Source organism: Natator depressus, chromosome 9, assembly GCF_965152275.1.
Source record: "Natator depressus isolate rNatDep1 chromosome 9, rNatDep2.hap1, whole genome shotgun sequence".
Taxonomy (NCBI): Eukaryota; Metazoa; Chordata; order Testudines; family Cheloniidae; genus Natator; species Natator depressus.
Window position 1 is genome coordinate 26,009,052 of NC_134242.1, and position 72,089 is coordinate 26,081,140.

At 41.3% G+C, this 72,089-nt stretch overlaps 1 protein-coding gene across 1 annotated transcript; it reads right to left on the bottom strand.

Annotated features, from left to right (window-relative positions):
* Positions 1-12,193: 12,193 nt before the first annotated feature.
* Positions 12,194-17,666, bottom strand: P2RY1 (purinergic receptor P2Y1). The gene is made up of 2 exons (XM_074963750.1): positions 17,357-17,666; positions 12,194-16,041 (listed from the first exon to the last, which is right to left on the bottom strand). Exon 2 carries the CDS (start codon positions 15,969-15,971, stop codon positions 14,880-14,882), a length of 1,092 nt encoding a protein of 363 aa, XP_074819851.1. The 5' UTR covers positions 15,972-16,041; positions 17,357-17,666; the 3' UTR covers positions 12,194-14,879.
* Between the last annotated feature and the right edge of the window lie 54,423 nt (positions 17,667-72,089).

Consider the following 72,089-nt stretch of genomic DNA (forward strand, 5'->3'; position numbering starts at 1 on the left):
CCTGCATTGTTTAAGACTCAGCCACTGCAGCATTATGCATGAGAAACAGAAAGTGAAGGGGACTAGACAGTTGTCAGCATCCCAACTGGATGAATTGCACAAAGTTCCCTTACCTTGTTATTATTATTTTAGTATTACAGTAGGGCTTAAAGACTTCAATCAAATTGGGGCCCCTCTGTGGTAGGCATTGTAAAAATACAAAATAAGAGATAATCCCTGTACGGAAGAGTTACAATCTAACTAGACATGACAGACAGACACAAACAGACACAACAAATAAGCAGCTGTTAAAAGTTCAAAACTAATTTGTAAATAACTATTTCTCTGCAACTCGCCTTTGCCCCCCCCACCATGTTATCCCCTCACCCCACTCACCACCTGTCCAGATGCCAAACTCTGCTCACTCTGTGCTTGCCCACTGTACCTTTCTTCTGCTCTTCTCCACCCCCACCCCAACAGAAATAAATTAATCCTATGTCTGGACGGGAACAAAAAGTCATGGAAAGCAAGGTCAGCTGATGCTGCCTTCCTTGTGGAAGGAGTGGAGGAAAGGACTCCCCAGTGTTCCAAGGGGGTGGGTATAGAGCCCACATCATAAATGATGAAAAGTAAATTAGAATGTTTAAAGTCTTTAACTTTTAACAATTGAAGTTATTAATTCAGGCAAGGAATTATTTAAAAAAATATTTTTTAACCACATTAGGAATCCTTTAAGGCTCTAAGAAGCTACATGTTATTTCTATGGCTGCAGCCCTTTGCAGAGATCCTGACTGTGAGACAGATGAATTTCCTCTCATGGACTGTGGAATGCCAAATGAATTTCCTTTCTTGGACTGTGGAATGCCAAATTGGGTGTATTCCACCATCCACTTTCCAGGAAAGAATTCCATCAAACATGAACTCTTTGGACTGGAAAACTATCATGACCCGCCTCAAAATGAGCTCAGAAAGGTGAGATGGGCAAAGGAGATGGTGGTGGAGTACAAATTAGGTTCAGGTGTGAGAGTACAGCAGGGTTCAGCTGCAACTCTGATAGAAGCAGAATTTCACAAACTGTTTGCATAAGAGTTCAGTTCAAAATGCTGGAAGTCCTGTGAGATCTGCTGTGTTCGTGGAGATCTGTCATCTTGGGACAAAATCTCAGTTTGGTCACATCCATACACATAGCAGGAAATAGGCTTCTCCCAGGTCTGGCTCTATTATGGGTTGCCAGGTGTCCAGTTTTCGACTGGAATGCCCAGTCGAAAAGGGACCCTAGTGGCTCCAGTCAGCACCACCAACTGAGCCGCTAAAAGTCAGGTTGGCAGAGCAGCGGGGTTAAGGCAGGCTCCCTCTCTGTCATGGCTCTGCCTGGCTCCCGGAAGCGGCCAGCATATCCAGCTCCTAGGCACAGGGGCGGCCACGGGGGTTCCATGCACTGCCCCCACTCCAAGCACTGGCTCCGCAGCTCCCATTGGCCGCTGCCCCAACCCCTTGCCCCAGCCCTGAGCCCCATCCACTCCAAACCCCTCAGCACCAGCCCAGAACCCCCTCCTGCACCCCAAACCCCTCATCCCCACCCCTGAGCCCACACCCCCAGCCAGAGCCCTCACCTCCCTCTCACACCCCAACCCCCTGCCCCAGTCTGGAGAAAGTGAGTGAGGGTAGGGGAGAGGGAACGATGGAGGGAGGGGGTATGGAATGAGCATGGGGTGGGGCCTTAGAGATGGGGCAGGGCCTCAGGGAAGGGGTGCAGCAATGGTGTTTGGTTTTGTGCGATTAGAAAGTTGGCAAACTTAGGCTCCAACCAAGGACCAATAGCAAAAGGCTAAATTTAGAGCTCAGGGTTTGAATCAAACTCCTAATCTCCACAACATTCAGACTTGTCCCATATCGATAGGAACATCACCTGACATTCTATCACAGGGGCAGAGTCTTCTTTAGCTGACTGAATATCTATCAGCTGTGGAAGAAGTTCCTTTTGTTCCCCTTAATAGGAAGTTAAAAGTTAATGGATGGCATAAAAATAATTCTTTCTAGCTAATTCCCAGGAAAGAGAAAGAGAATGGAGAACTACCCTGGATCAAAAATTCAGCATCTCGTCCACAAAATTAGTAATTAGAAGGTGAAAGCCCCCTGTGACGCACCAAAGATTAGAACTTCTCCTGACCCAGCAAGACATGCTTTTCTTGCATGGTGGAAGGGTTGTTTCAAACCAGATAGTTTCTCAAAATCACAAGATAGTTTGTTACCCACTGTCTGTGCCTGCACAGGAGAATTACCATTCATACCCTTGGGCAGGAATTTGTGATGGTGAGTGAAGAAGTGTATGTTTTGTGGCTACTGAGCTGGGTTTATTGTTTTTGGTTTTGGAGGTCAGCCTCTGAGCTGAACATCATTGTTTGGGGGCAGTTGGGGGAGGGGGATACTGTTCGGAAATAAAGCCAATTTGGGATCAGATTTTCAGTTAGGTACCAGTAGCTGAGTAGCTGCATCGGTGCCTACAAAGATACGTATGTGCATTTACTAATTTTGGGAAATCTGAGCCTTATTTCTATTTTATTTTCCCATTCTTATTTTTATCCTAGTTTCTCTCTCATTCATCCATCTGTCTTTCAGTTTGTTGCTATTAACGTAGTAACTAGTAATATAAGCTAAAAGTTCAGTACAGGTGAAGAGTGACAGTGTTATTTAGTTGACAAGTAGAACATCCCTTAAATTACAGCTAAAAATACACGTGGCTGCTGCAAGTGCCATATATGGCAAGTGTCACATGTACACCGCTTTTCCTAAGACCTGAGCTGAGTGTTTTTTAATCTCCTCTGCTCCACTTGACGGTCTCATTAACACCTAGGGTACATCTACACACCATTTTGGAGCAAGTTTCCCAGGCCAGGTCAATAGAACAGTGCTCTAAAAACAGCTGTATATACAGTAACTTTGAAGTTGCTGCTCGGGCTGGAACTTGGGCTCTGAAGTCGCTTCCTCCTCCTCCTCCTCCTCCAGAGCCACAACATCAAAGCACTGCCGATACAGCTATTTTAAAGAGCTAGCCTAAGCTTCTAAGCCACGTCTGTCAACCCAAGGAGGGAGGCTAGGTCCTGCTCCCTCCAAAATGCTATGTAGACAGACCCTTGGCGGCCCAATCTGGTGAGTGCCAGGGGCAAGGTACAAAGTACCCTCTGTCATGTGACAATGGAAAACACACACAGAAAGAGTCAGTTTCTTCTAACACTTGACATGGAATTTTATTAGAATAAGGAAAATATTACCCCTACCACTTCCTTCTGTCTGTCTTGCTCTGCTTCAGTGTAGATCTTCACCCTAGAACTTCTGCCTGGCTCCTTTTTTTTTTAAAACAGCATACACATCTTGAAACTCTTAATTCCTACTGGTTTCAGAAGGAGCTGAATGCTCTGAGCACCTCACAGAATCAGGTACTAAAAGAGTTAGGTGCTTATGATCATCAAGGCAAAACTTTGCTGGACTACAGAAGCAGGCCCCAACTGTAAGGGATCCCTGCATGCAGGTTTCGGCAGCTAAGTAGAGAAGCTCATTTTAATTTTTTGGTTTTGTGTTAAAATATCTTTATATGTAGACAAATCTACTTTAAAATTTCTGTATTTCGTTATGGAGGAAATTCCAACCCTCCATTTGTACAATGTGTCTAGCCTCGTGGCTCCAATAAAAGCTGTACCCCCCCCCCCCCCCCGCACAAATCGGGGCTGCAGCTACTGGAGTTTTGTAGCTCTAGAAATAGTGGTTACACCCACGCATCCTCTAGCCTGGCTCCAAATCCCTCTCTGCACTGACCTATGCAGAAATGGCACAGGCGCTATGTCTGCTATGCCTATGCACAACTACCCCATCACTTAGCTGTGCAAGAGAACCTTTGCAAGTGTTCCCCCACCTTGAGGTTTAAAGTAGGAACTACAAAGCCCTAAGAGCATTTTTCCATACCTTAATCATTCTCATCACCCTCCTCTGACACTCCCCTCCCCCTCTAAGTCTGCACTATCCTGGTCTCAGAGAAGATATAGCAGAATTAGAGGTACTTAAGATAACTAGATACTAAATCAGTGTTGTTAAACTCTATTTGTCTTCAGATACAAACTAATGTTTATTTCATAAGATGTAACACCTAGAAACTAGAAAATGAGGGTACTTGGTCAGCTTGACAAGTACAATCTTCCCTAGACATTTTTAAAGCTGTCTTTACTGATTATGGATTTAAAAACTGTGACATCGTTTCAGCCTTCAATTACAGTGAGTGATTAAGGGCCACAATATCTTAAGAATCTTTGACAAAGAGTCTGAAAAATATAACAGATGGAAAGTGAAAATTAGTTTTGGTTGATAGCTCTAGAAAAGTCAAGTCTTTTTCATGAATACATATAGGCAGCAGCAAAATGCATCTGGGTTCCCGACAGGAAAAATCCTTCAGAGTATGTGCACTATTACATTGTTCAGTAGTAAGTTAGGCATTCCATAATTCTACTGTATTGCATGATTTATAATAATAGGTGTGTTTCCCATCTTGCAAGCATTCTTATCCTTTAAACAGCCTCGAGCATTTAGCAGAGACCAGTTTTTAGGTGTAAGAAAATACATGATTTGTAAACATTTATCCTTAGCCATTTTATTGTTACTTCGACCATGTGATACATAAGAAAGCATTATTAATGTTAAGGACGTAACATTATTTCACTTAACAGTGACTACTGTTGATAATCTATTTAGTTGTCTCTTAACAAAATAATACTCTATAAATGATACATATAACTCATTTAAATAAACATAGTTCTGTTACCTCCCCACCATTCCTCAATCCATATTTGTTTCTTCTACCCACCTATGATATCCTCTCTTAAACTAAGGGTGCAAGTTCATTGGGGCAGGGATGCTTTTTCTATTCTAAATCTGTAATGTGTGAAGACACAAGCAGGTTAGAGACTCTAGGTATTACTGTAATACAAATAAAAAGATGGAATAAGGTAGTGGGGAGAGAGCTACATTAATGGATGTCAAATATGATAGAGAGCTTTTGAAAGTAGTAAAATGACACCTTATATTGGTTAGAGAATCACAATACTCAGATGTAATATGGAATATTATGTAAAGCTAAAAAGATGGATGATTTGAAGGGAATAACAATGACATATAGAAAGATTACAGAGATACAGTACCACATGTCCCCAGTCTGGATGACAGGCTATTAGCTACAAAACTCAAGACTGACTGTCTTTTTGTTCTGTTTATACAATGCCTAGCACGAGCAGGTGCTGATGCTATGGTAGTACAAATAGATAGCAGGAATAGTAAATACATTCTCGGAGTGTTCCACTCAAATACTGTAGCTTAAAACTTCCAAACAAAATTTGCCTGTTGGGATCTAATGTCTACTTTCTTGTTAAGACAGTAGATGGAACCTTGGCCCCATTGAAGTTAGTGGCAAAACTCCCAATGAATCCAATGGCTCCAGGATTTTGCTCTAGTTGGCTAGTTGGCTAGATTATAAGCATTGGAACCGAAAGAAGTTCAAAGAGGTAGCAGGTAAATGACAGTTCATCAGGCTGGGCAGTATTCTGGAGCATCATTAGTACCTTAAACTGCAAGCTCTTTGAGACAAGGAACATGTTTTTGTTCTGTGTTTGTACTGGGCCATTCCTGGGGCTCTAAGGTGCTACAATAATAGAAACAAATAATAATAGCTTGGACTTGTAAGTGATCTGATAGGTTTTCTCTGCTGCAGGCTATCTGAAAGCAGGGTTGCTCCTTTTAACGTAGTACTATTTCAACAGCACTATATTAACATGCATTAGAAAACTTCAGTAAGCACCAGCAAAGTCTACACAGGCCAGTTAGTGCGCAGCACATGCTGTGCTCTAGAATTCACACCCCTTCAGAGTGCATTGCTACGCAGTGTAGACTAGGTCTTATTCAACACAAGGTTTAATATAATTTCACATCTGTTAGACAAAGTCAAACCCTAGCTGTGTCTGAACAAAGGAGAGACAGACAGACAGACAAGCCTTTACATATAGTCCAGGTCCTGTAAACAGAGGAGACCCAGAGAAGCAAGGCTTGTATGGAGCAGAGAGAGGCAGTGGAGGAGAGATGGCGATTTGAGGTCATTAAGGAGCACAATTTTTATAATTTTACAATATTTTACTATGCAACTGTTTCTGTTTCCCCTCTTATTGGAATTTCACCTTCCTAAGTTTCAGCCTATTTGAACTCTAGATTTATCCAAACTACATTTCTTTAATGGACACAATAATAAAAAATTATACCACTAGATGAGCAACCTCTTCTCCCCTACCCCTATTTGTAAATGTTTCTCTTAACTCCCACATCACCTGAATCTATATTTGGTATTGAAAAACTGAATCACTTTTAAAAGATGCTACTCAGGTCTGGAGGCAGCGAAGAAAAGAGTTACAAGTTTAGTTACAAATAGCTAAATATGTTATAAAACACTATCAAACTTACTTTAAATAATATACTTTTCTAATAAAAACGGTACCACTTGTTTGCCTGAAGTTATAACATTATTACAGATAGATCAGTATTTATTACTATTATATAAAGCAAAGTTGCAAGTGTTTTACATCATATTTCTAAGGCTGCTTAAACATCCATATAATTGGAGATGACCATAGCATTCAGATCCAAATCTAAGTTCAGACTCCAACTTCCTACAGATTCCAAAGCATTCAGATCAGAAATTTTGATCAGACTCATCTATGCATGTAGTATTGCAACAGTAACTATGATCTATTGACTAGGATCCAATCTTGCAAATAACCATGAAAGTAACTTTACTCACTGAGTGGTTGAATTGAGTTTAATGGGACTAATTGGCTGATTAAAGTTACTGCTGTGCCTAAGTGGTTGCAGAATCAGGCCTTTATGTAGAGCTAACAGTCCTCTCAAAGGGCTCTTTTGCACTGCTCTGACTATGCAAAGGGGCCATAAAGTTAACTTTACCAGATCCTCCTCTGGTATACAGTTAGCATTTAAGGCTTTGCCAGGATAGGGGAAGCATTCATGAAGGGACCCCCCTGCACTCTAGTGCCCCCTAGCTAGTGTAATGGCCACCTGGAAGCTGTTACTAGTTAGCATGAGTTAGAGCAGGTCAATGTCTGCTCCAGCTTATTTCAGAGGTCAAACCAGGCCATAGTATCTCCAGGAGTCATGAGAGTGCCAAGAGAGTATACAAGCTGTAACATTTTAAATACATAATATAAAGGGTTTTTTGCATAATACAGGAAGTTATATTATCTTGTACTGCTGCCTCCCGATAATGAAAGTATGCGATGACATAATAAGACAAGAGCAAATCTTGAGTAGTCTACAATGTTATCAATACAACAAGACATTTTTGTCATCATGCAGAGTTTTCCTCAAATGATTAAAATATTGGAGTTCATTTTTAACATTTTAAGCTGCCTAAAAAAGCAATGTGTAGTTACCCTGCAGCAGAATCAGCATGCAATAGCCATCCACAAAGAGAAAAAGGAGCTATAGAGATATTTTTGGCTTTTGATCTAAATATACTGGGTGATTTACTGTAGAGCGTCAGATAAAGGTTTTGCGTGTTTTATAATACTGGGAGGAATGCATACCTGAGGCTGAAATGGAAAAGGTTAGCAAAATGGAAAGAGAGAGAGAGTTATGAAAACAGTTATTGTGATAAGTGAAAATAGAAGGTTATGAAGAGGTTTTGTATTGAGTATATATTGAGTGTATTGGTAGATATTCAAAGTATATTGGGCCAGATTCTGAGCTCAATTACACTGGTGTATTCTCAGCAGAATCTCACCCACTGAAGTATTTTCTTTATTAGAAAGTAGGTTAGACCATTAAATGCTCTATTGAATAAAATATTTTAACTGACAATCATGCATAATAATTTATTCACTTGTCTTAAACCTCAGTGGACCAGACAGCACCCTTTCAAGAACGTTCTGAATTTATATACTTTTGCAAACGATAATGATCCCTCCCTTCCTCCAAGTGTGTACCTCTGTTTTAGGAATATCCTGTGAATTTTTAATTTATTGTAATAATATAGAAGGCAGCAAAACAGTGTTTCATAATTTTATTGGGTTTTATTCAGTCTGACATTGATAGGTACAATGCCAGTAACTCTGGTGGTTGCATTGCAGTTCTGTTGTCACTAAAAATAGTTACAGTTTCTATCACCATGCCTTACACAAAAACTGCATGCAAATGACACAGTGCTTTATAGAAAATAGACAATCATTTTATTCATGAGTTATGCATAACTAGGTTTTTTTTAGTTACTATTGATTTAAATCAACTACAGAACCTGAGAAGCTTAAATATTGAGTAACACTGTCTCCATAGGCAAGTCAAATTAATGGCACTACTAATCACAAGTTTTGGATACACTAAACAATATTAATCTCACAGAATTATAGAAAAATAAACATTTTCACATATATACTTGAAACACACTGTAGTCCAAATTCACAAAACATTAAGCATGTAAATCACATTTTATTCCTTCATATTAGTTTGAAATGATGATGCAATACATTTTACATCCCAGACATAACATTTTGTAACAGATACAGATTAAGTGGTCAAATTCTCAATGGTGACAAAAACCTCTGGAGTTAAAAATAATACAGCAAATGTAAGAGTGATAAAACTGCAGGTCAAGCTACTATACTGTAGTTAAGGATTTTTTAGTGGTTCTCAGACAACTTCCATGTGAGGGTCAAATTCTGCCCTCGAATATGCATGCAAGATTCCCATTAGTTACACATACAAGAAATACCATGATCAGCTGAATGAACACTGGGTTGGGAGTCAGAATCGTCTAAATTCTAATCCTTGCTCTGTTGCTGATTAACTGTACAGGCAATTTGCTTCACCTCTCTGTGTCAGTTTGCCTGTGTATAAAATAGGAATAATGATACTTACCTACATGAGAGGGGACTTAATGTTTGTATAACGCCACACTGAACATGTAAGCTATTATATGAATGCTAGGTATTATGAGTGCTAGAACTTCCAGATACATTTCTGGGAATTGTGCCCACATAGGTACTCAGAAGCCATGCTCATGAGCGTGAAATAAATGTCTAGAGAGAACTGCAGGCAGAATTTACCCCAGAGGGAAGCATATACACTATCCAGCAAAACTTTACTTGAGGCAGAAAGTGGACACTATAATGCTTGGACTAGGAATAATGTATATTAATTTACATTTGTGGAAAATGGGCAAGATGTTAGGACTGCTTCCTTTGACTGTGAGGAACACAGGAGACCAAATAAAAGACTAAAGCAATATGGGGCAAAAAAGCCCCAGAAACAGTGGGAGTAAGCCAAGCCAGGATAGCACATTTTCCCCCTTCTTCTGTGCCTGGGACCCAGAGGAACTCTACTCACTTTTAGGGGTAGGCAGTGGGTGAATAAAAGGAACAGCCATTTTACATAGCATGCGCCTCTCAGAATCCAGTGGAGATGCAGTGGGCAAAAGGAGCAGGAGTTAATTCTCTACCCTGTGGTCTGCACCTTATCTTCTCCAAAGAGGGGGAAATAGCACAAGCTCAGCTGGAATGACCAGTAGCAACACCACATCTCCTTAAGAAGCCATGCTGCCAGAAGGGAGAAGTCCTGGCCCTTGGCAGAGCTGTGGTATACAGGTCCTGGGTCCCCTGCCTCCACTGTTCCCCCATTTTTCCTCATGAGGGAAGGATTCAGTGGCATCTTGGCTGTAGGAAGATCCCTACTGTGGGTTTTAATGTTGTGATGGTATAATGCGACCCTTAATGCTTATTATATAGTTCTATAAAATAATAGCTCAATCCCAAATTCTGTCCTCAAATGCACAAGGGAAGCTGTCCCTAAATTCAATGGGAGTTACTCATGTGCATCCAGTGGCAGAATTTGGCACTTGGTGTCTGTAAATTTAAATTTTCATTAGGCTGTTAATGCATAAACTGGACTCAAAACTGCTAATTTAAAAACAACAAATTTAAATAGCCATGATATCAAGCTATTGAAGTTTCGAAAGTGCCCACAGCCCACATTCAGTAACTAGATTACAGTTGCTTCATTTTGTATTAGACATTATCCCTCCTGGGAGCGCATGGGCATGAATGAGGCAAATTTGACCCTATGGAGCTATAAAATTCAAATATACCATGAACAGTCATTTGTTTCTGTATAGATCATTGTAGCTCTGTTTAGGTCAAATATTCATTTCTTTAAAGGTTTTTTTTTTTAAATAAAAGTGTTTATCAAGAGCTTTTATGGATCTCTAAATAAATAATGTACATTTAGAAGACTACCAGCAAAGATGCCAAGAGAAAATAGCTGGCTCAAGGTTCAAGTCCAGTCCAGCACACTAAAGAGTGAAGTCAGTACTGTTAGGCGGACTTTGTGTAAGGAGGTGATTGCCTGAGTCCAGCTCCTAGTGAACAGGACTACAAAACCGACTATCACCATTGTCACTAAATGGCATTCTCAGCAGTGTCAGCAAAGGTCTGAATGGAAATGAAAACTGTATTCTCCTCACATACCTAGAGGTGGTTCCGCTAGGTCAGCATGAGAGATGTGGTGAGAGGCAGTTTAGGGGATTTTCTCTGCTGATGCCTATGCTGTGAATAGATGGAGGGGGTCCTTTGGTCTAAAGACCTGTCAGGCTGGTTACCTTTCAGTAGTATTAAATTAATTTTAATATGATTAAGTACCAAATGGCAGTAGTATTTACCAATATATCTGGCAAATTACCCCAGGAGCCCATGCCACATTGAGCAAGAAAACAATTTATTTCTGGTCCCACGACATCCAGCCCTGCCACAGTTGGCCAGATCCTCCTCGGATGTGACTGCCCAACACACACCATGCTGTGATGTTGCAGGTACAAAGTAGTCATGCTGGAGCACTGAGAGTCACTCTTGTTATCCTGTGCCATGATTCTGCAGTAGCTCTATCTACTTCAAGGTACAGAACGTGTGCCCAATACAGTAATGTTAAAAAAAAAGTGGGGACTTAACATGAGATTCTGTGGACCAGCTCCATGTTCCAGCTGCACTCAGTGGTAGTTGTCATCTCAGAATGGTGCATGTCAGGGACTCACATCAGAATAGGATGGTGGTACTGGTTGTTGGTAGTTCTGAATGTCACAGGACCTGAAAGAAGGAAAATAGAATAAGTTTTAAGATAAAAATGTACTTAATGCCCCTCCTACCTGCACCATGGAAACTTCCAGGACATAACTGAGGTAAAGTTACTGGAATGAGGCGCCTTGCCTCTGCAAGTCACCTTTAAAAATTAATCCTGATTACATACAATATTACCACAATGGACCATAGTGAGGTATTGGGCCAGTCTCTTAAGTGAGTATATGCAGGCAAGATGAGTCAAAATTAACTTTCCACTGTTGTGTGGAAGGCACAATAGCAGTCCATGTTTGGGAACCAGTGTGCTGTAGGGAGAATCATGTACCCCACAAAGGAGCAGAGCAGCAGGGATTCTGCCACTTAAGGAGGGTGAATATTGCCTTCTTGAGTTTCCGATGGAGATGTGCAGATCCTCCCTGCCCCTCACTGTGAGCTGTACCTATGTGTTACAATTGTATCCCGAAAATTTTGTTGCTGCTCTTGATTTTTAAGGTCTAATATACATTAATGAATAGCCAATATGGTTTAGCATAGCTTTGATACACATTTTAAAAAATAAAACAAAGTGGGTTGATTATATGATTTTTTTTAAAAAAAGTATCTAAATACAGACTTATCTGAATCTGAGGATTGACTATTGAGTATGTGTGTTTCATGCTTCAAAAAGTTCCTAATTAGTGCAACATTTTATTCCCTAATTGAAGGTAAAAACAAAAAAAGACCACAAAAAACTGTGAAAGTAACATGATTTTAAACCCATAAAAACCCATTCAGTGCACAGTCTGCAAATCCATTCTGACACTATCCTTAATTCATCTGCCAAGCCCACCAGTGCATGTCTCAGTTAAGTGAAGTGCATAGTTACACACCATGTACTGTAAAAAGAAAGGGAGTACTTGTGGCACCTTAGAGACTAACCAATTTATTTGAGCATAAGCTTTCGTGAGCTACAGCTCACTGCATCCAATGAAGTGAGCTGTAGCTCACGAAAGCTTATGCTCAAATAAATTGGTTAGTCTCTAAGGTGCCACAAGTACTCCTTTTCTTTTTGCGAATACAGACTAACACGGCTGTTACTCTGAAACCATGTACTGTGGGGCTGATACTCATTCTCTGGCAGCATAAAGGAGCCTTAGACTTTGTCTCCACTAGCACTTTTGTCAGCACAATTTTTGTTGGTCAGGGGTGTAAAAATGGCATAAGTTTCACAGAGAAAAGTGTCTGTGTAGACAGAGCTATGTCGGCAGGAGAGCTCTGTCCCACCAGCATAGAATAGCTACACGGGAGAACTTACAGCAGCACCGCTGTGCCACCATAATGTCTCTAGGGTAGACTTAGCCTTAGTATAAATGAGAACCAAAGTCTGTACATTCAACAATCATAGAATCATAGAATATCAGGTTTGGAAGGGACCTCAGGAGGTCATCTAGTCCAACCCCCTGCTCAAAGCAGGGCCAATCCCCAACTAAATCATCCCAATGTTTTGTCACAAAGAGTTAGGAGCATTAGCCTTGACTTCTCGCATTAGCTCTACATTTTCTTGGATTTATAGGATTCAATGAGATTTTTAGCATTACTGTAAAATGTTATGCTTGCTAAACAGTAGCTTAATTTATGTGTAGACTGCACATCAACAGCAAATGGTAGTCCAAAATGTCTTGCAGGGCTGGATCTGAGAGTTTATTATAAAAGATGTTCAATTAGAGTACAATTACAACAGTTCAAACATGCCATTCTATTTTTTCTGTTAATGCTCAATTCTGAAAATATGAAAAACAGAATCATTTAAAATGTTATTAGATAACACTTCACATGTGTACTTAGTCTTCCAATAAATAAGTTAAATAAATAGTTTTTGGAGGTTAAGTAGTTTTATGTTTCTGAACGTAAGCTGCTTAACAATGTTGTCAAGAGATATCTAGAGCTATTCATTTTCTGCATGTAGTCAGTACCTGGAAATTAATATGCAAGATAGAAATAGTTTATTTTTATTTCTAGCATAAAGTTTGTGGGGGCTGAGGTTTTGTTAAAACCATTTACTCATTACATATCATGCCATTTTGTGCGCGAGATTCAATAATACTTTCAGACACATTTCAAACAATATCTATGTGAAATAAATAAGGTTTTGTTCCCCATAGATTCTGCCTGTGCTCAAATCCTCACTGACTGCTGCATTACACAATATATTATTCTGCGCAATTTTAGGTGACCCTTTTACACATTTGGGTGAGACAAATTATGAAGGTACCCACTCCCCAGCATGACATTATTGGCAGTGTATTGCAACATTTTGTTGATACAGTAATTCTTTATTCACAGTAAAAAAAAAAGAAGTTTATCTTTTTTTTTTCTTCTGATTCCAACAAATATTGTTCTTTAACCCATTTTGATAAGAATTTCCCTGGGAAACAGCTTGTGTTATCACACAAGATAAGCAAGTGAAAAATGCTTGTCCCAAATGAAGGTTAAGATAATTCAAATATCTCCGGCTTTTATGTGGATAAAATTAAAGTGTTTTCAATAATAGAATTTGTTACCCATAAGAGAATTCACACAAACTTCCAGCATCAGATGCTGAGTGTCAGAACTGCAGTGAAGTGTTGGTCAAAATTTTTAACTCTAGAGAGCAAGTCTCTTCCAAATCTGTAAATTTGGTCCTGCCATTTGCCCAAGCAGAGCCCCCATTCCTGCAGTCCTTATTCAGGTCCTTTATTTGGTTCTTTCCACTGAAGACAATGAGGATTTTACTTCAACAAGGACTGAAATACTGGATATTTAGATATCCAGTGCCAATTTTTTTAAACTCAGATTTGTAGGTGATATCTACACTCAAAATGTACTGCAATTGTGCATGCATAGGTAGCTGCCTGCACAAAAAGCAAAATAGACATCAGTCTGTGTGCAAACACCAGGGTGAAATTCTGGCCCTGCTAAAATCAATAGCACTGACTTCAACATGGCCAAGATTTCACCCTTAGTTTTCATGTACAATCACAATAATTTGTGAGAGTCATGACACACATGGGCCTGGAACCCATCCTTATAGGAATCAAGCCTTCTGCAAAGATAGAACCAGAAAGGGCACCACTGAGCTACCAAAATTTTATCATTTTCTCCAAAAGTAGAAGATGCAAAATCACAAGACAACGTTCAAGATTGCTGCATCATGATCTGAATGTAAATAAATTTTTTACAGTGTGAGTGTAAAAGAAGAGGCTATGGATGGAAGTATGGACAGAGGCCCAAAAGAAAAGTTTTTCTTGGATATTTTTTTTAAAAAACCTGTTATTATTAATGGAGAGAAAAGAATCAATAACAGCATCGGATGAAGTGAGCTGTAGCTCACAAAAGGTTATGCTCAAACAAATTTGTTAGTCTCTAAGGTGCCACAAGCAGCACATTTGAAGCTATTTTTTCCTCTGTGGGATTTGCTTTGTCTTATTTTATCTGACACCAGTCAGAAAGATATACTATTGTGAGCATTTTTTTAAAAAAAAAGGTAAAAACAGAAATCTGATGTGTTTTTCCCCCCATTAAGATTAATTTTTTTTTTACACTTACTTTGCTTAAGTTCTCCTTAGACTCACAAAATGAGACACCCCTGCCCCAAAAAGAATAACCCTGCCGGCCGGTTCAGTAGATTTTCCCCAAACAGTCATGGCACTAAAGCATCCTACTGTCTTAAAAACGGACAGTTTTGTTTTGTTTTTGCTACTGCTTGCAAATCTTTTGCATTCACATACTTGTGTCTCCATTCACTTTATATTCTGCTAAAATATTGAGAGTCACTTCCTCGCTTTTTGATTGCACATTGAGCTCACTTCTTCTAGACATTTTTCTGGTTGCCCTTGAAAGTCTACTTCTAAAGGTATCACCTGCCAAAAAATACAGAATAGGATCTACACAGCTGTTGAGACTAGCTAACCCCCTTGTCACTTGGTAAGTGGCATATACTCTGTCATTGAAGGCACACATTTGTGGAGTCTGAAAATCTAGCCTGGCTCTGAGATTCAATGTCTTCATCACATGAAAGGGAAGATAAGACACGGCAAAGACCATCAACACAATAATAACCAGGTAAATTGATTTTCTCCTAAGAGGAGAATTGTCCAAATCCTTGTAAATCAAAGCTTTCACTATTAGTCCGTAACAACCAAGAATCAATATGAATGGGATGCAGAATATAAACACAGTGGTGCACATGCTGTAAATGAAGTAACTTCTCAGATAATCATCAGTTGTAGTATCATAACATGTAATGGTTTTATTTTTCCTTAGCCCAGTTCCAGAGTAGAACAATATAGGAGAAATCCCAACTACAACAATGACCCAAACAAGGGTACTGATGTAAACAGCATTCTTTTTCTTCAGTCTCCCAAGTGATTTCAAAGGATACACTACCCCTGTGTATCTGTGCACACTGATGCAAGTCAGAAACAAAATGCTGCCATACAGGTTCACATGGAAGATGAACCTTTGCAGTTTGCACATGATATCCCCGAAGATCCAGTCAGTTTTATTGAAGTAATAAAAGATGAGGGCAGGGAGCGTCAAGACATACAAGAAATCAGCTAATGCCAGATTGAACATGTAAACTGAGATGCCACTCCAAGGCCTCATGTGGAAGACAAACATCCAGATCGCCACACTATTGCCCAGAAATCCAGAGATAAAGACTAGAATGTAGACAGTGGGCAGATAATAAAACTGGAAGCCGGTTTTGGTTAGGGAACATTTGGTAGTGGCATTTCCCAGAGTCCAGCCAGTGTTTGACAGAATGTTGGTTTCAGTCCCATTCAAAACAGCTGAAAAGAGGGCTTCAGTCATGATCTCTCCACTAAAGTCAGACGGGTCTGGGGGTAAAGCAGCAACTGTCTCTGGGGGGACAAGAAAGCATCTAAAACGAAAAGGCAAAGAAAGACCCAGTTGGAACCTAGCATTTTATTTATTTATTTATTGCTTTATTCAAACATTGTCAGATGAAGAATCCATGTATACTTGTTCAATTTTATTCACCAATCATTCAATTATTTTTCTCTCTGCAGTTTAGTTGAGCACAGGGCATGAACTTTTCCTATGAAATATTTAAACCAGCCAAGTGTCACACTTGGACATGACACAGGCACCCTTCCTCAGCCCCACTGAAGACTGCCAGCATCCCTGCTGGAATTTAACACATCCAGGTGGGCTGCTGGGAGTCAATAGGGTCCCGCTACAGATCCTTCTCCTCCTCCCTGTCACAGTTGAATAGGGGGTCATCAGGGAGCCGGGGCAACTCTCTACTCCTTCCCTCCTTACTCCCCTTGCTAGATCCCAGTGGACATGAATCTGGCATAAACAAAGAGGAAACAATGAGGGTAAGGAGGAAGTGGCAGCTGCACCAGTGCCCCAGGGATAGGCATCAGGGGCTGTCAGTGGTTGATGGAATGGGGGTACAGACTGCACTGGGAGTAGAAAGGGGCAGGAAATGAAAGAGGGAAATGAAGCAGGCAGGAGCCAAAGTAGGGAAAAGGGGCTGAAAAAAAAAAAGAAAGAAAGAAAGAAAGAAAGAAAGAAGGGAGGGATTAGGAACTAGCAGAAGAGGGGCTGACTTGGCAAGGGCTATAAGGGTGTCTCAGAAGGCAGCACGGGCTCAATGGAAGAGGGAGAGAATGGGTCAAAAGGGGACAAGCTGAAGGAGAAAAAGGGGACAAGCTGAAGGAGGCTCAAGAGGATAAGAGAAGAAGGGCAGACTAGGGGAGGCTGAAGGGGGCCGCGGCAGAAAAGGGAGGCTGCTCTAGGTTCCCTGACACCCGCTTCCTGCCCAAAGCAGTGATTTATATTGCCGCCTTGGAGGTGAGCCGAGAGCCCCTCCAGAGGGACTCCCCTCCCCCGGGCAACCTCGCAGAGCTTCAGCTCTTCCGCCCTCCAAACACCTCAGGCTTCGGGCTACCCTCCAGCCCCCCGCCCGCCCCCTCGGGGCCGCTGTAAGCGGTCCCCTGCCCCGCAGCTCCCTCCACCCGCACTGGCCACCCGGCTACCCCCGGCTCCTTCTCCCTCGGCGGGGACGACGAAGAGTCCCGGCCCCCGCTGCGGGGCGCTCGGGGCAGGCTCCCGTCTCCGCGCACCGGGCAAGCCGTGGCGGGCTGGGGGCAACCGCGCCAAACTTGTGGGCGCGGCAGGGCCAACTTGCCCCGAGCGCTCGGGTCGCTCCCCGCCCCGGGCCATCCTACCTTCCCGGCCGCTCAGCGGGTCCGCTCCTCGGAGATCCGGCCCCCGCCCCCCCGCCGCCTGCTCGGCCCCTCCGGAAGGCAGGAGAAGGGGCGCCCGGAGGGCGGCATGTGCCTCTCACTCCCCGCGCCGGCTAGGAGCGCAGGTCCCCGCCGCGCCACCTTGAAGGCTCGCCGCAGCCCCGCGCGGCACTAGGCGAGGGCGGCGGGAGCGGGCTGAGGAGCAGAGTTCAGCTTCCTGAGGCGGCGGCAGAGCCGGGAGTGGCCGCCACCCACTCAGCAGCCCCAGCCCAATCGCCGGCTCCGCGCCTGCCCCCCTCCGCTCCAGGCCCGGGAACAGGAGCGCGGCACGCAGCAGCGGCTCCGGGAGAAGCGGCTTTCTCACGGGCGTGTTAGCTCAGCCCCACGTACCCTCCCTTCTGACACCCGGGTGGGAGAAGGGGGGAGATAGCAGGGAAGGATCCAGGCGGTCTGGTTCGTTTCCTTGAACAGCCGGCTGTAGCTTTTAGCAGTGGGAAGGGAACACACAACACAGCGAAGTTCCTGACACCCGGAGAGTTGTTCTGCCACAAACAACAGCCATCCCTACAGCTAACAGAGCCGCACAGGGACGGAAACCCCGACCAGTCACACCAACACGTAACACAATCACATTTACAGAGAGAGTTACACGCAGAGACACCTCTCTCTCTCTCTCTCACGCACACAGCACATCTTTCCTAACATCTACGTTAATAGTAAACCGCATTTTTGGCATGACCATGTGTCATTTTATCTCAGATCTGTTGAACGCGGTTACACACATGCATAACTTAAACCATAGACAGACTCACACTGATGTGCGATAACACGGACACGGACAGCTAGATCATTGACACCCATTCACACACACTGAGGCTCATTTACATACACATAGGCACAGAACTCCTCAGACAAGTGGGAACAAAACACCCCCTTTCAGGAGGCAGATGTAGAGAGAACATATGCAGACAGCGGCTCCCTGTTAAACAAATGGGGTTTTTCTCTGTCCTTTATATTTTACCTTGCGAGTCACTGCATTACATTTAAAAATTAATTGGACAGTCGGGGAAAGATTCAGATTCATTCTTACCAGATCTGTGATTCTTCTAAGACCTGGAGACTTCTAAACGTATCTTTATTATTCATTTTAAAAGATTTGTAATTTTTGCCTTCAAAAGTTTCACTGAAGTATTAGTCTACAATGGAAATGCCTGGAAAAAATAATTGACAGGTACCGACTGTAAGCAAAACACAGTATCAGCAGTCCTAGAAGTAAATGGTACAGTTGCTCTCTAGTTTAGCTTTGTGCACTGAGCACTTAATTTACTTTTCCAAAGTAACCTGCATTGCCTTTTCTAGGTCAGAATGTTATTATTTTGTTTCCTTAACAAAACAGAATTCACTGGTTTCAGCCGTCTGGTTTCTTGCTCCTGTGTTAGTAAACTGTGTGATATGTGATACATACTACAGTCACATCCCTGCTAACTTGAAATACAGCCATAGTTTAGCACTATTAGTACTTCTTGCATTATTTATGTATAACATTTTCAAACTTGAAAGTCTCTCTAAATTACATAACTAATTTATTGGAAAAGCTTACTAGGGAAACCATCCAAATACTCTATGTCTCCAGGAATACACAAATGAATACAGAGAGGAATTTTAAACTGGTTACTTCTTGGGGTAAATTACACAAAAATATAGTTTTAAGCAATTTTTTGTTTCTCAGTGATAGGACCTTATGCTTTCTATACATTTTGGTAGGTTTTTGTTGGTATTGTTTCTCTTTTGCAACATTGCAGTAGCTACAGATGAAAGCTTTTTTTTCTTCATTTTATCCCAAATAAGGGAACATCTGAAGAGTATGTATCAATGTACCATAAAAGTCTCATCTTACAAAATTGTTCATAGGTGTCTTCTCATAACCACAGTGTTCCCACAAGAGAACCTACCCACAAAACAGAATATTTATACACATTTTAAGACCACCATGCTGGCTTATGAAAGCAGTAATCTCATTCCTAAGAGGATAAACTACAAGGCTGAAGAGTTTATTTTAATACAAGACTTGGATTGTTGCTATAGAAAAAAATGTAATGCTATTAGCATGCTAAAAGTCTTTTAAAATTGTCTATTGTTTTACTATTAGTAATTTCATTAGTCACATTGATATTTATTATAAAACATTTATCACTAATCTATCCAGCACAGTAAATTTACACAGCATTTTAGTGGTTAGAGTCAGTTATAGTTTAGTTAGGTAAGTGCAGTGCAAGCCTTCCTACACACCTCAACCAAAGCAGACGTCATACCTGATAGCAATTTCCCTGGCATTCCAGTCTTGAGCAAACTGTGAATCATACCAAACAGTTGTAGTTTTGTAATATCAGCAAATATACTGTGAGAACTAAAATCCATTGTCACGTGTTACCTAAGCAGAAGTAGTGTTTTAAGTTCTGACTTCTAAAGGTGAAAGGCATTAACTGTGCAATAACTCAGTGTCCTGTAACCACCAATTAAAAGAAAATGTTTTCAAAATTCTTACCCATAATTGAAATACTGTAAGTGCTTACAGGTCTTGAGCTATGCTCTGAGCCTGCATCACTGACAAGCTGACAATGTAATGAGTAGTCTTGAATACTGAAATACATCAACATTTTATTTAATGATAAATTTAAAAAAACTAAATATAACGGCATTGAAGTACATATACTGGAAATACAATTACTAACACTGTATCAATAACAATATAAAGAAATTAATGTAGAACAATCATCTTTTCTGCTCATAGTTAGAGGTGATCAAAGGGATGTGAGGCTCAAATCATGACCCCACTGAAGCCAGTCATAAAACTCCATTGACTTCAATAGAGCCATGATTTCATCTGAAGTATATAAGAGGAAGAAAGAAGTGTATGTAGTAATATTCCTCAAGAAAGCATGGAAGCTACTATTTATAAATCATGAGTGTTTGAGATTCTATGCATCAAATTAATAAAGTCATAATAAAGATTAGAGATGATTAAGGTGTTGTGTTTTAGGGGAAGCAGAGCCTAAGTGGCTTCTTTTCACAGCATCATCCCACTTGCTAAACAAGACAGGGTGAAAATGATTATTAATAATAAAAATATTATTTGTAAACCATGCACTCCTCTTCCCTGCAAAAAAGTGCAAAAAAGTGTACAGAACAGCAATCATAAAACAACTTCATTAAATAAACGGAACACTCCAAACTTGACAAAACTACAGACAAAGCCACATCAGAGGCAGTAATTTAAAAATGCCTCTAAAACAATACTTTTTAGGGATGGATGAAATGAGCTGGATTTCAGAAGGCAGCCTGAGGGAGCGAGGAAACAAAAGCTTGATTGCTTACCAACTTTAGGAGTGATGGCAGAACTCCCTAAGCACCAAGTGAGTGCAAAACCTGTAGGTGAAGGCTCCAATAGGAGGTCCTTGAATAGGAACAACCCCAGATTTATAAACCATTAAAGCAAATTTAAACTAAATCCTCAGCTTAATGGGCACCCAAACAAAGAGCACAGAGCAGGCTCAATATGATTCTAATAGCTCTAACCCATGAGCAATCGATGCATTTGGCTTAGCCTCATGGTAACCCAGCAAAGAGGAAATTACAATAATCAAAGACTGGAGATCATGAGGGCACACGAGGGCATCCAGTATGTCTGGATAAATAAGATAAATAAAGGGCACAACCTCTGCAAATTGCATTGCTGAAAACCACATTTCTAAAACTAGCCAATGCATGGCTTTCCATGGACAGGGCATGCTCAACAATGCCACAATTTTTAGCTTGACTCAGTGACTGCCACATCAGTTCCCTCAAACAGAGGAGTTATAAAAGAGAAGCTAGTTATCTGATAAAAATGATCCCTGTCCAATAACACCACTTCTGTCTTACCAGGGGTCAGGACAAGAAGCTCTGACAGGATAAACATGTGTATGGTATTATGAATTAAGTATATCATCAGGTTTGTTATTCATTTATAATGAGTTTCATAGATTCATAGATATTAAGGTCAGAAGGGACCATTACGATCATCTAGTCTGACCTTCTGCACAACGCAGGCCACAGAATCTCACCCACCCACTCCTGTGAAAAACCTCTCACCTAGGTCTGAGTTATTGAAGTCCTCATATTGTGGTTTAAAGACTTCAAGGAACAGAGAATCCTCCAGCAAGTGACCCGTGCCCTATGCTACAGAGGAAGGCGAAAAACTTCCAGGGCCTCTTCCAATCTGCCATGGAGGAAAATTCCTTCCCAACCCCAAATATGGTGATCAGCTAAACCCTGAGCATATGGGCAAGATTCACCAGCCAGATACCCAGGAAAGTTTGTGTCATCTATACGGATAGGAATAGAACCTAGTCAAATAATGGAAAAACAAACAAACTGTGAAAATTATGTCAATTTTTATCTTATTTGTCTAATCAAAATTTCTATGGTTTATGAACAAAGTTTTGAAATTTGAAAAAAATTCAACCTGTTGTAGTTAAGAGTTTCTATTGTACTTGCATTTGTATTAGCTATATAAACGTAACAGTGTTCATGGCTGGATTTATTCAGCGGGAATTTTAGCTGAGTAAGGAATGTAGGATCAGATCCCATAAATGCTCATGCAAAGAAGTGAAGACAAAAGATTGTAGAAAAAGAACAACCTGAATTACTCCAACTCACTCCGCAGAGCCATCATTCTCTACATTTACCATTTTGAATGTGTATATTGGTTATGTGTCTGATGTTTGGTGATGTTGTTTCATGTAAATTGAACTATGTCATGCCATTTTGTAATTCATACAGTTCGAAAACTTGCTTTCCATTTTCAAAAGGAAGAGCCATTTCTTACTGTTATTGTGCTTTTGGGGCCTATCTAGCCCCTTGGGACTCAGTCGGATTATTTGCAGTCCTCCCAACGCTACCACAGAGTGGCAGTGGCCTCTTGAGCCATGACTGGATTGTTGCCTGATCTTTAGGGGTTAATGTTATTGTATCTGATATGCGTTATAGGTTCGCCAGTTGATCTGATCAGAAGATAATAAGGTTCTGTCCCAGAATCAGGCTACACAGAGTCTTGTAAGAACCGTTGGGCTATACAGCAAGCACACCCACACTGAGGAAAAAACACAGCCTTAGAGACTTTTATTAATATTAGCAGAAAAAACGAACAGGAGTAGTTGTGGCACCTTAGAGACGAACAAATTTATTAGAACATAACCTTTCGTGGGCTACAGCCCACTTCATTGGATGCATAAAATGGAACATATAGTAAGAAGAGATTGATTATATATATATATATATATATATATATGTGTGTGTGTGTACACACACACACAGAACATGAAAAAGTGGAGTAAGAGGCTAATTAATTAGATGAGCTATTATCAGCAGGAGAAAAAAAAACTTTTGTAGTGATAATCAAGATGGCCCATTTAGATAGTTGACAAGAAGGTGTGAGGATACTTAATATGGGGAAAAGATTCAGTATGTGTAATGAATAAAGTGACACCATCATAGGACCTAATCACATTAGCCACTCCATCAAGGGCTCATTCACCTGCACATCTACCAATGTGATATATGCCATCATGTGCCAGCAATGCCCCTCTGCCATGTACATTGGCCAAACCGGACAGTCTCTATGCAAAAGAATAAATGGACACAAATCTGACATCAGAAATCATAACATTCAAAAACTGGTAGGAGAACACTTCAACCTCTCTGGCCACTCAGTAAAAGATTTAAGGGTGGCAATTTTGCAACAGAAAAGCTTCAAAAACAGACTCCAAGGAGAAACTGCTGAGCTTGAATTAATATGCAAACTAGATACCATTAACTTGGGTTTGAATAGAGACTGGGTGTGGCTGGGTCATTACACATATTGAATCTATTTCCCTAAATTAAGTATCCTCACACCTTCTTGTCAACTGTCTAAATGGACCATCTTGATTGTCACTACAAAAGTTTTTTTCTCCTGCTGATAATAGCTTATCTTAATTAATTAGCCTCTTACTCCACCTTTTCATGTTCTCTGTATAATATATATTATATTCATATTCATTCTTACTATATGTTCCATTCTATGCATCCAGTGAAGTGGGCTGTAGCCCACGAAAGCTTATGTTCAAATAAATTTGTTAGTCTCTAAGGTGCCACAAGTACTCCTGTTCTTTTTGTGAATACAGACTAACACGGCTGCTACTCTGATAAGCAGAAAAGTTATCGAAGTTCCAAACCCCAGAATTAGAAGGAAATAATACTGTTCTGGAGTTACATGTGGTATTTTCTATAAAAACTTCCTAGATTAACATTCACACACCCTTCCTTGGGAACCTGATGGCAAGAGACAAAGGACCAGCCTCGCCTCTGGCATGCCAAAAGAATCCAATGGCCTCAATGCTCGAGTTGAAGATGGACAAAGCTCGGAAAAGCTAAACTAAACTATACCCTCATGGTAGTTTGCCCCTCTTAGAGGGCCTGAACACTATATGCCCAACCTTCCATGTCCAAATCTAATTTCATCATCTTCATAATATTGGGATGCACTTACTTTATAGGCTGGCATATTAATACATATTGATAATATATTCATACATATTAATGACAATTAGCTCATTCTCAAACCTGTTATTTCTGGCCTGAACTGGTTCTGTGGTTGTTACTTGCATGTTCTTTGTGGTATACCTTGTGGTTACCATTAAGGCTTAGGTAAACAAAATCTAAAGGGTAACCAGTAGCCCATGTATCGAAACCAAAGGTCACAAACATACTTGACTATATGTATGCTAACTTGCTTTAGCTCATCATACAGGATATGGGCCTATAGGTTCCTTGTGTTACTGCCAAACATAATAAAATACTCTTATTATATTGGATTTATAGCTTTGTATTAAACAGACAAATCAATAATATTGGGCATGATATAATATAGCAAGCAAGCCAGCAGGCTAGCCCTATGGGCTACAGGATACCCACTCCTGTCCTAATGCACCCACTTCAAAGGGTGATGGTGGTAAGCACACTACTGCATTCAGCAGCCAAGCTCCTCCCTGCTGCACCCACAAACAGCCCGTGCGTTGCCTTGCAGAGCTGGGCTTTGCACCACACAGGGAATGCACATCTCATATATGGATGCTAACCTCTTGCACTTTGGAATCAAACTGCTTCAGCTGCCAGAGGCCCCTTACGTTCAACTAAGCAAGAAATGGATGGGTCACTTCTTGACTAATTATGAAACATCGCTGCACTATTGTGATTTCATAGGCTGATGGCAACTGTATTTTGCTGATTATATCAATAATTTTTTCCTATTTCAGAGCATGATCATAAAATGTGCTAGATTTTGACCCATTTCTCCACACCTCTATCATATATCTTAATCATTCCATATATACACAGCTGAGTAGGCTTCTCATCCAATGTTTTCTTTGCTATAGTTTGAATTAATTCCAGTTTTGTTTCTTGATGCTTTGTCCACAAAAATCAAAGGATTTTTTGCCACTCATTTCCATTAGAAAAAACATGCAGTTTTTTTCCCACCTGGCCTTTCACAGCTGAATTGATTCAACTGCATGATAAATCCCTAACAAAGAAAAAAAGCATGTTACACATCAAATGGAAATTCTCAAGCAGTCCAATCGCTGAAAAACTATAGTAGAGGGTGCGGGTTGTGTGCAGAAGGAATGATTTAGACATAATCTAAGTAGTTCATATCTTTTGTTTTCAATTATCAAGGAGATTAAAGGTATATTAGGATTTGAAAGTATATTAGTATGAAAGACAGGGCAAAAAAAAAATCAGACTTTTAGTCTCATCATTATTACAACCCACTTGTTGCAGCAAAGGGAAGGCTGTGCAGGGCTCAGCACACTGCCTCCATGTTGGAGGGAAAGACTTTCCTCTCTCAGAAAGCCCTCTTACTTTGAGTTAGCATGAGGGACCAGGAGTTGTCCATTGTAAGCATGTACAAAAAGTACTGCATAAGATCAGATCTTTGATCCATCTAGTTCAGTATCCTGTCTAATGGAGGCCAGCACTAGATGTTCACAGGAAAGTGCAAAAAAGTCAATGGAAAATTGTGGAATATTTTCTCAGAGGAAGTTTTTCAATAACCCTCATCATTTATCATGAGGGTTTGTATCCACTGTACTTATCTTATTTAACTGTAACTGTGGATATTCTCATTATCTAGGTAAGATGCCCCCGCCTTCACTAGGCTTTTATCGTGAATTGATTAACTCAAGTTAAGAGACCCCTCCACCAAAGAGCAAAGACAAGGCCTAAGTCAGCTGAGTACAAAGGACTTGATCCTGCACCACTGAATCAATGGGCGCATAATCAGATCCTGAATGAAGCAATGTTGCCTTCACTAGTGCTGAAAGGCCGTTCATTCTACATGGTGAATGTGCTACTCAGGCAAAATTGCCACTAATGGAGCAACAGAATGTAAAGCACAAGTTTATTTGGTGTTAATCTATTTACCTAATGCTGGAGTCTGACATACTCAACCTGTTTGCTGCCACTCTTGCAGCCCTGAAATACATGTTGTTTGTTCTTGAGTCAAGCACTCTAAATTCAGTTGCTTTTGAAAAAACATGATGCCAAACTGATTTGACAAAAGAAAGCCAAACAACACCGTGAAGAGGCCAGCCTCCTTTCTTGGCCATTACATCAAATATTTCCTTAGTCTTGAGCACTGACGAAGCAAATCTTAACATCAGGTGACTGACCAAAAGACAACAGAAAGACCCTTTGCATTGGTCTTGAACATTTCAGGATTAATATTAATTCTGCTTATGTTATTGGAACCATCTTTGCTAGCTATATTTCCCATATACTTTCCTTGAACGCTTCAGAAATGTACGTTAAGCAGCAGGGGTAATGGCTTCTACAAATGCTGCCAAATACTCCTTTTTATCTATTTCTTAGAAGCCAGAATGATTGGTTCTCTTTATCCAAAACATTCCCCTTCCCTGTGCCAAATCTCAACAGCCCTTTTGAAAAGAATGCCAGATAAGCCAACTAGCTACAAAGGATAAATAAGTCAGTCCCTTGACTGAGGTGGGGAAAAAAATTTCAATGTCATGTTGTTCCTCTATGAGCACCAGTCTGGGGTGAGGGGTGGGAGCTCCTTCCTGGGGGGGAAAAAGCAAAAAAATGCTGTAGACCATATTAGAGCCTGGGACAATTTGCCTTCAATCTACAAGACTTAACAAAATTTCCAGAGTTCAGGATTGCTCCTCTACTGCTCTGAGTTGCAGGGAATAATTGATCAGAATAATTTACCACATCTGTTTCACACACTCCATTAGTCACATGTTGAAAGTGAGTCTCAGTTGAGATGCCATCCTGCTCACCTCTAACATCAGCATGTGGTTATAAAGTGCTCTTCTCTGGCTATCTTAAAGTTTGGCTGATTTCTATCCTATTTCTCAAGCTCTTGTTTCTCATTGCCTTTTTTTCTGACTACTCTGGGGTGCACTCACTGTTCCTGTAGATTTGAGCAGTCATATTTATATTCTTTGTAGTTGATCACTCAATGTACTGTCGATGACAAATTGTTAACTTAAGTTATCAAGGAGAACATGACCTAATATACAAGGTTAAAGTATTGAAAACCCCTTTTCTCATTTAAGAAGAAAAAGACTGCTGGCAACAGAAGAAATGTGTATACAGTATATATATTTTTGAATCCTTGAAACCATATGATATTTTATTGTCTTTAAAACAAATTCTGCATGGGTTAATTAGACACTAAGGTGATCAGTTCATTGCAGGCTTGAAAGGCGGAGATGATCTAGGGAAGTTTGGTAGCTTCCTACTCTAAGTGTTTCTTCTGTTTTGGAAGAAAAAATTGGTACAATGTGGCGCCTCCATAACACACTGTTTCATATATGATTATTAACTTGGAGGAATGGGGTGATGCCAACACAGTTATACTCTTTTAACCCCCAATAAAATGTATGTCAGTGGAAATATTTGCCTCTCTTTGACTGCAGTTTTGAGGTGGCTAGTTACTATCAGAATGAGGAAGTGGGTTGTGATGGTCTGTGTTACTCTACAAGGTGAAATATGTGATACAAATACATGGTCAACAATTCTTAAACACTATAAAATGTTGCAAAATAACCACTTTTCTAGGTTCAAAAAAATTCGAGCTAGGGAAACTGTTTCAAACTATAGCAGGGAGTATTTTGCCTGTAGGAAAAGGTGGCATTATAAATCCAAAATGACTTACCAATAGAGAGGTTTTGTTCAGATGTCAGCCAAGAGAGACAATGGCTTTTGGAAGGCTTGGCTGAGATGTTGACACATACATTAGAGTTTCCTTAACTAGTCAACCAGGCAAATAGGGAGGAAATGGCAAAGTTTTCATGTCAACAGAATTCAGTAAAGTACTTATTAAATGATGTAATAAGGGAAACTGAATAAAACATTTACTCATAGGTGTTCTAACTTAGGCAGGACAGTTAAAGGTAACATATGGCAATGTCAGGTTTTTCACACATACAAAGATAAAGTCCAGCAGAAGAACTATTAACAGAGAGACCATGGAGCTTGAGGGAGAGAACCATCTGAGACAGGCAGAAACACAATCTGGAAGAAGGATGCTCAAGGTCACTGGACAATTAGAAATGGAGCAAGATGTAAGAATTTTAATCCTTCTTAATCAATAGATTAAAACACAACATATGTTTTCCCGTAACTAGCTAAGATTTGGATAGTCTAGAATGTTTAACTCTTTATAATTGGGATAAAAGTTGCTATAGTTAAGGTAACTGGAATAGGTGCCTTTCACTGGGAAGCTTTTGAGAGAAGGAAATCCAAATCTGAATCTCGGAGGAGGCTAAGTTAAGATAGTTGTCAAAGGCTTTGGGGCCCATTCCCAAACCAGTTGAGCTAGGACACTGGTCAGCTGGAACAGAGACATGAGACTTAAAGATCGGGAGAAATGCAATGCTCGGGAGACCTCTGTAGTGCCATTAGAAGTGATCACGTTATTTCAAGACAAATATTGTTTCTCTGCTCTGTTTATTCTAATGGTGACCTTGTTGCCATATTTGACTATAACTGGGCAACAGAAGCTACAGCAATATCTTCAGCATGACTCTTTAAACGCACCTGAAAAATTTGCTGATACGTGATGCAAAATTTTTTTTAAATACATCAGAAGCAGAAAGCCTTCTAAACAACGAGGGAGGCCACTGGACGATTGAGATGCTGAAGGAGCACTGAAAGATGATAAGGCCATTGTGGAGAGACTAAATGAATTCTTTGCATCGGTCTTCACTGTTGAGGATGTGAGGGAGATTCCCAAACCTGAGCCATTCTTTTTGTGCAACAGATCTGAGGAACTGTCCCAAATTGAGGTGTCATTAGGGGAGGTTTTGGAACAAATTGATAAACTAAACAGTAATAAGTCTCCAGGACCTGATGGTATTCACCCAAAAGTTCTGCAGGTACTCAAATGTGAAATTGCAGGACTACTAACTGTTATCTGTAACCTATCATTTAAATCAGCTTCTGTACCAAATGACTGGAGGATAGCTAATGTGACGCCAATTTTTAAAAAGGTCTCCAAAGGTGACTGGTAACTACAGGCCAGGAAGCCTCACTTCAGTACCAGGCAAATTGGTGAAACTATCGTAAAGAACAAAATTGTCAGACAAATAGATGAACATAATTTGTTGGGAAATAGTCAACATGGTTTTTGTAAAGGGAAATTATGCCTGACCAATCTACTAGAATTCTTTGAGGGGGGGGTCAACAAGCATGCAGACAAAGGAGATCCAGTGGATATAGTGTATTTAGATTTCCAGAAAGCCTTTGACAAGGTCCCTTACTGAAGGCTCTTAAGCAAAATAAGCAGTCATGGGATAAGAGGGAAGGTTCTATCATGGATTGGTAACTGGTTAAAAGATAGGAAACAAAGGGTAGGAATAAATGGTCATTTTCAGAATGGAGAGAGGTAAATAGTGGTGTCCCGCAGGGATCTCCAACTGGGCTCAGACCTATTTAACATATTCATAAACAATCTGGAAAAAGGGGTAAACAGTGCGGTGGCAAAATTTGCAGATGATACAAAACTACTAAAAATAGTAAAGTCCCAGGCAGACTGCGAAGAGCTACAGAAAGATCTCACAAAACCAGGGTGACTGGGCAACAAAATGGCAGATGAAATTTAATGTTGATAAATGCAAAATAATGCACATTGGAAAACATAATCCTAACTAAACATATACAATGATGGGGTCTAAATTAGCTATTACCACTCAAGAAAGAAATCTTGGAGTCACTGTGGATAGTTCTCTGAAATCATCCACTCAATGTGCAGTGGCAGTCAAAAAAGCAAACAGAATGTTGGGAATCATCAAGAAAAGGATAGGTAATAAGAGATAAAATATATTGCCTCTATATAAATCCATGGTACGCTCACACCTTGAATACTGCGTGCAGATGTGGTTGCCTCATCTCAAAAAAGATAGATTAGAATTGGAAAAGGTTCAGAAAAGGGCAACAAAAATTATTGGGGTAGAGAATGGCTTCCATATGAGGAGAGATTAATAAAACTTGGATTTTCAGCTTGGAAAAGAGGTGACTAAGGGGCGGGGGGATATGATAGAGGTCTGTAAAATCCATGAATGGTATAGAGAAAGTAAATAAGAAAATGTTATTTACTCCTTCTCATAATATAAGAACAAGGTCCACCAAATGAAATTAATAGGTAGCAGGTTTAAAACGAACACAAGAAAGTATTTTTTTCACGCAACGCACTGTCAACTTCTGGAACTCCTTGCCAGAGGGTATTGTGAAGGCCAATACTATAACAGGGTTCAGAAGGGAGCTAGATAGATTCATGGAACATAGCCATTGATGAACCTATTAGCTTGGATGGGCTGGAATGATGTCCCTAGCCTCTGTTTGCCAGAAGCTGGGATTGGGTGACAGGGCATGGATCACTTGATGATAACCTGTCTGTTCGTTCCCTTTGGGGCACCTGCCATTGGCCAGTGTCAGAGGACAGGATAGTGGGCTTGATGGACCTTTGGTCTGACCCAGTATGGCCGCTCTTATGTGTGAAGTGAAAGACTCATTTGCCCAGAAGAAATTAAATGTGCTCTTAAATATTAATTTGCCTATCATGGATGCCTAAATTTTGTGGGTGCAGTTAAGTACAAGTGGGCAGCACTGAAAGTTTGGCTACAAACACCAAAAATAAAACATTAAGCAATGTTTTGTAGTAGAGCATTGCTGTCATATCATCTGACCATCAAGAAATCTTTCCAAGGACATCTTTGACAATGATAGAGTCAAATAGTGCACTTGTACTGAAACAGCTACAGTATAGATTAATCATATCACATCACATCAGCACCATGTCCGTTTTTTATTATATAAAAAGTAATCTTTGCCAATGATGCTGATCATCTAATATAGCCAATTGTTGTGTAATAAAAAGGGTCCTAATCCTGCAGTCAATTGGCTTCAATGGGAGTTTTGGGGTTGCAGGAGTGAGAAAGGTTATATTTGAGATTCGTATACTGGACTGGGACTCGGGAGATCTGAATTCAATTCTCAGCTCGGTCATGGGTGATCTTGATTATAAACTTCAGCCCCCAAAGAAAGTGTTGAAGAGTTTACAAGCATTGAAAATAGGTGCTTAGAATTTGAGGGACCACCAAGTTACCTGCACTGTAGTTGTTTGGTCACTCATGCAGATGCAGCAGGGGAGCCAGAAAGCAGTAGTTTAGATTCATCAGGATCTCAGGAAAAATGATTTTCCTCAAGTTATATATTGTTATGGCACAGTCACTAGGTGACACTCTTATGCATAGTCTTCCAAGTTCTAACCACAGGAGGAAACATTCAATCACAGGTATACATACTGTGGTGGTTTTAGTTTGATTAAGCGAGGTTCTGTGTAGAGGAAGTTATCATTGGAGGGGTATCTGTGTAAGCAGCAGGAGAGTTTGCCCACTGACTGTCTATGATTAGAGTCAATTCTTGAGGCAGAGTTGCTCTCTGGGAACCAGGCATTGTTTTTGGGCAGAGATTCCTGAAAGCAGGGATGCCATTTGATCACCTCTATTCCCTGGGCTGATGTAAATAAAACAAGTAATTGTTGAAATATACCCAGAGTCTGCATCACTGATTTCTCCTACACTGGAAAGCTGACCTGTAAGGCCCTTAACATCTGCCACTACTGGGCAGAGGGTCAGAAGGAACAATATTAGAGTGCTAATTATATTTCCCTTTTAGTATTTCTATAAACATGTTTAAGTTTCAGCAAAACAATTGCATTTCACCTTTAACGTAATATTGGGATCAGGTGCTGTTGATTTAAAGTAGCTTTTTGACAGTACTAATGAGTACAGGGAGACTAAAAACTTGAAGGCATGAATGTTACAAGTGTAGCACATTGTGAAATTTTTCAGAGTGAACCCCAAAGATGAAATGGGCAAGGGGGTCACTCATTTCATATTAAACATTGGGAAGGTGGTTTTATAAAGACCACACTGGATATATTTTGTAAGAGCTATGATCACAAATCAGACTGAATAGTTTGGCAATAGAATAGTTTGGCAATAGACCAACTTATAGGCCATCAGCAAGATAGGCATTCACACCTTTCTGGGGAGAGGGAGCCACACAAAAAAATGGAGGTGAAGTAGCTCTGCAGTCAGCAAAGTCATCTAATTAAGCCAATAGAATTTTTGTCATGAGACTATTCTATACCTACACTTCCTTTTCTGATGACTGTATTTTGAGTTCTACACTAGCTGATCTGAATGAAATTAAAGACATTGCATCCAATCAAGCAGAGCATTATAGTTCCTAGAGAAAGCTCAGAATGTACAATTGTGTTGACAGAAATAATGTCATGATGAATGTTTTTCCATAAAATATTATCTGATGGAGTGCAAAGTACACCCTTAGTGTCTGCCTATTTATTGTAACTGCTTCCACAATATGAAGCAGTCAAACATGATTCCTACTCAGGCCTCACTGTAAACAGTGAACGCAAACTACTAATTGAAGGTAAACTACTCATTGGCTATGGTTCTGTAAGCCATACTCCCCTGCAGTTGGTACTGTATTATAATCCAGAAGTATCAGCAAACACATGAAGGTAAGTGCTGATCACATGCAGACTGTCAGATTGATATGCCATTCCATTGACAAAAATGTACTATCAAGTTCCCTCTGACGTGAAGTTAATCTTGATACAATGATGAGTTTTTAAACCTATTTTTTCACTGGAAGTATTCTGCTCCCTGAGAACCCAGATTGTAAGTCTAGATGAACCATAAATGATTCAAGCAGCTTGAATCTTCCTTTCCTTGATGTTATTGTCCTGTCAAGCAACCCTTGCAGGTCTTCATCCACATTACTAAATTAAGAAGAGTCGTGTTCAATATCCACTGTGTTTCTCTGGATCATTGGGAGCAAGCAGACTGTTAGAATACAGCTCTAAGAGGTCTCTTGTGTATGTATGCACATGATTTATATGTTGTTTTGCCTAGTCTATAGAAGTTAATCAGTGAGATAGTACAGAGCACATCAGATTAATAATTCATGAATTACTGGATGTGCTAAATGCTTCAGAGGCCATACAAGACACTTAGACGCCCATATCCAATGTTCTGTCATGGTAAGTCTCCTTCAGCAAATAGAAGACTTAGTAAGCGGCAACAGCTTGGATACACTGATACATGTGTTGGTGGCAGACGGAAAGGTGAAACAGATTTAGTCTCTGCTTTTCCCCTTGGTGGTCCTTTACCTTTGGATAACAATAGTATTATCTTACTATACATTAGAAATGGAATAAAACAATGGTGAGTTAGTGATAACCCTAATGACTTTTGGCTAGTAGCCTTATCTGAATGCCCTGGCTAATTTTAAGTGTTGAACCCAATAGAGAAATTCAGAAGTTAGGCAAAGAGAACCTATCATATAGTACTGAAATCCTATCTAGATTAATTTGTTGCTCTCTTATACCTTCTTGTGTCAAATTGGCTGACTTCAAATTCAGGACCTGAGATTCTCAGGATTCCAGCTGTTGATCAATAAATACCATGGTGCTGAGCATCTGAGATTATAATATATAAAAATAAAGGTAACAATTGATTCGTGGTCTGGTTTTAGCTGGTGACAATGAAATAGTGAGATGGGAGTAGTCAAGCTTGATTAATAAAGCAATCAAGTTACCTTTATTATTTTAGAATAGTGCACAACAAGGAGAGGTATACAATACCCAACCTTTATAGAACCAAGCTTCCCATCAATGACACAAATGAGAGTTTGCACATGTTTCAAATTGGCAAGCATATATAGCAATACTCAAGCCTCCCATACCAGTGGGGTTAGAATACTTATTCTGATTAACAGAATATTATGCTAAACACTGAGGTTCTGCTGGGATGGGAACTCGAACCCAGGTCTGAAGGGTGCAGGAGAGCTGATGCATCCATGCCTCTTCCCAGCAGCCATTACCACAGACCCTGTGGAGACAAACAGCACAGGATATACCAACTCAGATGGACAGACTGACAGCCTCCCTTGTGGCCCCTGATTGGTCCGGGTGTCCTGTATAAACACAGGATTTGTTCCAGGAAGTGTCTATGCAATGAGGTAGACTCCCCTGCCAGCTGTAGTGACAGACCTGTCTCTTAGCTGGGGTCAGGAGTTCAAGAGCAAACCTGGACCCTTTGCCTCTGCCCTTGAACACCAACTTTGATCCTGACCCTTGCTTTGGTACTTGGACTGACTTTTTCATCTGACTTTGGTGCTTGGTTCTTGAATCTGGCCCTGAGCCTTGGCTCTAACTCCAAGGTCAAGACTCCAGCTCTGACCTTCAGCACTGTTCCTAGCCTCTGACTGCCACTGCTGGAGAGCAGTAAATGAAGAGGATGCGTCACTGATACAGAACAATCTGGATAAGGGCTATTGTAAAAAGGGCTCCAGAGGTGACTCTGGCAACTACCGGCCAGTAAGCCTTACTTCAGTACCGGGCAAATTGGTTGAAACTATCATAAAGAACAGAATTGTCAGGCAAACAGATGAACATAATTTGTTGGGAAATAGTCAACATGGTTTTTGTAACGGGAAATCATGCCTCACCAATCTACTAGAATTCTTTGAGGGGGGTCAACAAGCATGCGGACAAAGGAGATTCAGTGGCTATAGTGTATTTAGATTTCCAGAAAGCCTCACCGAAGGCTCTTAAGCAAAATAAGCAGTCATGGGATAAGAGGGAAGGTTCTATCATGGATTGGTAACTGGTTAAAAGATAGGAAACAAAGAGTAGGAATAAATGGTCATTTTCAGAATGGAGAGAGGTAAATAGTGGTGTCCCCCAGGGAACTGTACTTGATCTGATCTGGAAAAGGGGGTAAACAGTGAGGTGGAAAAATTTGCAGATGATACAAAACTACTCAAGATAGTAAAGTCCCAGGCAGACTGCGAAGAGCTACAAAAGGATCTCACAAAACTGGGTGACTGGTGGGTGACTTGTCTATTGCCTAAAACTTCCATCTTGGTTACTATTTCTTTAAATTTAGACAATATATTGAGAAGGTTCAGTCCAGGGCACTATGCACTTTAAAAAAACAAACAAACAAAAAACGCACTAATCCTACAGGTTGACTGACAGGCAGCTCTCTCATCTCTGATTATTTCTCTACAGATCCTGACTTCTTCAGTTACACTCATAGGTAAAAGCTTTCCATTAGTATCTGGCACTGGCTTTCATCCCTTGCTCTCAATAAGTGTGCAAAAACAAAACAAAAAAATAAAACAAAAGCCACCACCCACTCACAACCCTGCACTCTCTCTCAAATTAACTGCTATGTTAGACACAAGCCAAGAACAACATTAGGGAATATGCAAGGAGAAATGATACATGAAAAATATAGGACTAGCTAAATTTTCTTTAAAGCCACCGTAGTGAAAACAGCATCTTTGGTTTTTAAAAGTTTGAAATTGTAATTACTAATACAAATTAATCTGTTGCATCTGGCTAATTTAATTTCTTTCAATAATTTTTTTCAAACTTAAAGCTCTTAGGTTTTATGTTTGCAAATACTACAAACAAATACATACTACTGGGAAAGCAGAGGTTATAATAATAAATCCTAGAAAGTACTGCACTGTTACTGATTAAAAAGACTGCTTTTCTCCTTGAACCATAGAAAGGTAAGGCTGGGATGGACTGAGAGGTCCTCTAGTTCATTCCCCCTGTGCTGAAGCAGAACCAAGTATGCCTACAGATATTGGTCTAACTTGTTCTTAAAAGCCTCCAGTGACAAAGATTCTACAACCTCCCTTGGTAACCTATTCTAGAGCTTGACTATCCTTACCATGAGAAAGTTTTCCCTAATATCTAACCTAAATTTTCCTTGCTGCAGATTAAACCCATTGCATCTCCTCTTACCTTCAGTGGACATGGAGAACAATTGATCACAGTCCTCTTTATAGCATCTCTTAACATATTTGAAGACTTATCAGGCCACCACTCAGTCTTCTTGTGTCAAAACTAAAATGCCCAGTTCTTTTTTAGTACTCTCATAGGTCAGGTTTTCTAAATCTTTTTTTCATTTTGTTGCTATCCTCTGGGCTCCCAACTTTGTCCACATGTATTTTCAAGAATGGCACTCAAAACTGGACACTAGTCCAGCTGAGGCCTCACCAGTGCAGATTAAGGTGGAACAATTACCTTGTGTCTTACATTTGACACTCCCATTAATAAACTCCAAAATGATATTAGCCTCTCTCATCATTGCATCACATTATTTGCTTATATTCACTTTGTGATCCACTGTAACCCCCAGATCCCTGGAAGACTCTTTCAAAGGAAGGCAATCACGTGGATTTTTAAGATAGAAAAATATTAGAACTGAACTAGTTTGCAACTACAATGGAAACTAGATATCAGGTTTATACCCCCTTCCGCCCACCAAGTATTCTACCCTTGTTCCTCTGTCATAGGTGATCAGTAATTTTCAGTGACTGCTTCCAAAACAGGACAGTTGTATCTCATTTCAGGAGTACTCTGATAAACAACAAACTGTTTGGAAGAAGTTTCTTCGAGTTGCCTGCTCAGCTACAAAATCTTTGGATCCATATTTAAGGACCTTTCAGTTTTGCCCTTAATTACTTTTGACTGTTCATAAAAATCCTGCATCTTGGGGTATTGCCAACCAACATCTACCGTTTAGGGTCAGATTGAATCTTTCAACAGTGATACTGCAAAGTGGGAAGATGTGGTAAGTAATAAATTACAAATGGAGGGCTGTGCAGCACCAGGACGTCCGAGGCTGAAGAGTGGTGGTTGAGAGTGGAAAGCAAAGAGAAAAGAAAGCGCAGCAGACCTCAAATGCTAGTAGAGCACCAGCTTTATCTGCCCAGTGCTTTACGCCTGCATTATCTGGGGCAAGGACAGTCACTTGAGTTTAGAACTTCTTAGTCACTTGCAATGCTACAGCATAACACATAGTAACTGAACTGCTTTAGCACTTAGTCTTTGGAGAGGGACGGTTCCCACGGCTAAGTTCAGCAATGATGGAAGAACAGTTCCAGCAAACATATCCAACAGCCCAAGTGCAATATGAACACCTGCTATCTAAAACTATGTAGTACTGACCAGGAAGATGTCCATATTATTCTGATGTATTGAGATTGACTTCAGTACTGAATAACTTCCAAACATCTGGAGAAGCTGCACTAGATGGAATGGACAGGTCCTACTTGGAACAGGAGGCAGTTGTCCACGCATAAAGGATTGCCTTAACTATAGACATCCCTTCCTTATACAGATAAGATGGGCCAGTGGATCAAGGCAAATAGTGAGGAAAGATGCATTCCAGATGAGTACCTTCTAATGCAAAGTCTTTGGACAGAACTCCATTTGTAGGGATCCTTACCTAATGCTTTAATCCATTTCAAAGAGTCATTCACAACATCAAATTTTCCTAAAGCAGTACACATTAAATCTGGTTAGAAGGTTTCTGCGATGAGTGACAAAAACTATATACCGAGAACCCCTCTAAAAGTGCAGGACATTGAACAGCCACATAGTATTAGCCATTGATTATCCCCCATTGTTAAATCCCAGTTGGCTGGGACTGACCAAGGAATGATTTCTCACCCCCGCCTTCTCTCTTTTTTGAGCAGTACTGCAAAGATTTTCATGTCACTCTTGGAGCCATGTGTCTGACTGAGTTTCCCATTGTTTATGGATTACAATATTCCTCAGTATCTGGAGGGATCTGGCCACATAGTCCCATATGCAAACACAATATTTTTCCAGTACAAACCTACACCCACCTATAATCAGTATATTTAACTCCACAAAAATCCAAACAACCTTAACTCTCAGATGTTGCATATCAAAAACACCCCATTTTGTTGGCTTTGAAACACTGCAAGACAGTCACTCCCAGACCCTCTGTGCAAACAAGCATTGCAGTGCTCATGAGGCGTATTCCCTATGTGAATATATGTTGTCTGCACTGGCATAGACAACTATGCATAATGTCCTATGCACATTATACATATGGGATTCTTAAAAGTAATAGATTGTATAAGGAGCTAAGCATGGGGTTAGATTTACTCAGAATATGGGTATGTTAACATTGTTCTTATACTTTGTGTATACCCTGGACAGTGTATGAATATATTGGTATATTACTATGTGAGAGGAAAACTATCAAGGTCAAAATATGTAAACTTTTTGTACAGTAATGAACTTTGTTACCACCTACTTTGCATGACCTTGATACGTGATGTCCTGCGGATAGCAAAATCCAAACAAACAAATTCTGTGTTTACGTGTACGTATACACACTTTTCAGACTAGAAGAGGCCGATCTGAAGCCTGAAATATAACTTCCATCAAAGATATCTTTATTTCAATGCCAATGTAAAATTATGAACTTTCATATTTAAAACTGTAACACTCCTTCCACAGCTGTCTAACCTAATATGAAACAATTCATGTTTCCAAAGGCTGTAGTATTTATTTGATATGCACAATATGCACCTTAACTACAGAAATTTCTTGGAACTATAGTGTCTTATCTAGTTTATAATTAAAGTTTGTTAACTTCTCAAAGCTCAGATGTGCTCTTTACCAAAATATACAGCGACCCAACTCTGAAGAAACTGAACACACGCAATTAAAAAAAAAAAAAAGTGTTGATATTTTGGAAACTTAACCTTCCTATTTTGTATACAAGCACAGATGTATATTTAAATTAACTTCTTCTAAAAGCTGCCAGTCTAATTTAACAGCATAGGTTTTTGTAACTCTTATGGCTATTTAACTGTTACTTGGTAGGTGAAAAGAGACTAGTCAATATTTATTAATACCAGAATGAGGAAGGATTATGGCTTTAGTATATGCATTGGATAGTTTCAGTGTTGTCATTTTAGTTAGTCACAAAGTTTCAAATTTCTGTCAAGGTGACTCATACCAGTACTAAAAGGACTCCCAGCTACCTCCTGCAAGCACTTGAAGTATTCCAATTACAGTGGATTCACTGAATATTTCCAACTACATCTTTGAGCGGGAGGAGGACAAAAAAGAGGAGTTACAACTATTTCCCAGTACAAAGGGTTCAATCCTGCGAAGTGTTCTGGGCCTCTTGAAAGGCGCTTATGACCTGACCCTGCAACCCTTACTCGTACAGTCCTTTGAATAAGGCAGTCCTTATTCAAAGTTTTCATTGATTTCAGATGGGACAAATTGCATGAGTAAGGACTACGCATGTGAGTAAGGGTTGCAAGATCAAATGAGTTCTGCACTTCTGGGAAACAGAAGATACCTTGGAGGATCAGGCCCTAAGGGAGTTTAGAAAGTCTTCTCTTCATATGTGGGCATGTGACTTCCATTGATGCCAAGGTCAGTGGGAGATATGCAGATTTATCAAGAAATTATTAGAACCCATTGCATAATTTCTAATGGAACATCAGGGATGATTTCATAACAGGTACTGACGAGGCTTGTTGAGGAAAGAATGTACTGTTAATACATCTGTTAGTACTGTTGGTCCTGCCAATATAAATTAATCGACACAGGAGCAACAAAATACAATCTAAATGTCATGATTTGACTTAATTGTAAGTTATTCTAGCTCTTTGAAATAATTAAATTACACTCTTTACCTTTATGGGGTTTAGAGGGGAAGACTTTTTCCTGCTCCACAATATTATCACTTCCATTATATACTCTAATTCTCATTTACACTGTTATCCAACTCCATACACTACTCTGGCAGTGTAGCAGGCCTTTAAATGGGGCATAAATTACAGTTACATCCACTTTACACTGTCAGTGGTGTAAAGTGACCAATTTATGTGCATGAGGCCTCTAGTCTCTGAAGCATGTTCTATCAAAAATTACTTTGTGTGTGTATTTTTTAAAGGGTAGATAATCCATTTGAACTTTAGCCAACATTTTAGGGATTTTGGTTATTGTGAATGGCAGATGCACACTGGGCAATAGCAAATGACAGAAAATCAAGAAGATGTAAAACATATTTAGTGCCAAATTTTGTCCTCATGTATACAGTTACTGTTTGACAGTTTAACTTCTGCAAGAGTACATCAGAAATTGTCTCAGTTGCATAGATCATCCACTTAAGCCTAAATTCTAGACACCTGTACAAAGCACATGTAAATAGCCCTGGATTAAAATCAGGCCCCGAAGGTGGAAAGCACTGTGTATGCTCCCCAAGGATGAGGAGCCAATGGACTGATGAAAGGTCTGTGCATTAAATTCTTGTCTGTGTGGCACGGGTAAGCCAGTAAATGTATATATTCATGAACTCACGGACCCTTCCCTCCTCTTTCAAATTTCTTTTGCACTGTTATAAGAAAGGCAGTCTTCAGTCTTGCATTACTGTAGTGAGACATGCAGCAGAATTGTCTTAAGCTGCCAGGGCCCATGGATGGGACAGGAGGGACTTGGATCTTAATTGGTTCACTGCTCAGTTGCATAATGCACACAGTGTTTTGTTTGGTTTTTTTTTGTTTGTTTCTTTACATTAAAACAACAAGCTAAGATCCATCTGGGACAACATTTGGGGTGGAGGAAAGGGAAAAAGCTGCCAAAAAGGGTGAACTGGAGGGAAAATAACAGACTAACTCAAAAAGTGTCACTTTTGCTATCATTCAGAAGTAAGTGACAGAACAATTCCACAATGACCAGCATAAGTTAACTGCGCTAATGACAGGTATAACCTGATCTTTAAACCTAAATTTGACTTTTAGCTTGCCACCTCCCTCCCTCAACATAATGATTATTGTAACTTCCTCCCCTGACCTGTACTATTCATATTGTCTTATCGAATCATAGAATATTAGGGTTGGAAGGGACCTCAGGAGGCCATTTAGTCCAACCCCCGTTCCCATCTAGGACAAATCCCAACTAAATCATCCCAGCCAGGGCTTTGTCAAGCCTGACCTTAAAAACCTCTAAAGGAGGAGATTCCAGCACCTCCCTAGGTAACCCATTCCAGTGCTTTACCACCCTCCTAGTGAAAAAGTTTTTCCTAATATCCAACCTAAACCTCCCCCACTGCAACTTGAAACATTACTCCTTGTTCTGTCATCTGGTACCACTGAGAACAGTCTAGATCCATCCTTCAGTCCATTCAAAACAAAAGGCCAAATGCCGTGTTTCTTATCGATTGATCTGACCAAGTCAACCACTGTGAATCATTTCATTTTCTTCCCCTTCTTCCACCTCCTCAAGTTCAAGCCTCTCACCCTTACCTTCAAGGTCCTCTGAAGCGCTGCCACTCCTTACTTATCTAAGCCCTGGTCTACACTAGGACTTTAGGTCGAATTTAGCAGCTTTAAATCGATGCAAACCTGCACCTGTCCATACGATGAAGCCCTTTATTTCGACCTAAAGGGCTCTTAAAATCGATTTCCTTACTCCACCCCTGATAAGTGGATTAGCGCTTAAATCGGCCTTGCCGGGTCGAATTTGGGGTGCTGTGGACACAATTCAATGGTATTGGCCTCCGGGAGCTATCCCAGAGTGCTCCATTGTGACTGCTCTGGACAGCACTCTCAACTCCGATGCACGATTGTTTGCTGTTGCTCTGACGCAGGGAGGGGCGACTGACGACACGGCTTACAGGGTTGGCTTACAGGGAGCTAAAATCAACAAAGGGGGTGGCTTTACATCAAGGAGTATTTCAGGCAGGACTTCATGGAGGGTTCCAATAAGAAATGGTGCACCTAAGTTATTGTTCTTATTGGAACAAGGAGGTTAGTCTGGCCTCTGATTGATACATGGCTAGATTTACCTCGCTGCACCTTCTCTGTGAGTGACTGCAGTGTGACCTAGAGGAATGAGTCCCCTAGACGGGGGGCGGGTTTGCAAATGAGTACAAAACAAATCTGGTCTATTTCTTGTTTTGATACACTCCATCTATCTTTTACATCTTAGGCTGGCAGCAGACGGTGCAGAAGGACTGCATGCCATCCACATCTCATGGCTGCTCGGCAGAAGATGGTACAATAGGACTGCTAGCCATCCTCATCTCTTGCCTGCCCTGCAGAAGATGATGCAATAGGACTGCTAGCAATCCGTATCACCTGCCTGCTCACCTCATCCTATTGAAGATAGTTCAATAGGACTGACTGCAGGACTAAAGAGAATGACTTGATCAAGTCACTCCAAATTTAGTCCCTGCGCCATGTCTGCCCAGGCGCTCCTGATCAACCTCACACAGGCGACCAGGAGCACCTCGGACATGACGATGACGGCTACCAGTCCTATTGCACCGTCTGCTGCCACAAGGCAATGGGTTGCTGCTGCTGTGTAGCAATACAGTACCGTGTCTGCCAGCACCCAGGAGACATACGGTGACAGTGAGCTGAGCGGGCTCCATGCTTGCCGTGGTATGGCGTCTGCACAGGTAACTCAGGAAAAAAGGCGCGACACGATTGTCTGCCCTTGCTTTCACGGAGGGAGGGAGGGAGGGAGGGAGGGAACGGGGGCCTGACGATATGTACCCAGAACCACCCGCGACAATGTTTTTGCCCCATCAGGCATTGGGATCTCAACCCAGAATTCCAATGGGCAGCGGAGACTGCGGGAACTGTGGGATAGCTACCCACAGTGCAACGCTCCGGAAGTCGACTCTAGCCTCGGTACTGTGGAAGCACTCCATCGAGTTAATGCACTTAATGCACTTTCTGTGCATTTTCTGTGGGGACACACACACTCGAATATATAAAACCAATTTCTAAAAAACCGACTTCTATAAATTCGACCTAATTTCGTAGTGTAGACATACCCTAAAGGTGTGACCAGGTAACAAACACCACATTTCTCCCACTCCAACAGTGAGGCCAAGTTTGTTATCCTATTTGCCCAAAAGTCTTGTTTTCTTGCACACAACTCACATTGAAAATGCAATGGGAATGGAGTCTCTCTCCCTTAAGGCTCCATTGAAAACACCAGTCTCTGTTTAGACTCTAGAGTATATTATGTGTTTCTATTTAAAAATTCACTTTGTCAATTTGAAAACTGATTCATGAACATAAACACACTGGATTAAAGAGCAACTGCAGGTGAAGTCTAATGTTATTATGCCATGCAGAATCACATGGTTTATGAATGCTCCTCTTTCCGCTATGAATTTTGAATCTAAAACAGACATCTTCCCTTCTCTATATTAATCATTTTAATAAAATTTAGCATTTATGCAGAAACCCAGCAATAATTTTGTGACCTAAATTGGGCTACCTAATTTAAGGCCCAATCTGGGAAGGTGCTGAGTACCCTCAATTTCCATTGACATCAACTACACGTTACTAAGGGCCCAGTCCTGGAGGAGAAAAGAAGAGATGTCATTACCATAAGTCAAAGAAATGTATTTAAAAAGGAAGGATGGTCTAGTGGTTGGGGCACTGGCCTAGGACATGGGTTCAGTTTTCTGCTCAGCCCTGGACTTTGTGTGACCCTGGACAAGACACTTAGGCCCCGTCTACACTGGCAAGTTTGTGTGCAGTAAAGCAGCTTTGAGTGCTGTAACTCCCGAGGGGTACACACTGCCAAGCCACTCAATGCGCAGAAACTACGCAGGTACATCACTCTTAAAAAAAAAAAAAAAAAAACCCAAACACCACACACACAAAAAACCACCCCGACGAGAGGCGTACAGCTTTCTGCGCCAGGTCTACAGCGCTGCTGTGCCAATGTAGACACCATGGTGATTAGAGCACTGTGACTGGCCTCCAGGAAGTATCCCACAATGCCTGTTCTCACCTCTCTGGCCATCAGTTTGAACTCTACTGCCCTGCCCTCAGGTGACCATGAGGTCAGCCCCACCCTGTACATTCCTTTACAAATTTGAAAGTCCCCTTCCTGTTTGCTCAGTGATGCGTGCAGTGGTCTCAGTGCATCAATCCCTCACTTGGAGCAATGCCGAGTTGCTGGACCTCATCGGCTTTTGGGGAGAGGAGGCAGCGCAGTCACATCTGTGCTCCAGCTGTCAGAATTATGATACCTACAGACAGATTTTTAGATGCATGATAGAAAGGGGCCATGACTGGGACACACTGCAGCGCAGGGTCAGAGTGAAGGAGCTGCAGAACATCTACCACAAGGCGCAGGAGGCAAACTGCTGCTCCAGTGCTGTGCCCATGAGCTGCTGGTTCTACAAAGAACTGGACACGATACTCTGTGGCAACCCCACCTCCACTGCAAAGAACCCTGTGGATAATTCGTTGGCTTGCGTGCCAGTCAAGAGCAGACCGAGCCAGGAGGAGGCAATCTTGGATGAAGAGGGGGAGGGGGACCTAGAAGACAAAGATGACTCAGAGGCCATAGATGCATGCAGCCAGGAGCTCTTTTCTACCCCAGAGGCAGCTAGCCAGTCACAGCAGTCGGAGCTTGATGAAGCAAAAAGAGGAGAGGAGGCCCCCTGGTAAGTGGGGGATCTGATTTTGGAAATTGCTGAAGCGAGTTGCTGGGGACAGGAGGGTTGCAGAAAGCAGGCTCGTCTCCCACCACTTGCCTAGCCTGAGCGGCGGAACAGGAGGTTGATACACTCCCTCACTTCACAGGAATCTCGCTCAGAGATCTCCAGGAAATTCTCGTGGAGAATAGTCACTGACTATTCAAATACTTATAGCAAGAGGAAGTTAAAAATCGGAGAAACAGAAGTCAGTATTAAGTTAAATGGAAAATGGATGAACATTTGCTATGCAGATGACAGTGTGGGGTTGATTCAAAAGAAGGTCTGAAGTTGATGGAGATTAGACCATATTCATAGTTAGAGTTGAATGTTGACAAGACAAGCTATGGTATACAAGAAAACATGCAAAATTCTAATATGGCTGTGTAATTCACAGCAAATGAGAGGTTATTGCTACTTAGGAAGCATCATTATAGAAGATAGAAGATCGGATACTCAAGTCAGCACAGAACAGCAAGAACAAGAGACGTTCAGAAAGAACACATTCTGAAGACTAAATTTTGTCTTTAACACAAACAAAATGTACATTTTCAAAACTATGGTTGTGAAACATGGACATTCAAAAGAAACTACAATCCTTCTAATTATAATATTATACAAGAAATCTGAAGAAATCAAAGACCATATAACCACCAAAAAAGTACTGGAACTTATTGGAACTCAGAAAACTAGTCAGCTCTTATGAAGAGATTTAATTTGAAGATCACATTTTAAGGGATCTAGTGGGTAATGCATATTTATGGGTACTGGAAGAGAAAGATGATGATGATGATGATGATGAACAGGAGGCAGAAAAAGAAGATTGTAGATTAACAATGTAGTGTCCCAAGTGGATCAAAAGGACTATTCATCCACAAAGATTAGCAGAGGGATCCTACAGAATAGGCTACAATGATTTCAAACCTCCAGTAATGGAAATACTACTTGAGTAACCCATTTATCGTCAGCAAAGTTACCTCAGGAATGTCTGTCCTGTTTTCATCTTGTGTTTGGGGAAGGTAAGCTCCCCCAATCTTTCCTCTGGCTATCATTTGCACTTCATTTCCTATTTCATTTGACCCAAGCTATGGTACTTCTGAATTGGGCCAGTGTTTTGTACTTTTATGCACCCATTATATTAACAGATTCTTTTGGTATTGCTTATGGACTATTCCAGTCAAAACAGTCAGCTTGTTTTCTAATTACCAACTCAATTCCTTTCCCTACAGAATCCTGCATAGAATAAGCCAAATTAATCCCAGGTGTGTCTCCAGTGCAGTTACACCAATGATAAATTTAGCCCAGAGTCATTCTGTAGTCTTGTATTTCTGAGATGCACAGGCCAACCCCCTTTTTTCCCCCTGATTAAATATGTCCCAAGTGGTGTTCTTCCTATGCTGAGAGCAGATTTGTATGCAGCTCCACTAATGGCAAGGAAAAGCTGTAATATCGTTTATAATACTAGATACAATGCTTAGTGATAAAAATGTTTTTTGCAGTGTGTGTTGAACTGCTGCAGGCAGCTGCTCTGTCACTCTGCCTGGCCTGCCCTCCACGGAGATTTGATCCAGGACTGGGGAGAACAAATGACTGTTTCTTGATGCTGCTGAGGACTGCCGTTAAACCATGCCTCCCAGCTGTGCACCTCGCCATCTCAGTGTAATGCTGGGACTGTATAGCACAAGGACTTTTGTTTTCTGTGGAGGACTTTTGTGTTTTTATAAATAAAAATATGTCAAAAAAAGCACCTAGCCCAGGCCTTTACCAGAATTTAAAAAACAAAAATACCCCAAATGGAAAACAAGTTGGCAACTGCTAATCAGCTCAATCGGAAAAGAAAACTAAAAAACCCACCTCTCTCAAACTACAAAAAAATTTGTTACAAACAGAATTTCTTCCTTCCCAACCACAAGCCCTTATCATACTCCTTCCTCTTCAGAAGCAGAGGTAAAGTGATAGGTCACTCAAGGTTATTTCAGATCATGATGCGCGCGGGGGGAAGGGGGGTCCAAAATTGAGGACTCCCTCATAGAGACCACCAATGCAGCAGCTCCGCCCTCTTTTATACTGTAGGACTCCAGCTCAAGTCTGTTTGCTGCTCCTCATGGGCTATGTGAGAAGTAGGAAACATGCTTCTGGAAAATCCTTGCCTAGTTGGAAGTCAGAATCCTGTGCTAGGCAAGGCAACTCCCAGAAGAACTGGCAGGGTTGAGAAGAGGAAAGGCATTTAGCATTCCTTGAGGGGTGGTGCAAAGGGACCCATCTATCCCTTGGAGTGGGAGACAGGCTTTGAGGTCCCCCTAGAAGTCCCTTGAGGAAGCAATGTCCTGAGATGGGGTAGCTGAAAAATCTAAGTAGGTAGTAAAAGCAGACCTCCTTCTGCAGGCATAGTCTGAACTAAACCCTACACAAACCACACTGTTCAGATTCTCAGCTCAAGGTCTAATTACGTGTTATAAGACATACCACACATCTGTTTGTTTGGGGCTTGTTTTCAGTAATTTAGTGAGTCACTTTGTATGGGAGTTCCCTCATGTGGAAAGGAGGGGAGGTCCACTGCTCAGAACATTTTAGATTGGACAAGAGACTAGAAAAATGTCCTGTGCGAAATCTTGGCTGGGAGAGGGAAATGCCTGTTAGAAATTAGAGACAGACTAAAACACCTATTAATCTATGAAGTTAGATAATCTCTATTAATATGCTTCATTAGATACTTTAAATATGAAAAATTTAACAAATAGTTCTATATTAACTTTCATGCAGAGACAAAACAATTCTGTGCTGCATTGCTTAAAAACTGCTCTGTGTATGATGTTTTATGCTGGCATGATGAACTCGTTATGGAAGAGTAAAAGCACAGTTGATGGGCTTCAATGCACTGAGGACACTAATGCAAGGTATGACTATAGCTAATTGCACCACACCCCTCCAAAAAAATATTTCAGCCATCCTGCACAGCCTCTTCCTCCCACAGGTAAACTCTTGTATTCCTCAAGTTAGGAAGCCTAGGACCCAGGAGTGGGAGGAAGGCCAACTGACCTGGCAATGATTGGGTTTACTGCCTGTTACCCTGCTTTTGTGTTATTGCTTCATCTGGGCTTCCTCTATTAGGCTCAGATTCCCCAAGAATCCTATCTAATCTACTCTTTGCCTTCTGTCCATTAATTGAAATGGTTAACTAAACCAGATATATAATTGGTGTAAGCAGCACTCACATGCTCCTGTAGATGTGTATCATATATACTTGCCTTTCCTGTCAATTGACAGCACTGCATTAAAGCCTTCCAGCCCCTTAGTGACTATATATTTGAGTTCTCAAGGATTAGCATCTGGCTTTTAAAATTGATGCTTTAGGGATTTATTTCAGGAACCTGTACTAAAAATATACACTAGTATTAATCATCCTTTTATAATCCCAGGAATCTAAAACAATTTGGGGAAATGGGAAAATCCTCCTATTAGAGTTCAAACATGGGTGGGTGCTTTTGCTATTGCACAAAAATACCTAAAACTATTAATGACTGATTTTGCACTGATTTACAATCAAAACAAACATGGGGTATTCATAAGTAGGAAGCATTTCTTTAGTTTGCGCATAGCATGTTTCAAATTGATCATTTAAAAAACTTTAAATGGAGTGAAAGTGTAGAAGAAATACAAATGTATTCAGATGGAAAAATCAAGAGCTTAAGAACTATATACTACAGAGTTAGGTATAAAGGGCTCAGCTAAGGATCTGGCTCACAGTATCCCAGGACCAAATTTATCCGTGGTGTTAACTCCTTGGATGAGACCCAATTTACATGCAGTATGGAACTGGCTCAACATTTTCAGTAAGTCATTGTTTGTGAAAGTCTTTTTTCAAAAGATGCATTTTGTTAAGACACTAAAAAAAAAACCAATACACACAACCACACATTGTAACAAGGTGGCTTGCCTATTAAAGGCTGGAGGACATCTCTATTAAAGGCTAGCCAACTCTGATTAACCCAGTAGATTAGCTGTTTCCCTACAAAGATCAGCTGGAAGTTGCAATGAAGGATAGAAAGGTCAGTGGACTGCAAAGAGAAAGAATCAGAGTGGGCTTGGGCAGGGTGGGCAGCAGGCTCCCAGAAGAAGAAGGGACGGGAATGGACAAAAGCATTTTTAAGTTTGAAGAGCGAACAGGGGAAAACAGAGGCAGTGCACTGCAGAGTGACCTTTGGCCATGAAGGGGAGTGCTTGGGAGACAGCTGACCCTGTTACTAACATCTTTGTAAAATACACAATATGAAGAAAACAGCCTAAACCTCCTAAGCCAAATTCATCCTTGGAGTGGAGCCCAGAATGACTTTGGGCCACTGTACATAATAACTTCTGTATCTGTTACTACTCAGTTTTTAAATATACTAAATATTTAGTATAATATGCTGAAACCTTCAGTAATCCGTTACCTACTTTAATTACACAAGTATTTTTTTCATGCCATAGTCTCATGAAGTGACCTTCAATTATCCTTAAAATGCACAGTGTGTGTTCTGATCTTTTACCCATAAACAAATAATAATTTTTAGCTGCCTCTTACAGTTTCAGCAGGGGAGGGGAAATGTTAAGATTTAACAATGTGCATGACTGGACAGCAAAGTCAGAATTACACAATAACCATAGTGCACATTCTTGACCAGAACTCATCATGTACTTCTCACTTGCACATCCTGCTTAAGGCCATTTTACTGCAAAAAATAAAGGTTTTTATATAGGCTCTTGATTGGAAGGAATAAAGCTGAGTTTTATTTGCTTTAAGTCTTATTAACCTGGTTTAAGTGCCTCAAGTTTTGCATATCTACTTAAGATCTTTCTTATATAAGCAAAACTTGAGGCACTTAAACCAGGTTAATAAGACTTAAAGCAAATCTATAATTATGCTAGTCTTTAAGAAATTGCTTCCTCTTGCATAATTTTTTCAGGAAATGTTGGGGCACAATGTTAAACAAATATTAATGTTAAAAAAAGTGCATTTCCTATAACTCTTGCAGATTTATGAGTGGGGGGAAAAAAGAAAAGAAAAAAAGACAGTGGATATTTAATTTATCCTGCAATTGAAATAATTGCTTCCTATTTGTGGCCCACTTCTATTGTAACATTTAATCATTACTATAAGCCACAAATGGATTACTTTAAGGGAGACAGTGAATCACTGAGCACTTTTTATTGTTTTCCTTCTGTATTGCTTTTTCAGGCTATCCTAGTGTGCCTATAAGAGGGAACATAATGAAATATGGCTGCTCTTTGCTCTCTCCTCACGAACCAGTGTAGGTATTGGTACTGGCAGTCTTTCTCCTTATCTCTAAATGAAAAGAGACAAGGTGACAAAGATCTGAAAAACCCCTTCAGCCTGATTCTCTAGAAAAGTAGTAAAAATGACAGTAGGAGAGGAAGGAGTACACTGATTAAGATAAGAAAACTTGTGGGTAGACAGACTATTACCTATTAATTTAAATAGAGACTGTTAATTCCACACGTACCTAGTCATTAAGGCATCCAGGCTCCCTTCACTTCCACTAGTGAAATGGAGTTATAACGTGAGGAGCAGGCCATAGGGACACATGCTCTCTAAACAGTAGGGCATCTTCTAGAAAGCCATTACAAGCCATGCATGGATTTAAAAAAAAAGGGGGGGGAGGGGTAGAGAAATCCTGTCAGTCCTCCATCAATCCAAGAACCCAAAGGAAGGGAGGGAGAGTGCTTGTTAGTTATCACCTGTAGTGGAGACTAGATTGGGGGGAGGGAATAATAAGTTGCAGGGTCTATACCTTACCCAAAATGCTAAGGCAAGCCAGAGCTGTGTGAAGAGGGACTGCAGGAGGCTAGAGCTGCTGTGTGAGGGAGTTCATATATTGTTACTCTGCACCTTTTGAAATGTGCCCCTTGCTTGGTTTTTCTGGGTCAGGAAGGGGAAAAGGGTAATTTAAGTCTGTCATTCCTGACAATGTATAGCCAGTTCATGTTTAATTTGTTTTGGTAGGCTTCAGGCTGGGGTTTTTAGGGAAGATTATAGAATAAAGCTTTCTGAGATAGTATGCTATGTTGCTATGGTAATCTTTTAGGATTCTAGTCTGGCTTTGTTCCCATGGTTCAATGATCATGGTTAGTGGGGAAGCATCTTATGAACAAAGTGGAGGGGCCTTCGTAGCTGCTCTATAGGAGTAACTGTTTTCTGGCTATGTATAGATAGCCTTCTCACCTGAACTAGGTCACATCAAGAAGTGGCAACTTCAGTTCTCACTGGACAGGTTTCACTTTCCTCCACCCCAAAGTTTGTAATTCTTACTTAAGTTTGTTTTATGCTGCTTATTTTCACCACTCTCCACAGCAAAACTTCTATCTGAAGTTATAACTTGAGTGGGGTGAAGACTTCCAACCAAATTTTTTTCAGTGAAAAAAAAAAGCAGATTTGGTGATATGTGAACACTTTGGGAATTTGTGTTGATTTAGTTTAATTTATTTTCCCCCTCAAACCAAAACAACAAGAAACTAAAATCTTTTGTTCGGACATTTTCAAAATGAAACATTTAGATTGGATTTAAAAACCTTTCCTTTTTTTAAAAGGAAGGAAGAAAATTTTGAAATGAAAAGTTTAATGTTTTGTTTTGGGTCAAAACAAAAAAGTGGTGGACTAATTTTATTTTTAAAACTTGATTTGCAAAAACTTCCAAATTTCATTTTTGATTTGATCCAAAATATTTTTTTTAATTGTCAGCATACTAAAAAAAATCAATTTGCCCAGTCCTAATTATCACATATTCATTTTTGTAGGGGCAATCCCTTCTCCCATTTCCTTCCCCCCTCCCCTTTTCCTTTTAGGGACTTGGTCCAACTGAACTTGAAATCAATAGGATTCTTTCCATCGTTTCAATGGGAGTTGGATCAGGACCTAAGGCCCTCTTATGTGAGCGTCTTGCCTTGTTACAAAGCATCTTGACTTATTACCAAACCAGTATCTTAGACTGCTGCTAGGTGCAAAGTGTACCACATTCAGGGGAACTGTGATTATGCCAGATACCCAAAAGCATACCTACTTTGTGTGTCCCTATGCATTTTAAGCATGTTGCTGTGTGTATTGCCTCTTTGCTATAAATGGAGCCCAGTGTTTTGCTCGACTCCAGTAAGCTGACAAAGTGTCTACGACTTGGCTCAGTCTGTGGAATAGTATATTGTGACAGTACTTCTGTACTTATTTAAATTTTAATTTACCGGAAGAATTGTTATCATTCAATGGAGTCTTAGCAGTAATGCGGCTGATAGGAATAGAGAAGAAAACAAATTTCCCTTACACTAACAAAGCATGAGTCCTTTTGTTGTGAAGTACAGCAAAATACTGCATGGACTAGTGGGAACCCATTGAATCAGTGGCATGACATGGCTGGGGTGGGGGAAATGAATTCCACTTTTGTGCGCATGTGCCCAAAAGCTACAAGTGGCTTAAGCTGTTAATAAAGAAGTATATGGAGGATAACTAGTAAAAGATACTGACACGTCTATGACCAATAGTTCAAAGTACCTATTTAGTTGTATCTTGTTTGCAGAATGGCTCATCTTTATACAAGCTACAACACTCTTGGGTGAACACAGATAACAGCCAAATGACAAAAGTTACAGAATATACAGACAGCTTTTTTTTAAAAAAAAACCAAGAGGTATTGGGATTGCCACTGGCCCTTATGTGGGTGGGTGAGGGGCCCTCCCCTGCCCTTGTACCCTCTATGCAAGGCCAAGCATAACTGCATTCCTTGCAAAAGGACAGTGTAAAACAGTGGTGGAAGTAGAAATCATTTCTTGCTGGTATGCTACACTCCTGGGAGGGACACATGACCGCCCCCACATGACTCCGCCCCACCCCCAGCCCAGGGCGCCCATGCTCTCCCTATCCCCTCCCCACAATCTACATCCATCTCACATTACCTGGGGGCTGGAAGGGGGCTGTGTCCTACTCCTGCTGTGCTGGAGCCTTCTGCTGTACAGACCCCAGGCAGGAGGACTCAGAAGAAGCAGCTGCAGGGAAGGGCTGGGGCAGTATAGCTGCGCCAGAGGAGTTGGTGGCGTGGAGCCCCACGTTCTGCTCCTTCCATCGCTGTGGTTCCCGGGAGAGCCACGAATTGCAGGGCTCTCCCAGGAACTGCAGCAGGGAAAAAAGCAAACTGTGGGGCTGCCGGGCAGCCCCACACTGGCAGCTCCTCCAGCACGGCTGCTGCACTGCCCATGGCCCCGGCCTCCCCCCGAGCCCTGTCCTGCACTGGGGCTGCTGTACAGACTCCAGGCAGGGAGACACAGCTGCGTGGAAGGGCTGGGGCAGGCTCCTCCTGTACCTTTCCAGTACGCCATCCTGGCTATAAATATCTTACTGGTATGGTGTACCACACCGTACTTGTGTAAAGGCTTCTCCCTCCACACCTCATCTCAAGGGTGTGAGCCAAAGATTAAGGCTTGGGAGGAGGCAAGACCATGCCCCTATTCTTGGGGTCAGGAAGGGTCATGCTACACTGTCCACAAGAGCATGGGCAGGGTAAATTTGCACCATCCCCAGTGCAGAGCTAGCCCTGTATGTACACTATGTGGCTCTGGGGCTGCAGTTGATTGATGATTATACAGACAGAGGGTAGAGCTGCTGACGGGAAGCACAACATTTTGAGGGTTTGAATTCAAAGTTGTAGATTACGTTTCTCACAGGTGTAGATTTTCTCCAGTTTCAAGTACAGCATCTTTGAGTCTTGAACAAACAAAACCCAAGAACAAACTTTGCTTCCTATTAACTTTCCTTCTAACATTTGAAAATTAAATTTGGAGTCCAAGAAAGAGTTAAAATTGACACTTTAAATGTACTGACTGAAGAATAAAAAACTATGCCTGTTCCAACAGGTAAAGGAATCTTGTTAACAATGAACAGTTGGTGTGATGCACAGTTGGGTGTTGTGTGCACTAGGAGTGGAAAGAAGTTCAGTGGGGGACAGGGAAATTCAAGAAAGGAAGAAGTTACATGAGTTCCCGTCAGAATACTTACATCTGAGCTGTATCACTGGGATTTAATCCCTACATCTGACTGGCTTGCAGGATCTTCCCACAGTCACAATAGATAGCAGAGCTGTTTATGAGCAGACCTTCTAAGTGTTTTCCAAAGACATGAAGCTCCCGATTATCTCTCAGCTGTTACAGGTTACTGCAGAGGTGGGCAAACTATGGCCCACAGGCCACATCCGGCCTGTGGGAACGTCTTGCCCAGCCCTTGAGCTCCTGGCTGGGGAGGCTAGCCCCAAGCCCCTCCCCTTCTGTCCCCCCTCCCTTGCAGCCTCAGCTCGCCCTGCGGACAGCGTGGCTGGCTCTGTCCAGGCAGCGGGGCTCTGAGGTCCTGCTGCTCTGAGCAGCATGGTAAGGGGGCGGGTTGGATAAGGGGTACGGCGTCCTGGGCGGCAATCAGGGGACAGGGATCGGGGGTGGTTGGATGAGGTGGAGGTTCGGGGGAGTGGTCAGGGGGGATTGGATAGGGTGTGGGAGTCCCAGGAGGGTCTGTCAGGGGACAGAGGTGTGGCTAGGGGTCAGGGGGCGCAGTCAGGGGGGTTGGATAGTGGGTAGGGTCCTGCGGATTGGGGCAGGAGATCCTGGGAGCAGGCAGTCAAAGAGCAGGGGGGGGTTGGATAGGTTGGAGGGTCTGAGGGGGGCAGTCAGGAGGTGGGAAGTGGGAGGGGGCAAATAGGGGGCAGGGGGCCAGGCTGTTTAGGGCGGGCACAGCCTTCCCTACCCAGCCCTCCATACCGTTTCGCACCTTGATGTCCTCAGGCCAAAAAGTGTGCCCACCCCAGATTAGTGTGTTGAATTCTGGTTCTCCCAGGCAGAAGAAATGCAGTCTTAGACTTTTCTTTAGGCAACAGGATTTTTAGGAAGACTAACTCTGAAAGCAAAGGTGGCCAAGGCAGGGCTAAGACCCATGTTAATTTACAGCCAAGTCTCTGAAATTGGCAGAAGATTTTTCTATAGAGGTTAAGCAATGACAGATCTTTGGGAAGTGGTGGGGATTGTATCTCCCTCCCTGTTTGAACTGTGCTCTGTACAGTGGGGCACCTCAGTGCTATTGCGCTAGAAATACATTTTCCATTATGAGTGATAATTTGGCTTCTAATGATTGGCTAAGGAGTCAGTTCTGATGAACATCCAAATCCCCTTATTCCAGTTGCACTGGCTTCTTTTTCTCTGGTACAAAGGCTTATTTGTTTTTGGTTCTCTTAATACATAAAATACATCTATTATCTGTCATTTTTACTAAACAAAGTGTTAGATTCTGGCCTGAAGTTTTGTTTAAATTGTTTGTTAGTAAGAAACTAAAATTATCCCGTTCAATTTACAGGTCAGTTACTTTTTTAGCTAAATATTGACTTTCAGGCTATCTGTTCCAGAAATCTGATGTTCAGCAAGGTTTCCCTGACGATGATGATCCCTGGCTTGGTCATTTCTTTTGACCAGGTTCCCCAAAGTTTGCTGTGCCATAGAAACCTAGAACCTCAATAAGTAATGTGAAACGAAGGGTTGAAAACTGCTCCAGCTGCTTCTCTTTAAAGGGGGAAACTCTGAAAGGTCACATGAATTTTGCTGCACAGTTTTCCCAGTGTTTTTGGGGATATCCATCTCCTTCATTGCTGTAGGACAGAATTGGTTTTGCTTTAAGGCATATTGTGCCAGTTCCCATAAATTACTTGCAGCTTGGTGTGCAAAAGAGGCTATAATAGCATTAGCTTTCTTTTACAGCACATTAGGTTCAACTAAGCAGTCTAACAGGCATACACTTGCTTTGAGTGGTTACTGTTTTTCCATGTATCAGGCCTTACTAACAATGAGTGACAATTGCAAGGCCAGGGAAATTGTAGCCAGATTCTTCTGTCATTTTGCTACATTTTTCTGAGGGATTTCTTTTGATGGCTATCCTGTTCTGCTGTAGGAGAACCTATACTCTCAAAAGCTCCTTAAGTTATCTTTTTTAAAAAAAAAAAACCCAAAACCATAGATTAAATCTATTTTAACTTGCGTATTTCTCCTGGGTAATTTATGGACTAATCCAAGAGCCTTCAAGATGAGGTTCAGAAAATGGGGTTTAGGACAGGGCAGTAGCACCATAAGGTCTTGTGGACAATGAAAGCCTACTACATTTGAACTTAGCTCAGAAATTCAACTCAGACTTGCAAGTTATTTCATGAGCCATTAAGGATGGATGGTGGGGGGGAGAAAGCAGCAAACGTGAGACGGAGAGCAAACATCCAAACAAAATATAAATGCAAAATACTGGGTTGGATAGCACCCTTGTCTTACTCCGCTGAGCAGGGGAATAAGAGCAGAAAGTTTCCCCACTCCCACTCTCCTGCCCAGCTGAATTAGTCCTCCCTGGATCTTTGGTCCTGGTCTAGGGTGATGCTCAGCCCTTGCTTTTCAGATTCTCCCCCCTTTATGCAAATTAGTGGAGAAGGAAGAGAGAGAGGGGCTGCACACACCCTCACACCTGCTGGTCAAGCAGTGCCCTTTTTTGGGTTTTGTAATTCACCTTATCTCCCACCCCCATGCAAGAGGAGAGCAGCAGAGGAATTATGAATTCCTCCCTGGGGCTACTTCCTTGGGTAGTGCAGCTCTCTGCCACTCCTTTCTAAAGGGTGGCCCACCTTTGACAATGTAGCTGTTGGATTACTCTTCTGTCCCTAATGCATAACACAGGCTTCCCCTTTAACTAGAAGGGTGTCATCCCCCACGCCACTTCAATCACATTTGAAATAACACTGGTTTAAAATGAGGGGGAAGGGGATTGAGCTAGTTTAGCAAGCCAAAAAGTTTGCAAGTTTCACTACACTTTGCTATTCAGAGCTGGGGTAAGCAGCTGCAGCTCCAAAGGTATGAATTGGGCCCTCTTGTTCTAGCCTTCATTTTGCAGGGACTCACTTCTATTTATAATGCACACTTTGCCCCCTCATTCTGCAAAGAGATCTGTGTGAGTGGACCCTTACCCAACTGGGGATCCTTTACAAGATGGGTCTTTATTTGTAAAGTCAGACATTTTTCAAAATATTGTCCACATTGACAGGTTCTAAATACAAGTGTCCTTTAAAAATAAGAGGAGGCAGCCCATAAAACTTTAGCTTCAGTGGATTGTTTTCCCATCTGAACACAGTGTTTTCCTACTGCAACAAATATATAAGCTAATTTTAGCCCAGTAGCTTGTTTCAGATCCTTCACACACTTTCTTGGCAGAGTGCACAGGCATGTATGAGCAAGTCAGCTTTTCTGAAGAGTTATATAACCCCAATCACTTACAGAAAGATGCAGTCTACTGTAACAGGAAGTCTGATAATAGTCTTGAAGTATGTGTGTAAAAGGTAGAGTATAAGCAGTGAATATAAATACTATCCTATGCATCTAATCTTTCCCTTCTAGTTTCCCTTCTAGTTTCCAGATACCTAGGCAGCTGCTCTGGTAGCCCAGTTCTATAGACAACTCTCTGTAAAACATACACTGATGAATACAAGTGTACTGTATTTATCCTCACTGTTCATAAGAGAAGGCAGTGGCTGCTCATGACCTATGCCTGGCAAAGCATCAAGGGAGTTTGGATATCCTTATTTAGTGGCTAGGTAGTGACACCCTTACTCATTGATTAGTACCTTTTCTGTAAGTATTCCAGTTGACTTCAGTGGGACAACTCATGGCATAAGGTGCAATTCAGTGTAACAATCTAGCCAGAGCAGATGGTGTGGATAAACCTCTGTTTTTGCCTATTGTTTTGTATATTTTCAAACTTCTTGAAATAAGAGTAATGTTACTATAATCTGGAATTAGAGTGGAATTGTAGGACAAGATGCATTCACAGCTGGTGTAAATAGGATGTTGCCCAGAGGATGCAACTCAGTTGTCTACCGTTTGGCCTCTTAAGTATTTTTCCTCTTCCACATTCCTATGAATATGGACCCTGCAATGGAGCCAGCGAATAGACATGCAATAAAAATCAGAATTTGAGTTACTGTTATGAGGCAGGATGGTAAATCTTTGTTTGAGTTGCTACCTTGCTGTTTGTGTTATCTGGGTCAGTTATTTTAAGGTTCCATCATTTGGTAGATTTTTCTTCTTCTCTGAAAGTGGAGTACTGTTAGCTCCTGGGTTGGCAGTCAAGGGAGTTTTAGGTGCACATCAATGAGGTGATACAGATTAAATATAATGATGTATCCAATTTGGAAGAAACCATGACCTAAAGCTGCAAATGTATCCATTTCGTGATCACTTCTAAATACCTAGTAACTGCTACCAGCTCAAAGGATTTGTCAGGGAAATTTACGGTCATGGCAAAACCAATAATAATAGAAATGTGCTCATATATAGCACTATATGCAAGAATGCATGACGGATTATCAGTATTAGAATATTTACCATAACTATATTCATACAGACAGGAAGTTAAGAGCAGTGCTGTTAGACTATGCTAAGTTATTAGAGATGGAATACTAGAGTCACAAAAGGACTTAGGTGCCTAAGTACTACTTTGGGTGCCTAAATCCCAGAATCAGGCCCCACTGGATTCACAAAACCCTGCAGGCACCTAAACTCACTTGGCACCTTAATTTTTACACTAAAAGCTCACTAGGTGCCTACATTTCTGTCTTTGAGCATATGCACTGCAGCCTCACTCTAGGCATCCAGATGTTTAAGCCCCAGAGCAATGCACAAATGAGGAGAAGATAGGTGTTCCTTCGCCTAACTCATTTGCAGGGCATGTTTAGAGGGCCCTTTACTGGTTTGCACCCCAAACACAAGCTCACAGAAAATAGTTGAAGGGGGAGGCCCTCTCTCATAACTTTTAGTCAAATGATTTAGAGTACTCACCCAAGATGTGGGCAAGTGAGTTCAAGTCCCCTCTGCCCCTGAGGGGACAATAGATTTGAACAGAAATCTGCCACCTCTTATTTTTAAAGAAAGGAAAAAAGTGATCCAGGAAACTACATGCTTGGTAGTTTGACCTCAAATGTACACAAGGTCTTGGAACAAATTGTGAAAGAAAGTAGCTAAAATGGTATTGGGATAAAATACAACATGGTTTTACAAAAGGTAAATGAGACCAACCTGATCTTTGAGAAGGAAACGGATTTTTTTTTTTTTTTACAAAGGAAATGCAGTAGATCTAATCTACCTGGATTTCAGTAAGGCATCTGATACAGTTCCACATGGGAAATTAGTTTAATTGGAGAAGATTGAGATTAGTATGAGAATTGAAAGGTGGATAAGGAACTGGTTAAACTGGGGAGACTACAACAGGTCATACTGAAAGGGGAACTGTCAGGCTGGAGGGAGGTTACAAGTGGAGTTCCTCAGAGATTGGTCTTGGGACTTATCTTAAGATTTGTATTAATGACCTTGCACAAGAAGTGGTAGTGTGTTAAAATTGGTGGCTGAAAAAGTTGGGAGGTAGCCAATACATAGGAGGACTGGAATATCATACAAAAGATCTGGATGATCTTGAAAACTGGAGTAACAGAAATGGGATGAAATTTAATGTGCGAAGTGCAAGGTCATGCACTTAGGGACTAACAACAAGAACTTTTCCTATAAGCTGGGGACTTCAGCTGTAAGCAACAGAGGAAAAAACCTGGATGGATTGGTTAATCACAGGATAACTATGAGCCACCAATGTGATGCAGCCATGAAAAAGGCTAATGCAATCCTAGGATGCATCAGTTGAGGTATTTCCAGTAGAGACAGGGAACGGTTAGTGCCATTATATAAGGTACTGTTGAGATCCCACCTGGAATAGTTGTGCACTTCTGGTCTCCCATGTTAAAGATGAATTCAAACTGGAACAGGTGCAGAGAGGGGCTACTAGGATGATCAGAGGAATGGAAAACCTACCTTGTTAGAGGAGACCAAGAGGTTGGCTTGTTTTAGACTAATCAACCAAAGGCTAAGGGGAGATGTGACTGCTCTCTATAAATACACCTGAAGGATAAATACCAGGGAAGGAGAGGAGTTAAAGTTAAGCACAAATGTTTACAAGAAGTGGATATGAACTGACATCAAAAAGTTTAGGCTTGAAATTAGATGAAGGTTTCTAACCACCAGAGGAGTCAGGTTCTGGAACAGCCTTCCAATGGAAGCAGTGGGGACAAAAAAAATCCTAAATAGCTTTAAGACTGGTTTTGATAAGTTTATGGCGGAGATGGTAGGATAAGAGTGCCCACAATGGCATATACTGATCTGGGACTTCTAGTAGCAAATCTCTAACAGCCAGTGATCAGATGCTAGATGGGGAGGGCTCTGAGTTACTACAGCGAATTCTTTCCCAGGTGTCTGGCTGGTGGGTCTGGCCCAAATGCTCAGGGTCTAACTAATCACATATTTGGTGTCTGGAAGGATCTTTTCCCCTGGGTCAAATTGGCAGAGACCCGGGGTGTTTTTTACCTTCCTCTACAGCAGGGGGCACTTGCAGGTTTAAACTAGTGTAAATGGTGGATTCTTTGTAACCTGAAGTCTTTAAATTATGATTTGAGGATATCAGTAACTCAGCCAGAAGTTAGGTGTCTATTACAGAAGTGGGTGGGTGAGGTTCTGTGGCCTGCAATGTGCAGGAGGTCAGACTAGATGATCACAATGGTCCCTTCTGGCCTTAAAGTCTATGAGTCTAACTATGGGTGTATGGGATATTCTCATGTGGGGCTCCCGCAGTCTGTCCTGTTCTATTATGAACATCTCCTGAAGTCAGTGGGGCTGTCAAAGTCAATGGGAGTTCCCCTGCGCCCAGCAGAGTGAGTAAGTTTGGTCCCCAGGGGCTTATGGGCCACATCTAATTTGCATTTAATGAAGTAAATTCCTGCTACCTCATTGTTAACATGTAGGTATGGCACATTAATACTACAAGTATGAATAATGTTCCATTTTGAGATGAGATGCCCTCTTGAATCAACACAATCTAGAACTGGTAGTTTCCAAAAGCTGCACCACCGCCATATTAATGGAGGACAGCACACACAAACCACATGGTAGAGGTCTGAGGGTTCATTTGGCTACCCCATCCTAACATCTTCTGATCACTCTCCTTACAATGTGTATGATAATCAAGGTGGGCCATTTCCAGCACAAATCCAGGGTTTAACAAGAATGTCTTGGGGGGGGGGGGGGAGGGTAGGAAAAAACAAGGGGAAATAGGTTACCTTGCATAATGACTTAGCCACTCCCAGTCTCTATTCAAGCCTAAGTTAATTGTATCCAATTTGCAAATGAATTCCAATTCAACAGTTTCTCGCTGGAGTCTGGATTTGAAGTTTTTTTGTTGTAATATAGCAACTTTCATGTCTGTAATCGCGTGACCAGAGAGATTGAAGTGTTCTCCGACTGGTTTATGAATGTTATAATTCTTGACATCTGATTTGTGTCCGTTTATTCTTTTACATAGAGACTGTCCAGTTTGATTGGGAGTGGCTAAGTCATTATGCAAGGTAACCTATTTCCCCTTGTTTTTTTCTACCCCCCCCCCCTCCAGACGTTCTGGTTAAACCCTGGATTTGTGCTGGAAATGGCCCACCTTGATTATCATACACACTGTAAGGAGAGTGGTCACTTTAGATAAGCTATTACCAGCAGGAGAGTGGGGTGGGAGGAGGTATTTTTTCATGCTTTGTGTGTATATAAAAAGATCTTCTACACTTTCCGCAGTATGCATCCGATGAAGTGAGCTGTAGCTCACAAAAGCTTATGCTCAAATAAATTGGTTAGTCTCTAAGGTGCCACAAGTACTCCTTTTCTTTTTGTGGTAACCAGTGTTTGTCCAGGCAGTTTGCCCTTTACATCATAGGCTAAGGACCAGAGTTCTTTATTTTGGGTGTCAAGAGGTTATTCCTTGTGCTTTGGAACAGAGGGCCCAGCTCTGAAGACATTGTGGCAGCTGCTGCCTATATGCAAGTCATTCTGGGGTATTTCAGATTTTCCTCAAGCAAGAATGAAGCCAACCACCAGGCAAAGGTGCTCATCTTCCAGGTGTTATGGAAATGGGCCCTTTTGTAATCCTGATAGATTAGCTGGAGGGAGAATATTGCCTGAAAACCATCTGAGTGTGGAAGCAAAAGAACTGTGCTTGAGACTAGGGCTTTGTGAACTCCGTAGGTTTCAACTTGCAAAGAGGTTTGCAAACTGAATCCTGCTTCATTCTCAGGAACCAACAGCAAAGTGAATCCTGGAGTTTTGTTTTCAACAGCCCTTGAACTTCCAAGTGGCATCCTTCAGGCCCCTTCCTTATATTCCACCCAACATGACCAGCTACTAATAAATTAAAAGAAAACTTGGAGTGTCTTTGCAGTGTATAAGTTTAGTTTGTGGTCCTATTTTAATATGAGTTAATTGCCATCTAACTACATTATTGTAGCAGCTAGTCTAGATGCTCCACAAACTTTTGTTTTACTGTAGGCTTGACCCAGGCTATCCAAAGCTGAGCCCTTCAAAGGGGAATGTGTGCCGAGCATTTTAGGGTGTATGGAATAGGATTTTTCCCCTTGCTAAATGCTTACAACTATTGCTTTCCTAGCTCTTTCTAACCCCCCTTGGTAGTCTTTGGTTCTTCTCCTAGTATATGCTGCATTTTAGGTTCCAATGTGCAGAACACTGGGCAGAATTACCTTTATATTATATATGTGTACATACTTGCCTTTTGGTTATTTATACAGCTTTTTATTTTTTTTTAATCAAGTTTGATACTAAATATTGAAGCTCCAGTATTTGTAAGCCAGGGTGCTCTGCAGGGTAGCAGGTCTGTTCATAGCTCCAAACTTCACCAAATCACACATTTTAGTTGAAATTCACTCTGGGATTTTAAAAGATCTCTTTTTAAAAAGAAATAGTCACCTGGAATGTTAATTATGAACTTGAAAATAAACTTCCTTTGATTTTTGGGTTTTGGTTTTTTAAATCTGATAAAACATGGAATGCTTATAGCTGAGCTATTAGTCATTTCATAAGAAGAACATTAAGACAAATTCATTTTCTTTGAGAGAAAGCAAAAGGGAAAATATAGGTGAATGCCTTATTTTCATTTTAAAATCAAAAGTACATAGCCAATTGATGGCTCTTCAGAATATGATACAACAAAACCCCATACACAGATTATGGGCATTCTGTTGTCTCCCCGCTCCCCACAAATGTCTTCTCTTGTGTTGCTACAGTAAATGACCATTTCTTAAGAAAGCTTTTTCCAGTTAACGTGACTGTTCTCTGGAGGAAAATCGCTCCGTTAAATCTTTTGTTTCTGTCTTTGGGGAGAAGTTAAAAACAAATAGTGTTAAATCCCTGTTGAAAGACTGACATAGAATAGGATGCGGATGAATTATTCTTTATCTGAAGTATTTGTGCATTTCTTGGACAGGATCCCTTATGATTTTACAGCAAGGTGTTGGAAATTGTGAAAGAAGGCAAGCCAGGCTGCTAAATTCATGATGTGCTGGCATCGGGGAGTAGAAAGTGCCTGATTAACAGCATGGGTGAGATTGTTTGAGCAATTACTGCAGGGAACAATTCAGAACTGGCCGCGAGATTCACTAGATCAGCCACTAGGCCATTTCCATTAGCTATGGGTCAGGTAGAAGTGTGTGCATTTTGCATTTGACAAATCTTTAACCATAGGCTTGGAATAAAAAAAAATTCTGAATTAACAAGTCACTGAATTTGAATTTCAATGATTTAGAGCACATTAGGAATAGCAGCAGTGTCATTTGGTTGTTTATATTGAACAATGACGTGCGGGGAGCGATTTCCTGGGAGCTCCTTGTTAAAATCCTGTTGCACAATTCAAGAGACTGTTAGGATGACTTCCCTGCCAGAGATGGCTGACCTAAGAGCTCATAAAAATGCTTTTTGGGGCTTTGGAATAGATCCGACTGCACGAAGTGACAGGTATTTAAAAAAACAAAACAAAACAGGAGGAGACTTCTAGATTCCTGTACAAGGTCTAGAAAGGATACAAGATGAACATTGCACCATACTATCAACATTACTCCTTATAGTTTTCAGGAGTAATGTATAAACATGTCCAGCAAATGCACTTAAGGAAGTTTGTTTGCCAAGTGGTATATTCTCCCTCTATGTTTATACTTGTGAGAAAGCATTTCTATTTAAAAATGGGAAAATAAAAGGAAGTGTTTTGCTGCTTCCTATAAACAATTGCAGTATTTAGCACAGGCTGCGGACAATTCTTGCGGGCTCTTTTGTTTAAAATACTGGCTTCACATCACTGACTGTAGGCTCCAGGGATATTCAGACTTTTTAGAGAGAAAAGTGTCTTCAGCAATACTATAAAGGAGAAACACAGTAAATCACTTTGTTATAACACATATAACAATCTGCTAATACCAGCATTCATTCATTCTTCGTCCTCCATTTAGTTTTCTAAGCCTATCTGTGTGTATTAACCTTTTGGAGTAATGTATTTTTAAGTTTATTGAACACTCTTAATTTAATCTATACTCATAAATTACTAACTCTGCTGCCAAGTATCAGAGGGGTAGCCGTGTTTGCCGCTTTTACAGAGCCAGACTAAGAGTCCTGTGGCACCTTATAGACTAACGGACGTATTGGAGCATAAGTTTTCGTGGGTGAATACCCACTTCGTCGGATGCATGTAGTGGAAATTTCTAGAGGCAGGTATAAATATGCAAGCAAGAATCAGGCTAGGGATAATGAGGGTAATTTCTATTTGCTATTTAGGGCATTGTTTGGATAATTTATCTTCCAGTACATATGTAACAGACTTTTTAAAACAGGATCTTGCAATAATATACTGAAGTATTTGGTCTTTCACAGGGCTTGATGCCTACTGTTTCAGTTATATCTTCTGCTGTATCAATAACTGAGTAAAAAGAATGGCAAGTGTCTAAAATGAATTGAACAAAGTAAGTTGTGCCCTAGGCTCTGACTCAGCAGAGAACTTTGGGGAAGTTACTGATAGTTTTCCCTCAGACCACAGATTCATGTAAGGCAAGCCGGCTGTTCAAGAGACAGGAGGTTTGTGGTGTCGGGAAAAAATAAATAAATAAAGCATGGCACAGGCCAGCAGTAATGTAGCAAGGTTATGGATGAAACAGATTAGACAGGGTAGCCTATTGGACAGATTCATCTTACTGCATAGACAGAACCTAACAATTCTGGCCAGAGCAGGATGTAGCACAGTTTGAGAACAAGGTTCTGTTTTAACCAGGTCAGGGTACAGATGTCTTGTGGCTGCATCCCACAACACCATCTAAGAAGTCTATGGCATGTCTTTGTAACACTTAATATAGTATGGTTCTTTCTGGTCGACAATGGAGAGGAAAAGTGTGTTGCATCTTGCTAGCAATAAACATTTCAACACAGCCCTGGTTCTATCAGCTTATATAGCCACCATTACTAGTATCAGAGTAGCAGCCGTGTTAGTCTGTATTCGCAAAAAGAAAAGGAGTACTTGTGGCACCTTAGAGAGTAGCTCACGAAAGCTTATGTTCAAATAAATTCATTAGTCTCTAAGGTGCCACAAGTACTCCTTTTCTCATTACTAGTATGAGTTCTTAACAAATAGTCATTAATGAAAATTGTACAAAAATGTTGTCAGAAATTAGACTCTGAAATTGACCATCCTTCCTTTTACGCCAATGTAAACAAGGCTTTGATCTTCATAATATATTTGGAGAAAAGTGTGTTTTCAGAATCAGTCCCTAGAAGAGCAGGTTAACCGTAAAAACCCATCATTAAAAGATATGGGCAGCAAAAGCAGGTAATTAATTCCTTAAATACACTGCCAATGTTCCTTGTACTTAAGTTTGCCTCTCCCTCCCCTACTCATGTTACTCGGTCACCACAAAGAGATTCAGTCCATCATCTATTTGTCTAATCAGGCAGGCTCCTATCACTGAAATATCTGAGCACTTTGAATAGGTTTTTGTTAAAAAGAACAAAAAACCCTGCAAGTCTCCCTCCTCCTTTTTAAATATTTCCCAGCCTGTAGGAGAAATAGCTTGATAAATTTATAGGGTTTTCTGTTGAATCAAAACATGTAGAACTTACGGAGAGAAAACTAACTCAAATCAATCAGTTTGGCATTTAGTTCTGACTGGTAAAGTTATTAATATTATTAGTCGTGAAAGTTCACTCTCTAGGCAATACGAGATCTGTTGTGCTAGGCACTGGACAACACTTAAGAGCCCCTACCCCAAATATCTTGTAATCTAAATAGTCTCCTGTTTTTTGTCTGTCTGGTCTAAAGTACACCAGTGCTCATTCTGAAGTCTTCTGGGAGTAGGGTGACCAGACAGCAAGTGTGGGGAAAAAAAAAATCAGGACAGGTGTGTGTATGGGGGGGGAGGAGGGCTAATAGGTGCCTATATAAGACAAAGCCCCAAATATTGGGACTGTCCCTATAAAATCAGGACGCTATCTGGGAGCAAGTTCCATAATCTAGGTGCAGATGCTGTGGAACTTCTGTCTCCTACTGATCAACAGTTACATTGCACAGATGTGTCCTAGCTATATGTGAAAGAGAAAGTCAGTCTCTGGGGAATCTAGGGCCAGTCCAACAGATGACTGAGCTAGGTTCTGTATTCAGTAAGGAGCTAGTTTTGAAAGTGGAGCTCTGGAATGAAGTGGTCATGGTGAGCAGTGCTGGCACTCAAGGGGACTGCCGCTACATTTTGTACCAGTTGGAGCTTTTTCAGGATGCATGGCTTTGCTATTGTACTAAACTTACTTAAACCACCACTGGGGCAAGTGCTTACTGTATTGGAGTATGTCCTGCAGATTCAAATTCATTCCCACTCTAGAAGGGGTGAAATTAGGAAACGGAAAGCTCCAACTGGTGCAAAATGTGCTCCTTCAGATATAGTCCTTATGGCACCACTTCTTTTCCCACCCCCCCCCTCTAGTTCCACCTTCTCCCACGGAGGGACTGTCAGAAAACCTAACTCACCCACTATCACTAGGAAGGAATAAGGCTTCCAACCACTCCTCCCCCCCAGCTTCTGATCCCATCAACTGTAAGTGCATTTGAAGTTTGTGGGCAAGTCCACCCTGTCCTCATACGCCATTGGAGTACAAATAAGTGCACACTTGACAGCGTCCCAAGTTACAGTAAAACAAACTTCCTTTTGCAGCAGCACAGAAAATATTATCTGGGCCAAGACTGAGGCAAGAGCTATTGCTGTGGTGGCTCCAAGGCCAAGGAAATAGCTACTACTGCCAGGAAAGAGGAATTTAAAAATAGAGGTCACTTAAATGCAGTTCAATAAAGTTCTTAAATTAAATCAGCAAAGCTTCAAGACTGGCATCCTCGGGAGGCATGGTTCCCCCCACCCTTCCCTACTACTTTGTTAGTTCAGATGTAGTAAGTGTTGTGTGACATACAAAAATGTAATTACGGGGATCCGCTCAGTGAGGCGGTCAGTGCACAGGTAGGTGTGGTAGGAATCCATATAGTGGATGGAGGGAATGTGGAAAGGAGATGGAGGAAAGCCATGTGACTGTTGAAATTGTAGTTGAAAATAAAGCTCAAAATGATTAGAGAAATACTCTGAAGATTAATTCCCGCTCATGTGAGGCTGGTAGGAGAGCAAAAAAAGGAGACCAATAAGTGCCACCTCCAACTGATTTGAAAAGCTGGCATTAAACAGAATGAGTCTTAATAGAAAAGTTTCTTTTACAGGGTAGATACCCGATGCAGAGATCTGGCTCAATGCCCAATGACAGAGGAACAAAGTGATCAGCTGACATTGTTGCTGAGCAATTACCATAAATCTGTTTCTACCTGTAGGCACCTCCCATACACTCTCTAATGTAGCACAAATTAAAACATCCAGAAATACAGGTGCCTCGTAAGCAATGTTAGTTTGCTAAGGCTGTGCTCGAGGGTACTGAACCTGGGGAGAACAACCAGCAAAACAGAAATATATTAAAAACTAAACAAAACCTTTGAAGCTGCGCCTTTTCCTTTCTTGTCAGTGTGGTCTACAAGGCAAGAGATATAAAGCCCTTTAAATGAGAATCATGGGGAGTGGGACTCTATTCATACTTATCCCCTCCTGCCATCTCCTCCTCCTCCGTTCTGACACCTCTAAAAAAGCCAGACATTTCCAAGTGTCGGATGCATCTCTCAAGTGACTAGTCCCTCTCTCCCCTTCCATAGCCTCTGACATGAAATCACTGCAATGAAATCACTTTAAAATGCTCTTTTCAGTGTCTTTTCCTTCTTCCATCTTCTCTGCTCCCGTCGTAATTTCACTGGTCTGGCTACAGGCTTGCTTCTCCCTTGAAATATATTGCATGTGGAATGACAACATGACTACGTCATGCTGTTCTTGTGTGAGAGATATATTGGTCCTGTCCACACTACAGTTAGTTTCTGTTCTAGTAACAACCACTTTAAAATAGGATTGTTAGTGCAATGGTGGCTAATAAGTGATTTAAACAATGGTGGAATAGGATTTCTTTTCTAAGAATGTGCTGTGGAACTGTGCTATACATTATATACAAGTGTCTTCACTGGCCCTCTTACCCTTAAAGCTTCCCGCCCCTGCTATCAGTTGGAATGTCTGCACACCTAAACCGCTGTACACACAGGTGTAGATAATTTTCACTGAAGTAGTTGTGTGCATACAGTTCACCTTTCTCTCACTGCTCAATTGAAATGAGAGCAGGGACAGCATGATTCATATTTAAGGAATCTTTACAGAAGCCAGCAAACAGGAGCTATCAGCTAAAAGAAGCAAATTTACGGACAGTGAAGAGCGAATATCAATCAGTTAAAAAAAAGAAAAACTGAAGGCCCAGGAGAACATGTTCTGAAATGCTCCCAGAAAATAGTACTTCAAGCTCAGAAAGCAATATATCCCAAAGGAAGATCCTAGTTACAAACACATGGCAAAGGAAAGAGACAAAGCAGACATACTGTAAGAGAGAGGAATTCAGTGTTGGGGACTTAAAAGATGGCTGGGGAAAACAATAAGTGAAATCTAAACTAGATACAAACCAAGTTCAGAAAAATAAATAGCACTCAACACCCCTTGGAGAGCCTTTGCCAATTTTTAAGAGAAAACTGAAATGAACATTTAAGGTGGTGATGAAATGTATATTCAGATAACATTTTCAGTTCAAAGAACAAGGAGGACTTGTGGCACCTTAGAGATTAACACATTTATTTGGGCATAAGCTTTTGTGGGCTAAAACCCACTTCATCGGATGCATGCTGTGGAAAATACAGTAGCCACGTCATCAAGGGCTTGTTCACCTGCACATCTACCAATGTGATATAGGCCATCATGTGCCAGCAATGCCCCTCTGCCATGGACATTGGCCGAACCGGACAGTCTCTATGTAAAAGAATAAATGGACACAAAATCTGACATCAAGAATTATAACATTCAAAAACCAGTCAGAGAACACTTCAACCTCCCTGGTTGACCTACAGACCTAAAAGTTGCAATTCTTCAACAAAAAAAACCCTTCAAAAACGGACTCCAACCAGAAACTGCAGAACTGAAATTAATTTGCCAACTGGACACCATTAAATTAGGCTTGAATAAAGACTGGGAGTGGGTGAGTCATTACACAAACTAAAAACTGTTTCCCCATGCTCATATTTCCCCTACTGTTACTCACATCTTCTTGTCAACTGTTGGAAATGGGCCATCTTGATCATCACTACAAAAGTTTTTTTTCCCCTCCTGCTGATAATAGCCCACCTTAATTGATTAGTCTCCATTAGAGCTGGTCTGGCAACACCCATTTTTTCCACGTTCTCTGTATGTATATATCTTCCTACTGTATTTTCCACTGCATGCATCCGATGAAGTGGGTTTTAGCCCCCGAAAGCTTATGCCCAAATAAATTTGTTAGTCTAAGGTGCCACACGTACTCCTCATTCTTTTTGCTGATACAGACTAACATGGCAACTACTCTGAAACCATTTTCAGTTCAGTGGATCTTTGATTTTGCAGCTGGACCTGGAAGGTGTAGACTTGTTTTTCCAGCTAGGTGAGTAAAATGAAATTTACCTCCTACATGGTGCTTTACATTTTCATAATGCAAAATAAATATTAACTAGTGGATCTTGGGCTGTTATTATGAAGCAGCCTCCCTCTGCCTACCACTCCTAGTGGCACTAGGCTGTCAGTCTCCAAGGGAACTAGCAGATGTAGACTAGAGTTTCTGTTCTACAGGGACATCGGCCAAATTCAACCCCTTGTAACTCCATTAATGGGGTAAGTCTGTCCAGCTGTGTGTAAGAATTTATGTTTTAAGAATATAGGAAATGCTGAATGAAGCTGAAAGCAATGGAGAAAAAATATAGAGAGGAAATAAAATGTTCAAAGATTAATGGTTGCCCAAGGGTAATTTATGTTTACCAACTAGCAACAAATGCACTCGGAATGAGAAAGGTCTAGGCAGATGATCAAGAAAGAGGCACAAAAAACTAACCAAGGGTAAAAAGTAGATGCTCACGTTGGAAGAAAAGTATTTGATTAGGAGAGAGAGCAATAATAGAAGGGGGGAGCGGGTGAGGAATGAAAGGGTAGCTACACAACAGCTTTAAATAAATAGAGCTCAATCCTGCAGCCTTAAGTAAGAATATTTTACCTGTTAATTATTTTCTGTGCCCTGGTTTCCACCAGTGCAGACTGATGGAAAAAACTTTATGCAGCTCCTAGACAAGTGCTAGCCAATGAATATTACTTTATATAAACGTCAACAGTGCCTCACACCCCCAGTGAGGATCAGAACTCATTCTATTGGGCATTGTACACACACACACACACACACACACACACACACACACACACACACACACACACCCCCACCCACCACTGCCCCTTTACAGTCAAAGTAGACCAGATGGAAAAGCTCATTTGCACATCCTTCAGCCAGTCAAGATCAATTCTCTCCCCCTCTTGCCCCATTTCAGAGAGGCAACGCTGGCAGCGTCTACCATCAGGGCAATCAGAGACTATGTCTGCACTACAAGCTAGGGGCATGTAATTCCTCTACTCACATACACATTCCTTTTATTGATGAGAGCTACTGTATCACACCTCTAGCTCATAGTGCAGACATACCCTGAATCATTGGGTTTTCTAGCTGACATTTTCTACCTTTCCTGTTCCTAACAGGAGCTCTTCACACACAACTCCACGTGACAACAAGAGAGAGCTGCAGGTACTGAGCATATCACAGGATCAGCCCCACAATGAATAAGCACAGGAAGATGGGAATATTGAACAAAGATGGAATACATCTAAGAATATTTGACTTTATAGAAAGCTGTAGTGGATTCACATGACAGATTCTCAAGTGGCAATATATTCTGGGTCTTTGCATATATTTGACTGTATTAAAGATCTACTTGCTCCAGTTTAAAAAGATACATACTGGGACTCCATTGATTGGGGGATTCTAGACAGTAGAAATTTGTGTTGGGATTTGCACGCAAGATTTTCGATTGTCAGAGGATTAGTTTGTGTCTAACCTCTAGGAATAAGCTGAAGGGTCTGGGCCTATTTGTCTGCCCATTGAATTCTTTTTTATTGTGGATTTTGCAAGTGAGGCTGATGGAATGTGATGATATGGATGCTCACTTCTAGCATCCACATAATTGCAAGATCCAAAAGCAGTAAGTTGTAGGCTTGAAATAAGTGTTATACTGCACTTCATGTAAATAACAATGTCACTAAATACGCAGTAAGGGAGCTGACCATGAACTCAAACATGACAGAATACTCCTGCAGGAATTCTGCACCAAAGAAAAATTAAAATTCTGCACACAATATTTTAAAATTCTGCAAATGTTATTGTCACTAAATAAACGTGGAGGCTTCAGCATGGCAGTGGGGAGCACAAGCCACTGGCTGCACAGAGGTGGGAGATCACCCTGAAGCTCCCCCCTCAACTCTCCCAGGAACACTGACTCGGGGGTGAGGCTGCATCCGACCCTAATACAGCGCAAGGGCCAGGCCTGCCCCAGAAACACACCAGGGCCCTGCCCCTCCACACTAGGTGTGCCAAGATAGCAAGTGAGAGGGACAGTCTTGCACACACCCAGCCTTAGCCCCCAATTCAGATGTGGGGCAAGCAAGCTCAGCCCATCAGGATCCAAGTGTGGAGGGGGATCCACATGTGGGATGGGAGGGTTCAGTCTGAGGCAATCTGGGTACAGGCAGCTCAGTACGGGGTCTGGGTGCATGTGGGACATCTGGATTCACAGGGGCTCATTGTGGGGTACCGGATGCAGGGCGAATGGGACTCTGCAGGGGGTCCAGGTTAAGGTGATTGGGGCTCATCACAGTAGTCCAGGTACAGGGGTGGTGGGGCTCATTGGGGTGGTCTGTGTGCAGGAGTGGGGGTCTGGATGCAGCGGGAAGGGTTTTGGTGCCAGGGCTTTGGGGGGGGGGGGAGGATTCTGGTTGTGGGGGCGGGGTGAGGCTCAGGGGGGTCTGCATACACAGAGGTTGGGGGTATGAGGAAAGTAACTCCCTGTACAGTGACCCCATCCTTCCCCCAACTGAGGAGCCCTGGAGGAAGAAAGCAGAGCTTCCTGCAGCCAGGGTGGGCTTCTAGGGGTGGGTCTGACCCAGCCTGGCCCTGGCCCCTTCTTGCAGAGAAAGGAGGAGTGCTGTCTTCAGACCAGCCAGGACTAGCAGCTGAGCCTGGCACAGGGTAGGTGCCACCAGCTG

What these genes read in the sequence shown, in the direction of transcription:
- P2RY1 (XM_074963750.1), bottom strand. Translation starts at nt 15,971, where the DNA reads ATGACTGAAGCCCTCTTTTCAGCTGTTTTGAATGGGACTGAAACCAAC.